Here is a 71,042-nt window from a genome sequence, read left to right on the forward strand (position 1 = left end):
CCTGCAGTGGTGAGGATGGAACCCAGTGCAGGGTGAATCTGGGCAAGCACTACACCAGAGCGACAGTCCCTAGTTGTTTCTCAGAGTCCTCAACTCTTCTGGATAAGGTAGGGCTTCTGTAAGACTTCATTTGGGACCTGCCAGGTCTTGCTCTTTACACATACGTGCAGATTTGGTTCCAGATTCTTTCCAGTGCTATCATTTTAAGAGAACAGCTTTCTGTCTAGCGGCTCCAACAAATATGGCAGGGTTACCTGGGAACCCTAAGTACTGTTCTGAATCAGACAGAAGGTCTGAGGATATCCCAAGAGCCTATACTTATCTTTCCCCCAGCTGCTTCTGAAGCAGCCTCCCAGCCTGTAGCTCTGAAACATTGTACATGAATGCTTCTAGCCTGGAAACCAAAGGGTAGTCATGACAAAGAATGCCAAGTGCTTTTTTAAAAGTTTTCTAAATAAACCTCAACTTTATTCAGTTGACATGTTCTGAAAACAAGGGGCATAACTATAATTTGCCAATCAAAGCTATTTAAATTCAACAGGGCAATCTGGCTTTTGAGAAGTCTGGAGTGAAACCTGTAAAACCTAGACTATTTACTTGGTTCCTGGGTTTAGTTTTCCTTAAAGTGGCCATACCTGGAGTATACATCCATTTAACATAGGCCCCCTACCTGTTTCAAATCACACCACTCAGACTGTTGCACCAGGATGCACACACCATCTGCTAGGCTGGAACTTCTGGCCAGTTCTACTAAGAACTCAGCTCCACCCCCACTAGAGGGCATCCCGTTCAGGCTCAGGCCCCTCCCACTGGTGAAGAATGGCAACAGTTGCATCCAATCAGGCCAGGGTAATCTGAGAAGGCACTGAAAGGGGATGTAAGGGAGAACAGTCATGAGGCAGCCAGCTCAATTCCCTTAGAGTCCAGATCCTCTGGCTACTATTCCCTACCCCCAGGCAGCAAAGATGCCCATCCCACTACAAGTAGGGAGACGTGGCTGTGAAGGTGGAACATCAAGTTCATCAAAGTCAAGGACCACTACCAAATCAAGTGTAGAACACCATTATATACTACAAAACACTGTCCCAACAATCACTGAAGGGCAGGGGGCAGGGGGCTTTGCTGCCCACATTTTGAGTCCAAATGGCTGTTTCGGCTTGCACATCTTCCAAAGCATGCTGTCTGGTGGGATCGCCGGGTGCCCAGGGGATAGGGCAGTCAGGTCTGTTCAGTCTAAGCTCCACTTTACGATTAGCCAGGAGCTCATCATGACCAATCTGCCTCCTCAAAGTGAACTCTAGGTCTGAAGATGCTGTAAGCTGCCTCTCTCTTCTAGGGCCATAATTTTCACTCTGCACTATCACTTCATCCTAGAAGAGTCACAGATTCCTACTTCCTGGCCATCTAGGGCCCATTTAGCCAGAGGGGAAGGAGCAACAGACACTGAATCTGAACAGAATCTGAATTAGTACCCAGGAAACTCAGAATGAAAGTGTGACAGCTGAGAAAGTTCCCCAAAGGGATGCCACAGATGTACCCAAGGCTAACACAGCTGCTACTCACGGGAGAGAGGCGGTATGTGACACACACTGTGAAGAGGGAAACAGCACAGAGGACACTCAAGCAAAGATAGGGAGGGCAATCAAAAGTAGGATTAATACTGATCAGATTTCCAGTTCTGAGGAATTCTGAGTGTCCAACTGTCCCACCATGAGGCTACTAAATTTAGAATTGTTTGGGTGGGCAGGACCTGTGACTGATGAACAAATAAATTCACTAGGTCTTTCAGGTACTTTCAGAGATTAATCACAATAAGCTTGTTCAAGATACATTAATTTTCAAACAAATTCTGCAATACACCAGGTATTAATATAGCCTTACTCATGGCTGGGCAAAGTTAAAATGGCCTGGTCCCTGAAACAGTCTCATGAAGACACTTACCAGGGACATCTCCAAAGTGGCCTACCAGCGCTGGGGAAAATGGAGGCTTAGCTGATGGATATATTACTAATATATTTCAAGGGAAAGGAGAGTCAGTCAAAGAATTTGAGATAGCAGAACTAGATGAGTCTGCAAGTTATAAATCACCCTTTGCTCATGGCTACTTGCAAAGGGGCAAAGGCCCACCCACTGAAACCTGGGGTGGAGGTGCCAAGCTACCGTCTTTGAACTGCCAATTGCTGTATTAACTGGAAAAACACTGGTGACTCAGGACTCGTGTCCAGACTGAACACTCCCCAGGAACACTGCTGGCCTCACCTCAGGAAGGATAAACACCCAGCAACTGGCATGGAAAAGCTTATGTTATCAGCAACAGCTCCAGTGTCTCCACTTCCCTGGAGTAGCTGCTTCCAGGGAAGGGTGCTGGTGCAAGCAGTTAGTCACCTACATGTCATATTTTCTTAGGGTTGGGACTGGGTAGTGGCTGGAAGGATGTGAGAACTGATCTACCCCAGAAGGCCCAAGGAAGGTCTTCTTCCCTCATCTTCTCATGAGTGCTCCAGCCAACCCATTAGGAGCCTAGAGACTGGGCGATGACAAGGAGTGAACAGTGTGGACAGTCCTGTGTGCAAGCCTCACCATGCAGGCTTTTCAGGGCGAGCATCAGCTGTGTGGATAAACCACAAAACCCACCCCTCCCTCCCCCAGTGAGAACAAGATAACAGGGTCTTGACCCACTCACTTCCTAAGCACCACACATCTTGGTGACCCTAGTTACCACTCCCCAGATGTCACAGAAAACAAAGCAGGTTTGATACTAAGCCACAATTAGTCCTGGGGGGAGGGGTGTCTTCACAGTTAAGGCATACATTTCAAAAGGTGGCCTCCCAGCCCATTTCTTGCTTGCACATGCGCACACAGTGGGAAGACTCTCCGTGCTGAGTGCAGCTGGCTCATGTCAGGTACTGGACAACAAGGAACATAACTGCACAGGTGAGCAGCATTCCACCAATCATGAAGTACTTGTCCTGGAAGGCCCGCTTCTCAATTAGCCTCATCACTGTGTTGGACAGGCCGAGCATGTTGGCAATGTCAAGGATCTTTTTCTGAGTCCCCTGGGGAGATGAGAAGAGAAAGAAAAACCAAGATCAACCTCATTGCCAAGAGTTAAAGAGCACCACAAGCCAGGGTTTTACTAACAGACACTGTTTTCTTAGTCATGCCAGAGACGAGAGAAATAGATTCACTTCGCCACCATGTATTTGGTCAAAGAAAAAGAAGCCTTTTCCAAAAATGGTGCTGGAACTGGCTACATATCATGTATGTGCATTGTATGTCTACATATGTACATTTCACGTATGTTAAAAAAAGTGAGCCTTGGTTCACATTATATACAAAAACTGGGGCTGGAAAATGGCACCAGCACAGGACCTGAATTTGGAACTCCAGAATCCATGTAAAAAACCAGACGTGGTTAGCCTACAGCCCCCAGTGCTGTGGGGGCTGAGACAGGAGAATTGCTGGGGTTTGCTGGCCACCACTCTAGCTCCAGATTCAGTTGAGAGGCACCGTCAGAGTCCTGGAGGACACTTGCACATTCGAGCAACACACTCATTCAAGATGAATCTCCAAATAAACATAAAGCTGAGACTACAAGAAAGCCTCTTTAAAAAGACAAAAGAAGTGGCGAAGGCCTTTAATCCCAGCACTTGGGAGGCAGAGCCAGGCAGATCTCTGTGAGTTCAAGGCCAGCCTGGGCTACAGAATGAGATCCAGGAAAGGCGCAAAGCTACACAGAGAAACCCTGTCTTGAAAAAACAAAACGCAAAAGAACAAAAAAAAAGAAAACAGAAGATCAGAAGATCTGAAAACCAAGAATCAATCCAGGATATGCATCAACCAGAGAATAGATAAACACATTATGGTATAGATGCACATGGCTCTGCAATAAAAAGGACCTAACGTCCTAATGTGAATGGACCTTGAAAACAGAGGAAGAGGCCACACACCACAGTATGAACAGAGCTATATGAAGTTCAGTAGCTAGCACACCAATGGACACTGGACTCTACCCAGCCTTTCCAAGTACTTTTTTTTTTTTTTTTTTTTTGGTTTTTCGAGACAAGGTTTCTCTGTGTAGCTCTGGCTGTCCTGGAGCTCGTTCTGGCCTAGAACTCGGAGATCCACCTGCAAACCTCTGCACATGTCACCACTTCTCGGCTTTTTATATATATTTTCATACTAAGTCAATTCATGACAATTGTATTGCATATGTATACAAGCAGACACACCCCCTCCTCATCATAGGTAAACGATATACAAGGGCCTTTTCTGGAGCTCATTACATTTTTAGAGGCAAAGTAGCTCAGATGGGAACAAATAAGCTCAGAAAACTAGGGAGAAAAAAAAGGCAAAAATATGTAAGAGTGGTAAAGATTAGTTACACCGATCTGCAGCTCTATCTTTTAATATTATTTTTGCTTGTTTTCAAGATGGGGTCTCCCTAAGTAACCCAGGCTTGGCTAGAACTCATCATCATCCTTCTTCACCCTCTCTAGTGCTAGAATTCTAGCCGTGTGCTACCACATCCAGCCTTTCCTATCCTTCCACTACACAAGTGTGCACACAGCATGTGCACACAAGTGAAAACTTTTGCAGTGTTAAGTGGAGAGCTACTGCGGACAGAGTCACTGTAAGTGGAAGAGCCTGTGGTAGAGTGTGAGGTGGACAGAAGACAGACTCAAAGCAGACCAGATTATTCAAGGCTTGCTAGGATCCAAGGCTGGCCTATCTACTGGTCATTCATACTTAATGGTGTCCTGTTTGTTCCTTATTTGCTTCTTCCACTATTTTGTAATTAAGGCAAAGGGTTCAACTAGTCTGGGTATTCTGAACCACGCTTTAACATGTCTTACTCAAATATTTTTACTCTTCTGAAAATATAACTAATTTCTACATACAGCTTTGAAAAACATTTATTTACACATCTGTGTGTATGCCTGCATTTATGTGTGTACCACATGCATGCAGGAGCCTGCAGAGGTCAGAAGAGGCATTGACTGCTCTGTAATTGGAGTGGTTAGCCACAGTGTGGGTAGTGAGGATCAAACATGGGTCCCCAGAAGAGCAGCTCTCTTCTGCTGAGAGATCTTCTGCTCTTACATACCATTATTTTTAAGATGAACCCTAAAGCAGCTGAAAAGAAAGGCTGGGCCTGGGGCCAAGTATTGCTATTGCTCTTGGGCACAGACTGGTGGATGAGATGCTGGACAGTGGTGGGCAGGAGCAGCTAGGTCTTTTCCAGGAAGGCTTACATACAGTCTAAGACACTGCTATACACCAGCTCCAAGTGGAAGTTGCCACAACAGGGATCTACAACCCTGAGCAGTTTCTGTGGCTCACGGCTCTCAAGTAGCTCCATTTTAACTGTGCAGTTTTTAATTCTCAGGCTGCTTTCATTTATACATAGTATATAATTAATGTGGCAAAGTCTTCTTTGGTGACACTCTTGCCTTATCAGCTGTGCTAGTGCCATAACTTCTTAGGCAGCTGACAGCCCTTGGGTCCAGGGCCCAGCCTCTGACCAAGCTGGAAGCAGTACTGCTGTCAATGGCCCAGTTACCTGAAATGTTCCATCACCAGTGTTCTGAAAACTTCTGCAATGGATGACAGATAAACATTTCCCAGACACATGAGCAGCACCAACTGGGTTTGTGCTCAGCCATCTTCCTGTGGACACTTCTAGAATAGTTTATATTCGTAAAAGCTTTGTGAAAACTTCCTCAGCTCCATAGCTCCAGCAATCCTTGATAATGACCCGTTCATTCTGTAGAGCAGAAATCTTTAGGGCTTCTACTGAGTGAGTTATAGTTGGTGTTTACAAGGGAGTTTGAAGTGGGAAAGGCAGCAAAGAAATATAGCAAAGGCTGGGCGTGGTGGTACATGCATTTATTCCTAGCAGCTGGGAGGCAGAAGCACGTAGATCTCTGTGAGTTCCAAGGTTAGTCAGGGATACATAGAGAGACCGTGCCTCCAAAAAGAAAAAAAAAGAAAGAAAAGAAAAGAAAAGAAAAAAAGTGGGGGAAAAAGAAGAGGAAGAGATTCCTTAAGGACATAAACCCTCTTCTATAAACGTAAATGCTGCCGCCACAATCAACTGCCTAAACCACATGGCCTGGTCTTTCTCATTGTTTTCTAATGTTCAAATGTATATTCCATTTCTTATGAAGTAACAGAACTAAGTACAGGGTCAGGTCAAGACACATGGTGCCACTGTGCTCATATGAATGCTCTAACCTCTAGTTCCACATTCATTTTCTAAAAGGAACACCCATTAATAAGCAACTGAGAAAAGGGCCAGGTGATGAAGACACAAGGTAACATGGACAGGAATTCAGAGCCCATGGTCTGCCTAGACAAGATCAACAAGCCAACAAGCCTCATCAAGAAGGATCTTGAATCAGGAACAGTGGCACATGCCTTTAATCTCAGCACTCAAGATGCAGAGGCAGGCAGAGTTCTGTGAGTTTTAGGCCAGCCTGGTCTAAAGAGCTAGTTCCAGGCCACCCAGTGCTATGTAATGAGATACTGTCTCAAAAAAAAACAAAGGAATCTTGGGCTGGGGATGTGGCCCACTGGTAGAGTGATGGGTTAGCATGTATAAAGCCTTACATTTGATTCTCTATATTGCAAATAAAAATAAAATGGAGGTCTCAAGTCAAATCAGTCGGCTGTCAGAGGAGACTAGAAAATGTTTTCATGACAGTGAGAAAATGGGACCTATGTTAAAGATCCTGCCTTAGGGTCAAAGTGCAGACTACTTTGTGGCCATACCTTCTAAAACCACCTGAAAGGGACGATTAATTTCAAAAAGTCCCTATTTCCAACCACAAAATCAAAGCAATTACCCCAGTTCTTTCATGTTCCAGTTTCACTCAAAGGGTTTAGGAAGAAAATTCCCTGGCCCAGGTAGGAAGAGATCAAGAGGCAAGACAAACAGAAGGAGAGAGACCGAGAAAAGTGAGTCAGAAATCACGAGGCTCAAGACCTACCACCTGGACAGGCTTCCTGGCAAGCCACCTCTGCTAACAGTGCCCATGGACTCCTCAGTGAGATTTCAGTAGGAAGCTAACACTCCATCGAGAACCTCAACCCCACGAGGTCTGCATTAGTGCCACATGGATGTGTTTTATAAAAGTCTTGACTTCCCTTGAGCTACAGAAAAGAGGACAGTTCTCTACAAAGGAGGCAGGGTAGCCAACCAGTATCTGTATAGACTTCTTCAGTGGCTGTTCTGAAAGGGGAGCATCCCCCTGGGCCATTGGAAACACTGTAGCTGTCAGCAGGAGGTGAGCATCAGCAGGCCTGTCTATTCCTCTCCCTGGTAAGGATGGTGGGAGCTGCTCAGAAACACACTGGATGCCTAGAGAGCAGACAGCTCAGTGTATATCAATAAAAACTAAGATAATGGTCCCACTACCAAGTGACTTTCTCACAGCCCAATAGCTGGCAATGCTTTATCCTGGGGGGGATCACACCCAGATAACAGACAGAGCCCACACCCCCCAAGCCATCGGGACCAATACAGGAAAAGGCTGAGGCTGAAACACCATGACTGACATCAATCTGTATGTTTCTCTAAACCACTCCCAGGGGTCAGGGTCTCAACAGTGCTAACAGGGCAGGCTTCTTGGGCCTGTGGCTATGAGAGGAAGAGACCCACGTGGACCACTATGTGCTCTAGAAGCTACCTACTGCAGGATTAGGCACCCTGAAGACACGAACCCTGGGATCAGTACAAAACAAAGCCTTCATCATTAACGCACTCCACAGCTGGAATTCCAAAGGGAAACCACCTTAGAAGACTGCCATGCCTTCATTCTTGTGAGAGCAAATCTAAAGAAGCATTTTTCAGCCTGTCATTGGTCCCTTTGTAGCAACCTCAGTCTCATGCAGAGTCAGCAAAGGGACAAAGCCCTAGGTCTCAAGAGACGCCACTGGGTTTCGTCATAGCACTGGCAAACCTGCAAGCTCAAGGGCTTGGGCTTACTGTCACAACATGAGCTGAGGAAACAAATACAAACACAGACGCTGAACTATAGGACAAGGCCAGAATAAGAGGCCTTCTCTCTATTCTCCAGCAGGGACCCCACCTTCAAGGTCAGTCTCTGGGCCCTCAGTCCCTCCAGAATACTGTGCCCGCCTCCAATGAGGTCATCCATGCCGTGGTGAATGTTCTGGAGGGAGGAGTTAAATTGCAGTGATTCATCCATGGGTATGGTGGTGTCAGAGTCCTGTGAAAGAAATGCAGGCACTTGATTAACTTCCCTCGCTGGTCAGCAGCTCCTGGGGTCTGGCCACATCTTACTACTCTGCCTTTTGGCCAACGTCAAGCCAGTAGAGCCAGGAGGAACAATGCAAGAATCAGAGTCAAACAAGAAAAAGCAAAGCAGAGGTGTGTGGGTGGGGGTGAGGGTGGGGGTGAGTGGGTGGGGTCTGCTTACACAACCGCAGAGGTGGTGTCAGGCCCAACACTCTCCAAATGAGTTCTGCCCAGTGTTGTTTTCTGCATCTGTCACAGTCCCCACCGAGGAAAAGCCAGCGACTCCTTCAAGACCTCATTCATTTCTCCTATGGCTCCTCCCAAAGATAGCTGCTCAAATGTTCCTTCCCACGGCTTCTTGCTCCTGTGCTATTATTACATGTTTGCTTTGGTCTTCAACTGTTTTATCTCTAGCGTATTCCTTTGGCTAGACTGAGATTACAGATCAAAGGAGCCGTGTGTTCTACTGAGGGCGATGGGAACACACTTCTGAGGAGGCAGGAAAAGACAGTTAAAGAAAGAAAGGTGGGGAAAGAAGGTTGAAGACTACAGGCTGAGTGCAGGCTACCTCAAAGGCTTGGGACCTAAGGTGTCTCAGACTTCAGGCTCTGCAGACTTCAGGATGGAGTTACCCACTGCGCAGCTCCTTTGGGTGCTGGGCTTTCAGACTGAAGATGCCCCATCAGAACTGCCCAAGTCCTCTCTCACTTCACAGGTCCATTTCCCTAAAACCCATTCAGCATGCTGGCTCCCTGTTCTCCCCACTTTGCAGATGAAGAAAGTGAAGCCCAGAGAGATGGAATAACTTATCCAGACAGGCAGGATCCCGGGGTGGAGTGCACGGCCAACTCTCAGTTGTAACCACACCGTAGACAGAAACACCAAGAGCGATCCTGCTGGCTCTCCTCCCACAGACTTGGCTGGGGAGAGGACCAGGTGCTCTCCTTTCTGCTCTCTGTCTGTCTGACGGACGCAGCCTCCTGCCAGGCAAGGCCTCTTCTACCACAGCAGCCCCACTTCCCACTGGTAGGAGGGTAGACCATTCGTTCTGCTGCTGAAGTTCAGAACCACCTTCAGGTGGACATGCTGAATTTCCCTGCTAACATGAGAGCTCAAAGGGAGGAGCCATGTTTAGTAATTTTCTCAAATGTTTTACTTGGTACTGTGGTATTGACGCTAGTGATTAAGAGAATCAATGGCTCCCCTGACCTGACTAGTACTTATTGACTTTACACACAAATCTGCCTTACATCCATTCCCATCTGAAAAGGGATGGGTGCTAGGTGCTCTCTTTCAGAATAGGTAAATGACAAAAAGAAGTTTCATTTGGTGAGCCAATGTTTCTGAGTAGCCTAGTGAATGTGGTGCCTCATCAGGCTTACAACCAACAAAATAATGCTGACAGGTCATCTCTGGCCTAAAAACTCCTGAATGTGACCTATCTTTCAGTATGCTATCTTATTGAGTATCTTAGAGCATGCTGCATTTGTGAACTGTTAATCACCACAATCTGCCTGCCCACCTGCTCTGGAAAAACTCGGAAGCCATGTCCTGAGGCACTCGGAGAAAGCCACTGTGGCAGGGCTTCAGCTCCGGAGATTCTGTGGTAGGAGGGCTTCTGAGGTAGGAGGGAGGGCCTTGTCTGGCAGGAGGCTGTTGGAGAGCAGGAAGAAGCACCTGGTCCTCTCCCCAGCCCAGTCTGTGTGAGATGAGACCACCAAGATCACTCTTGGTGTTTCTGTCTACAGTGTGGTTACACACGTGCACAGGCAGGAATTCTAGAGCAGGTTTAGAAAGCAACGAACCATTAAGGCCAAACCCACCTCACGTGGTCAGAATGCAGGACCCTGAGAAAGGCTAGCACACTGCACATGCAGAGAACAGTCCTACTGAAGCTAGAGGGCAGGGGTGGAGCTGCTAAGAAATCCAACATGCAAACCAACAGGCTACTCCAAAAGACTGAAGCCAAGCACCCAACACTAAACATCTGTTAACAAAATCCCAGTGACATTCAGACCAGGGTTAAAAACATTTTAATGCATCTGAGGCTGGAAACACACACACACACACACACACACACACACACACACACACACACGCACACACGCACACACGCACACACGCACACACGCACACTCACACACGCTGCACCATGGAATTCCAAATGCTATCATCTGCGTCTCTACAGATGGGCTAAGTTCTAAGTCTGTCTCCATCAAATCACAAAAACACCTCAACAGTGTGAGCTTCCACCTCGGCAGTGGACCAGCCTCTCCCCATTCCTTCAATTCAACTGCTTCCTCTTCAAGTTTTTGTGCTGAAGAGAAATTCCCCATCTAGGTATGTCTTAGTGGCAATGCACAAAGTCCCCTGTCATTTCCACTTGGTCTCCTCCTCCTGAGTCGGCTTCAAGCACCCCACTAAGAGGTGATGCCTGGTAACCTGCACTCAGTCCTGACACCTGTCAGGCCCGCCAATCTCCAGTGTCCGGCTTACGTTAGTGGTGAAGGTACGAGACAGAAGCTCCTCGCGCTGCCTCTCCTGCTGCTCCCTGGCATAGCGCCGGTGCTGGAAGTTCCTGAGGGCAGTCTGCAGGTGCTGGACATCATACTTCAGTTGGTCGACACGGCTGGAATTAATGAGACAGAGATCACATCCCAGGAACTGAGTGTGGCACACTGAGGAAGCCTGGCTTTGTACTCAGGGGAGAAGACCTTGCTTGGCTTCTCCCCACAATGCCCGCACCAGTGCCTAAACTGATGAACAAGATGCTGAATCGAGCAGCAGCCTGTGGTTAAGGTGGCTGGAATCACACACAATTCTAGCAGCTTTACTTCAATGTCTGCAGGACTCCAACCCTTCAGCGAACAGGTGACAGGAAGCAGGCTTGATGACCCCTTCCTGACCTTCTGAGGGTCATTCCACACTCCTGGAAAAAGCCCAAGGGCAGCTTTGAGGTGGAGCAGCAATGAGGTTTCATGGAACTTTTAGGAGCAGGGGTTGGAGTGATGGTGAGGGTAGTTTCCTTTGAATTTCATGGTGGAGTATCAAACATCAGATCAGTACTTCATTATACACAGACTGATTGAGGCGATTAGGACAAGGGCATTTTCAGCCCAACTAAGGCCAGTGGGAACAAAACAGCAAAGCCAAACTCCCCAGCAGCACTAAGCTTTCAGTGGCCAGGGGTCTGGTCAGAAAATGCCTATTTTCAAAATGACCTCAAACAAGAGACTAGAATTACCCCCAAAAGAAACATGGGACCATGATCACAGGCTTCTGAGCCAAAAACCTCATACTTTTAATTTGGAGGGTGTATGGCTTAGCTAGAACTGTGTATTTTAGGGAGACTTTTTATCTTCATATAGTTTTCATTTCTTTAGTCTGTACCCAGATTTTCAGAATATTCTATAGCTTCTAATGGGAGAAAGAGCTGCCTCAATGGGCCTGAAGGATCTGAGCTATGTCGGGGTCAACACTCACAGTTTGGCACTCTGCCTTTTATTAGGTGGTTCCTTGCTTGACAAAACCTCCAGACGCTCTAGACGGCCGAACATCTGGTCTATGCTTGCTTGTAGCTCGTTCTCTACTACTGCACAAGAGAGAGAGAGAGAGAGAGAGAGAGATTTCTGCAAAAGAGATAATAAACTTAAATTAAGAGTGATAAATCATGCTCATCGGTGCTGGCACACACCTTTATTCCCAGCACTCAGGAGGCAGGGGCAGGCGGATCACTGAGTTAGAAGCCAGCCTAGTCTACAGAGCGAATTCCAGGACAGCCAGGGCTACACAGAGAAACTCTGTCTCAAACCACGCCCCCGCAAAAAGTGATAAACATTTTCCCATAACACAAACTAAAACATATGCATTTCAAAAGGAGCACAACGCACACAAAGATGAATCAATTCCAGGTCTACTGTGCTTCAAAGCACGTGTCCTTATATGCACACAGACAAGCACAGCTCCACGTAGCTGTTAGCTTCCCTGTTTTTAAGGTAGAAGGCATGTCTGAAGACAAACTCCCCACCTTTAGCAAATAAACATTTAAAGGTTACCCAAATAACTCTGTTAAGCTAAATTTTTTGATATAGTTCCATTTGAGATTGGTCTCAGATATGGATAATAAATCCCTAGTTAAAAGGTTGCCAACTGCACTCCTCATAGATGAGGCTAAAAGAAAAATAAGAAGCATAAAGGAAAGGGAAGATTAGTATGGAAACACCCAGAGGTGTTCTGAAAGCAGGGGCAGGCCTCGATGTGTTGGAGCCCTCAGAATAGACCACATATCAATAGGAAAGACCCAGGAAAGAGCCCGCAGAGGTAGAGAGTGTGATAGTCACTTTCCTTATCCCCTTTGATAAAGGCTGTCTAAATGAGCTCTTTCCATTTCTAATCAGGCAACACTGAGATTGTTGGGAAGGCAAACAAAGGCCAGTGGGCAGAAACTAAACTGTACAGAGCAAGCATCCAGGCAGCTGCCTTCCCCACCAAGAAATGACAGCCCTGGCACCAGCCCTTCCCAGGCCTCCGCACCTGCAGCAAACACAGCCGGTTTAGACAGGAGCACTGTAGGGTGCAGAGCTAAGGGAAGAGCCACACTGGGGAGCCATGGAAAAAGAAGAAACAGAAACAGGCCTGGTGAGAGCTGGGCAGTGAGGTTCTGTGGGAGGTCTACAAGGCTGGCTCAGAAAGGGGGCCTTTGCTTGGAACAGAAACAAAACTCCAAACCACAACCCACATGCTTCTCCAAAGAAACTGTGGTGTGGGAACTAAACTAATTAATATTGCTAGTTGTTTGAATAATCCTACTAAGAAGCCAGAGTTCTCAGCTCAGGAGAACATGTCTGAATTTTCAGACTAGGTAATTAGATTAAGACAGATGGAGAGAGAACTTCCATTCCCATAGGCCATGTCAGGTTGAGTGGAAGGGTAATGGGGGATAAAACTGGTGGGACTCCCAGAGGGCACAATCAGGGAACTCTGCCACTTGGCCATAGGATTTTCTGTTCATCCTAACAACTCATTCCATGCTGAGTCATTAGGCCCCCAAGGCAGAATGCAATCAGGAAACCCAGCCCATTAGCCCCGTGTCATCAGAGAAAGGACTCTGGTCTCCCTGGTTAATTACTCACAGTGCACAGACTGCCTGTCTGCCGTCTCCAGGCGTCCCATGTGAGACTGGATCTCGTGGACCTGCCTATCAAAGGAAGAGGGAGGAAATGAGTGAGACAGGAATAATCACTAGCACTTCAGTCAGGAAAGACAACTTGTTCTAATGCCATCTTACAACTGATTTAAACTGACAGTGCTGATGAACTATAAAATTTATATGTGGTACTTTAGGCCACCCATTTTGGCTTTGTTTCTAATATCCCAATGCTAATAATAATACTGCTAGCATTGAGTGAGTGCTTACTGTATCTGAGACATTGCTAAGTCAATAACCCTGAAAGGAAAAGCATTATCACAATTCTCATTTTACAAATAAAAACTGAAACCCAGAAAGGTCATGTAAGTTGCTCAAGGTCATAGAGCAGGCGATAAACCTCAACCAGGATCCAGCCAATCACACTCTCTGTTCTGTGACCCAATGTGCTGAGCACTGGTCTGTCTACCAAGGGTCAAAGGGCAAAGGAGATACACTCCTTGCCCCTGAGAAACAATGTAATTAGGAACTGGCAGGCCAGATGGACATGAAAAGTCCCTGAGAAGGTTTATGAGAAACGCAACACACACAAGCAGAAACACACAGAATGCTGAGGGAGGGTTTGTGAGGGAGGGTTTGTGAGGGAGGGGTTGTGTACAGTGGGCAAAGGAGACAGAATGCTGGGGCTCAGAAAGTGGAACAAAGGCATTTTGCGGGTGGGAGGAGTTGTGTTTGCCTCATTTATGCATCTGAGGCTCACCTTGAACTTGTGATCCTCCTGCCTCAGCCTCCACAGTGCTGGGATTACAGTTGTGAATGCCACCATAGAAAATGCTATGCAGAAGGCATGCAGGGCATTTTATGTGGAGTGCTTGGAGGACACTAGGAGAAAGAGAAGCGGAGGGAGTAGGCTCTGAAAGATAGCTATCTCCTGTTTGGTAAACAACTTTCCCTGACATCAGGAGGGGACTGCCATCTCCTCTGGAAATGCAACAGGCCCCAGACATTAGGCCCAGAGCACTCTTTGGAGACTTTCCAGGCCAGTCACCTTTGAACCCTTCCTCGTGGCTCCCCATCACTGTCAGCTCTTGGAACGCGGCTTAAGTTAGCCCCAGTGCCTCCTGTGCTTACACAGGCTCTTTGCACAGAGCCTTCGTGAAGGAGGCCTCATCTCCAGTCCTTAAGGAAAGCACAACTGTTCTCCACTGCGCACATTTTATACCATGACCTCGAATTTTACCAGGACCAGCCAGGAACCCCGATCTTGCTTCAGTGTGTCTCTAGTCTTTTCCTGGGCTTTCTTGTAACTTCTAAGTTTGACCTGTGGCACCAGAACCCAATCCAGCTGTCTAAGACTTCCTGAATGCTCCAAGGCAAGCCTTGTGACCCTGAGAAGCAACCTGTCAGCAGCTTCAGGAAGGGAAATACAGGGTGCTGGAATGGGAGGGGCAGGCAGAGGCAGTGGAGATAAAGGCTGATGCAGGGATGCAGATGGAGGTAACTGATACATGGAACTCCTGGGTGAGGACAACAGCAGGGACTGGTGGGTTGTTGGGCAGGAAAATTAGGATTCCTGTTAGCAGAAGTAGGACACAGGCAACGAGATAAATTTGTAATGGTGACTTAAAGCAAATCAGAAAGTTGGTGTCATTATCCACAGGAACAACAAAAAAAAAAAAAAAAGAAAGAAAGAAAGAAAGAAAGAAAGAAAAGAAAGAAAGAGGGAAAAGAAAAAAACCAAAGGCAGCAAAAATAATAGCAAAAAACTTAACCAACCCAATTCTGAAGAAGTATATGGAAGTTCACTCAATATATCAATAAATAAGCAAATACATCTGTAGCAGATAATAAAAGGATTGATGTAAAGAACCCCTGCAAATCAATAGGGAAAGTCCAACAGAGCAATTTTTTAAATGGCCAAATAGATGGACGGTGGTGGTGCACACCTTTGATCCCAGCACTTGGGAGACAGAGGCAGACAGATCTCTGAGTTCAAGGCCACCCTGGTCTACAGAGCAAGTTCCAGAACAGCCAGGGCTACACAGAGAAACACTAACATTGAGTCCCCCTCTCCCTCAAAATAAAGACCAAAGGGCAAATGACAGAAAAGGAAACAGAGAGTAAACAGATACATAAAAAGTTGATCAACTTTGATAATAGCTCAGAAAAAAAAAAAAAAAACCATGTTAAAACCAATGAGATCATATGCCTCCCATCAGGAACTTGAGAACATGGACACAGGTAGGAAATTCATACATGCCAGTCTCATACCTGCCTGGCAGGATTCTAAATTGGTGAAATCCTTCAATGGCTTTCTGACAACACCTGGCAGCATCATGACCCAGCACCACACTTTTAGCAGTAAGGCTTACAGAGATTCTGGCTTATATCAGGGATTTGTAATAGATGTTCATCAAAGTATTTTTGTACAGATCTATAACCCACAGCCATATCTATAATAAAAACTTGTTAAGTTTGTAGCAAACCAATTGTGCAGTAAAAACTGATGAGACTTGAGGCTATGGTCTTCATTTATTCCACACAGTGTGATATTTCATTGCCCCTTCATGTATCGTGTGCTGCTGCCCTTATGTTGGGAATGTTAAATGACAAAAGGTACATGAAACCCTCCCCCCCCCCTCAAGTCACTTTATTATGTACCTCTGACCATCCTAGAACTCGCTCTGTACACCAGGCTAGCCTCAAACTCAGGGATCCCCACCTTTCTGTCTCCCCTAGTGCTGGGACTGAAGTTATGCACCATCATGTTCAGCTTTTTGGGGGAGGGGGGAGGGGAGCTCAAAGATAGTATTTCTCTGTGTAGAAATACTGTTCTGGAACTTGCTCTGTAGACCAGGGTGGCCTTGAACATAATTCTTTCTGAAAATAAAAAAAATTTTTAAAAAAAAGTTCAAAGTTCCTTATGTCTAAGGGTTTTAAATAAAGGACTCTAAAACTGTTCAGTGAGACATATGTAAATAATACTGTTAATAATATAATAACCACTGAAGTGTTCATCAAGAAAGAACTCAGATTAAATTCAGCAGATTTATAAAAGCTAGCAGAGTCCACAAAACAGCCCAGTGGGTGAAAGGGCATGCTGCCAAGCCTGATGACCTGAGTTTGATCCCCAAAACCTATATGATGGAAGAAAATAACTAATCCCTGCAAGCTGTCCTCTGACCTCCACTCTTTGGTTCGTTTGTACCTACACACACACTAAATAAATTTAAATGCTAATAAATAAGAGCATGATCTAGTCATATCAGTATGGACATCAAGTCTTTAAGATGATAGTAAAAGGAAAAAGGAGCCAGGTGGCGGTGGTGTACACCTTTAATTCCAGCACTCGGGAGGCAGAGCCAGGCGGATCTCTGTGAGTTCAGGACAGCCTGGTCTACAGAGCAAGATCCAGGACAGGCACCAAAACTACACAGAGAAACCTTGTCTCAAAACAAACAAACAAACAAACAAACAAACAAAAAGGAAAACCTAGTATATTAAATATCTGTTTTTGGTAAATTAAAAGCCATATAAAACAAGTAACATATATTGTTTGTGAACACAAGAAGAATAAAATCACTGATGTGAGGGTGACAAGCTCTGAGGATGAGAACAGATGTAGACACCTTTAATTCAGCTTGTTTATAAATCAATTATCTGAAGCACATATATTAATTTGAATCCTAACACTGGGTGATGGTACTCTTTATTTTGAGTACTTTATTTATTTCAATATTATGAAATATTGTAATATTTCATACATAAAATAACTAAGAAAAATAATTTTTCAGATGTTAATGATTTAATGAAACTCATTACTTACTTATTCGTTCATTCACACATTCAACAAACAATAGGCTATACAATCATAACGGTCCATGGGAAATCGAAACCATGGGCCATTTACAGTGGGAAAGAACACAATGAGGGTTGTAACTGTAAATCTTGGCTGATTTAAAGATATGCTGGTTTCTTCTATGGTATCTATGATATATGGAGCCTGAAGAAAGTACAGAGTGAGATTGGTCATTAAACAAGGATGCCAAAGGATGCTCTTCAAATAACTAGAATGGATGTAAGAAGTAGAAAAGAGTTTGTCTCCTACTTCTGCTTAAGGAAGCCCCAAAGCAAAAGGTACATGTTCCAAGACACCACATTTCAGTTTTACACAGAAAACAAATTACAAATTGTATTAACTATGAATTGTCTTCTTGAAAACAAGAAAAAGAAAGTGCCTCTACCTGTGCAACCCTAGGTCCCTGGACTGTCTAGGGTCTTACAATGGCCAGAGATAGAGTTGGAATGGAAGTTCCTGTCAGTCCCTTTCAAGTCCTGAGATTCTCAAGGACAGGCAAGACAATAATTAATACTCCCAAAACACTTTTGGCCAGCTTTGTTATACTAGGCTAAAAAGGATAATTTTAAGAAATTTCAGAAAAACATTACTGACTTTACCCATCTAATTTCTATTTATAAGTTCTGTTTGGCTCTAAATGAATTAGAAAAGATGTAACCAATAAAGTTAAGTCCAGCCTCTACATTCCATGCTAGGAAATAAATGCAGACAACATGGCAGGTGTGACCGGCATGGTAGAAGCCACTACCACAGCACTTGGAGAACGTCTTTCCAGTCAACCGGGACCAGACAACACCTGCACAGCCAAGTGACATGTGATACCTAAACAGGATCTGGGGTGTAGACAGGAGAGGAAAAGAAGTCTCGGGCTTTTCTAGCATGGGGTCCACCATGGACTTGGGTGATAATATAGCCAAGCAAAGAGTTAGTACACATTAAGCAAGAGGCATTGCTGTTTTTGTTTGTTTGTTTGTTTTTTAAGCTTTACGCATGTTGTAGCAAAAATTTTAAATGAAACTGCTCTTTAAAGAAGTCCATGAATCGGGGCTGGAGAAATGTCTTAAGAGTTAAGAGCACTGTCTGTTCTTCCAGAGGACCTAGGTTCAGTACAGAGTACCCATAGGGCAGCTCACAACTATCAGTAACTTCAGTTACAGGGGATTTGACACCATCAGACAGACAGACATACAGGCAAAATACTAATGCACATAAAATAAAAATAAATCATTTAAAAAAAGAAGTCAATGAATCTGTTTGGGCCCAGTGGTGGTAACATCTGTAATCCCAGCAGGAGGATCCTGAATTAGAGAATAGCCTGGATAACATACGAGTGGGGAAAAAAGGTCATAAAACTACCCACCCACCTCCACCACACACAGTAACTTTGTGTGCTGACTGCCTCTGACCACCATGAGCAAGACAGGGCTTGGGAGTTAAAGGGTCTCAGTTGCAAATCTAGTTCAACTATGCAAGCTCACAGACACTTCACAAGTCATTTAACTCAATGGTGCCTCTGTCTCAACTATACAACTGGGCTGCTAATGGTAACAATTATCTGAAAGATGACAGAATGCAATGCAGTGTGAAAACGCTGAGAGACTGAAACAGCATCAAGTTACACTGCTGGGTTTGTTTTGTTTTGTTTTTTTAATTACAAACTATTTAGTCTCAGGCTTCTTGCTAGCTGGCTCTTCCATCTTAAATTAACCCATCTCTATTAATCTATGTTTTGCCACGTGGTGTCACTGGTCTGCTGACATGTTGTTCCTTTGGGTGGAGGGCTGGCGTCTGCCCTGACTCCTCCCTCTTCTCCCTGTATCTCTCTTGGATTTCCTGCCTGGCTCTTAGCCTGCCTTACATAGGCCAAGACAGCTTCTTTATTAACCAGTGGGAGCAACCCATATTCACAGCACACAGAAAGACCATCCCATAGCACTTCCTCTTTTCTGTCTAATCAAAAAGGAAGGTTTTAACTTAAAAATAGTAAAATTACATGTAACAAAACAGTTATCAAACAAGAATTACAATTACAATATCTAGTCTATTTGTATTTGGCAAAATTAAAAAAATATTTTATTATCTATCTTATTTTTGTGAGTTTAAAGTTTTATATCTAATTTATTTTTATCATGACTAGATAAAACTATAATTTTATAACTATCTAGTCTTCAACTCTATCAAAGACCCCAGAAGGATATAATATTATCTGAGTAAACAGGAAGTACATTGCAAGCAACTTCCATAATTCTAGAAGTGACAGAGACATCTGGCTGTCTGAACAGTCACCCAAAGTTCCTCTGTAACGTTAGGGCATCATCTATCTTCAGCCTACAGGCCTAGAGTCTCTGGCATACTTTTCAGTGGAGCAGAAATTTGTAGGCCTGTTTCACCTATTTTGGCAAAGTTTATCAAATCTCTTTCCTCAGTGTCCTGCAGAATGTCTGGCAGTATCTTCTGTAAAGCAGGAACAGGAAGGACCATCTCACCTTGTTTTGGCAAAATTCAGTGGGTCCTGCATGTCCAGTTTATACAATATACTGTCAAGCAGTCCAGGCAAGAACAGTTTCTTGCTCAAATGGCCAGTTTTTTGCCAAGAAGAAGATAAACTCCATATGGAGTGTCTTCGATGCCTATCTTCCTCTTTGAAGTAAATTGATGCTGTCAGGACCAGACATGTCTCACTGTCTAGGAAAGCCTAAGTTTTTAAAACATTTTAAATGCCAAATTCCATAGATCTTCAAAGATTACCTACCTAATTAAAATATACACTGCGGATATTTTTAAAGTAATGAGTGTGGCGGTATACATCTTTAATCCCAGCACTCAAGAGACAGAGGCAGGCAGATCTTTGTGAGTTCCAAGCCAGTCTGATTTTCATAGTGAGTTCTAGGTCAGCTAGGGATACACAGTGAGACTTTATCTCAAACACACAAAGAAATAAATAAAGTAGTGGATTAACCTGGGTGTGGTGATGCTTACCGGTCGGTCATCTTAGCACTTAGGACAAAGAGGCAGATGGACTATAAGTTCGAAGCCAGCCTGAGCCACACAGCAAGTTATAGGCTAATCTCACCTATACAGGGAAATCCTGTCTTGAACACGAACACACACACACACACACACACACACACACACACACACACACACATGCAGAGGCAGTGGCAACCACCTGGTGATTTTCACATCTTCTACTCAACATCTGTAGCTAGTCTTTACCTCATAAGGCTAATTGACAAACTGGTCTTGAGATAATAGTTCTTAAAACTAACTACTCATTAAAAGCACCTGGAAAGCCTGTTCACTATAAAGCTGTTTGTACCTACGACCTACCTTAGCCTGCACATCTAGAGCTGGGATCCAGAATGGCAGACTGGACAACACAATGAAAACCACTTTTGCAAACACAGGTATCTCAAAAACGGAAGCCTGGCTATTTGCTTCTCTCTAAAGTTCACCTTAGTGGACTATTACTCAAGTATAAAATGTCTTGTTTTTCATACGTTTTTCATTCACTTCATTTTTTTTTTCATTTGTTTGGTGCTCAGAACTTTTTCACATATGACTTTGAATAACTGATTTAATGTCAGTGTACTTTCACAGTAAGAGATAATCATAGATTAGGTTCAAAGTTCTAGAGAGATGAGTGTGTTCTGATGTGTTATGTTTTGTCAATTCAGCAACCAGCATACTAACCTCAATGCACTATTAGGCCCATGTGCCCCACTAGGTAAAGGATCTGCTCTTAGTAATATGAGTGTGATTTTCTGTTTCGTTCCTTTTCCAAGTGACTCACGGGCTAGTTTATTTTTTTTTTATCTCTTCCTACACTTTTTTATATAATATACAAATTGCCATTACAGTGTAGTTTCCTTATTTCCCCTCTCCCAAATCAAACACTTTGTTGCCAAAGTAAAAAGAAAACCATTAACTCAGAATATCAGAAAGAAAGAAAGAAAGAAAGAAAATAGGCACCATTCCTTTTGTTATGATTTTACTAGGGAGGCCAGATGACTAGTTTATTTCATTTTTCGGACCCAAGGAGTATGATAGTTCAGTGCTGTCAAAAGATCAACAGAAAAAGTCCTTAAAATAGCATAGGTATGGCCCCTTACCATGCCCAGCTACATAACACAGCAAGCTGCCAAAACACAGGACAACATGAATAAAAGCAACTAATTTAGTAATGAGAAGCTAACCTAAAACTCAATTTCCCTAAAGCTAACTTGTAATCAAATATGACTACCTGCATTTCTTTGTGTCACAAAAATACGTTTTTTAATAGCCAACCAAGAACTCAAAACACTTTTTTTCATACACTCTTGACACTCCCACTAAGCAATGAACTCATGGGACACGAGCTTCGTCAACTGCTTCTGTTCCCGAAACTCTACCAACGCGGAGGACTAAGCTGGCAGGTGCTGGACAAAGTACTACAACCTGGGGGATGCTACTTGTCCTTCCCAACAGGCAGTCCCGGCTTGCGCTACCCGGCCCAAGACTTGGCGCCCAGACCGGCCCCCTCCCGCGGCTGAGGACAGCCGGCTCGGGGCTGCGAGGTGCGAGGCTGCCCGGCGGAAACGCTCCACCTCCATCCACAATGGCAGCCGCCGAAGCCCCGAGCCCCAGGGGCCGCCGCCCGAGCCCAGCCCAGCCCACTCCCCGACGCAGCCCTCACTTGTGCGTTTGTTGGTACAGCGGCTCCATGACGCCGGCCGAGCCGGCCTGCGGCTGCCTCGGAACACGTCCTCACAGCCCCACTTCCGGCTTCCGACTTCCGGTCTCAGGACCCGCCCTTCTGAGTAGGGCGCCCGCGATGGCGCCTGTCCCGTGGTGGTTGTGAGGTCGGAGAAGGGGTTGAGAGAAAGGAAAGCAGTGCGCGAGGGATGGGTGTGGCTCGAGGCTTGGCGCAGCGGGGGGACAAGGGGAGAGGTTTTTGCTGAAGCCCAGCTTCAGGTTTGAATCAGGTATCGGCGAGGACGGTCGCGAGGTACTGACGTCAGAGCCTCAGCAAGAAGTCACAAGCAACGCTCTTCCCTGTGTTTTCCGGCTTGACTTCGCCTTAAACTGTGCAATTACGGGTCTGGGGATTTCGCACCTCAACACAAATGTTTTTCCGGTCTCGAACCTGTCAGCCCACTAGTCTTCTCATCTTCTTCTGTTGATTTCCGTTAAACCCACAGTGAGTGAGGGGTTAGCATTTGTCCTGTGTGACGTGGAACGACCAAATGCCTCCTGTCCTTCAAGAGGTCGGACTAGAAAAGGAAATACGATCTGTATGCAAATAAACAATTCCAAAAGGTAGAAAATCCCAATAAATGCAAAGACTATGAACTGGGGTTGTCGTCAATGGGAAATTTTTGAAAGACATGAAGGGCGGGTGACATTTGGATTAGGATTTGGAAGGGTTCAAACACTTGTCTTCACCTAGACCCATCTCATTTCCATCCATCTAGGTTCTTATCTATAGTTCCTCCCAAGGGAGGAGTTGTTCCTCTTCCTTTGGTGAGCTGAACCTTCTATTTTCCTGTATCCTGCATCCCTCCCAGTTTTGTGTCCCAAGAGACTGCCTGCCCATGTTCGTTCTTTCCCTAACATTACATTTCCCAATTCCTCTCACATTTATTGAACATCCACTATGTGCCATGCACAGATAATGTGGGATAGGAAAACAAGCAAAACACATTCCTGAAGTTTCTCTCCTCGCTGTCTATTGAGAAGGTTCATACCTTGAATCTAAACTAGCAATCAGCATTTAGGCTATCACTGATACAAGAACCATTTCCCTGGAGAGGAGCAAGAGGGGTTCATGGATCAAGAAGCATGGATATAGGGCCTTGAAGAATCAGTAGAGGGTTTGACCAGGGGGGACTGTATTTCAACTATGGTTGAATGGACAGTGTGATTGGGGAGGATTAGGTAAAGGGCTCCTTTATTAGATTTTTAGTACTTCACTGGTGAGGAATGTGCAGTGAAGTATGTGTGTGTACTTGTATGTATTGGTAGAGTTGTTTTGGGGTTGTGTGAGACCCCAGGTAAATATTTTTGTGGGCCTTGCTGTATAGGCATTTTGATTTTAAGTTGTATTAGAAAATTCATGACCCCCTATGAAGAACACTATGAATAAATAACAGGAAAAAAGGAATTCCATATTCATTTATTTTTTAATAAATACAGAAAGACTCCTTGCAGTATTTATACATCACAAGTCCCAATTGGGCCTGGTAACTCTATCTGTTCTTGTCCTTTATTTTTGAATTTCTGGCTACCATGGAAAAAAAGAGAGAGAACAAAGCTGTTATTTATAATGGCCTGGCTCTTCTGTCTACATTGGTCTCGGTAGCTCTTCTTGACTTTCCAGTTCTTTGTGCCATTTGCTTAGTGCTGGCTGTGACGTCATGTCGTCCCCTTCCCTCTGCAGGTGGTTACTGACTCAGTTCACTTCTGTGCTTTGCTAGTGACAGCAGGAGTTGCAGGTGTTGCCTAGAGTCCTGTGCTTGCTAGTCTCTTCTCTTGTTGTTGTGACTCACACCTGACAAGAAGCTACTTAGGAGAGGGAGGGCTGGTTTAGGTTCACAGTGTGACAAGGTACTATCCATCCTGGCAGGAAAGTCATGGGGGCAGGCAGCTTCACGGTACTGGGAATGGGAGGCAGCTACTTGCTACATCTTAGCAGACCAGAAAACAGAGAAAGGAGAAGGCTAACACTCTGTTGGCTTTCTCCTTTTTTCTCTTATTTAGTCTGGGATCTCAACCCAGGGAATAGTGACACTCATATTCATGGGGAGTACTCTCCCCTTAGTCAGTCCTTTCTGGAAATATGCTCACAGACACACCCTAGGGGTGGCTCACTTGTGTCCTTGGAGTTTCATTTTCCTCATTTTATATGTATGTGCCTGGCTATGTGCTTGTGAGTGCAGATGCCTGAAGAGACCAGAAGAGGGCATTGGATCCCCTGGAATTGAATTACTGGTTACTGGTGGTTGTGAGTCATCTGATAGGAGTGCTGGGAACTGAACTTGGGTCCTCTGGAAGAGCAACAAGTGGTATTAAGTGCTAAGACATCTCTCCAGCTGCCCTGAATGTTTCTTAATGCAATCATGTTAACAATCTAAAATTTGCCATAAGAAATATTCACAAACACATCAAATTTAATTAGGAATTTTGTAGGATTAGAGTAGTATAGTTTCTACTGCATTCCTAGAATGTGATTTTTTCCCCCTAATGTTAACCACATCCTGACTTCCACACATTGAAACCCATTGGTAGAGGCAGGGGGAAGATTGGTTAGAAGGGCTCTGGAAGAGAAGTCCTATTCATTTAAGAAATATCTGGGGATGGAGAGATAGCTCAGAGGTTAAGAGCACCGACTGCTCTTCCAGAGGTCCTGAGTTCAATTCCCAGCACCCACATGGTGGCTCACAATCATCTGTAATGAGATCTGGTACCCTCTTCTGTGTACATAATAAATAAATAAATAAATAAATAAATAAATAAATAAATAAATAAATAAATCTTTTTAAAAAAAGATAAGTATAAAGAAATATCTGACTCTTACCTGATGCAGCTTGAGACTGACCCCATAGCTCGTGAAGTTATCACATTGATCATAAGGAACAAGCCGGGTGGCGGTGATGCATGTCTTTAATCCCAGCACTTGGGAGGCAGAGCCAGGTGGATATCTGTGAGTTTGAGGCCAGCCTGGGCTACAGAGTGACATCCAGGACAGGCACCAAAACTACACAGAGAAACCCTGTCTCAGAAAAAAAAAAAAAAAAAAAAAGAAAGGAAGGAAGGAAGGAAGGAAGAAAAGAAAAGAAAGAAAAAAGGAATACAGGAGATTAACTGCAAAGGCCAGTTGGCCTTAGAAAGTAATAATATCAAATGGAAATAGACACAGCCACTGCTGGAGGACTGCCAGCATGTGGTGTAAAGCTGTAGAGGCCCTTCTGAGACTCTGCCCAAGTTCCTGTCCTGTGATACTGAGGGATGGGGTAGAATGGATGATGTTTAAGCTACTGAATCCTGGAGAGAGGCATTGAGATAGTGTCTCAGTGCTCAGGATGGCCTCTAACTCTCCATCTTCCTGCCTCAGTCTCCTATATGCTGGGATTAAATATGAGTCATCATGTCTGGCTTAAGACCCTGTACTTTTGTTATTTAGCAAAGCAGATAGTTGACCTGAAGGAGTTCCTTACCTAGTCAGGGTGATAAAGATCAGGACATATGAAAAACCAACAATGCATGATAGCATATAAATTTGCCATGGAGGTAGGGGCTGAGGATGCAGCTCAGTGATAGAGCGAGCACCTACCTGCCTTGCATGGGTAGACCCTAGACTCAATATCCAGTACTACAAAGGTGGTGAGAGGTGGTGAGAAGATACAGGTCAGGAAGAGATGTTCTTGAACCTTGATGGGGAAGGCTGTTCAGAGAGATAGGGTTTCAGCAGGACCTTGAAGTTCATGGATGATGTGTGGTGAGGCAGGCCAGGGTATCCAGGCAAATCGGAGGGTAAAGTAGGGGGTCTCATCTCTGGCCGTGCTCCCATTCCAAGTGTAGTATCCTTAGCTCTCTTCACAAGGGCCTCTGTGTCTTCTGGCTTTTGCATCTGCTATTCTCTGTGCCTCTGACACATTTCCCTCTGCTTCAGGCCTGAACAATCCCCACTTATTCTTCAAGACCCAGCTGTGACGTCACCTACCCTGGGGAGCGCCTTGGAGACCCAAGCTGTGGATGGTCACTAACCTGAGCTGTTTCCCTTTGCACCTTGTACTTCCTCTTGGCTCTCAAAAGAGGTGTCTCAATTCTCTGTCCACCATCCTCAGGGAAGGAGATGCATCTTATGACTCTGCATAGCTCAGAGCCTAATAAGAGGCAGTGCTCATTAAATATCGGCCCTCCTGGGGTGGGGATGTGGCACAGTGGTAGAATATTTGCCTAGGAAGTCCTAGATTCAATCCCCAGTATCCCCAAAACAGTCATCTTAAATGGATTTTATGTAATAACTCATTCTCCCAAGTATTTTTCATGACTCTGTGTTACAGAAACTGAACTACTTGAAAATTGGTTTTTAGGTAATTAAAAACTGCCCACATCACAAGGCTCTGGCCTCTGTCCCAGCACTGCAGAAGAATAAAACAAAATCAACGACAGAACTCAATCCACAGCAGGAGAGCCATCCTCTATGAAAAGTCAAAACTTAAACAGTGCGCAGTGCTGAGTAAATGCCTCCTTTGACTTTAAACACATTAACAGTCACTTCTCATTCCCTGATCTCATCCCTTGCTGGGAGGCAGACCAGCATCACCACCCTGCTTGTCTTCACAGAGACACTGAGCTGCAGAGAACTTAAGCCGATGGCCCAACCTGACTAAAGATGGAAGAGGACAAGGACCAGACTAGAGCCACATGCCATCCTCCAGGCAGCTGCTGTATCATCCTCCTGCCTTATTGACTCAAAGTGCTTGTCACAGATAAACAGGACACCTCTGGATCAGGTCTGCTTTAGACAATAGCTTTCATCACCCCCTACCTAAGCCTGAGAGATGACATTGCCTGGCCACCTCTGGGTTTGCTCTGACCCCTCAGATTGAAGCTGAGCAGACAGCGGGGTTGACAGATCTGAATTCAGGGACTGCAGTGAGCTGAGAAAAACACTCATCCTCTCCCCAACCTAGGACCTACCAGGTGGAGGAGGTGTTGCCCCAGGTGCTGTGGAGGTGGAACTCAGTCTCCAAGGAAACTGCCCTCTCTGAAGAGTCTTTCCCCAAATAGTCTCACGTAGCCATTAACAGCCAGAAGCAAGGCAGAGAGAGAAGGGACCCGTCTAAGGAAAGCCAGTGTATTGTAAACAGAATAAAAGGCACTGGGAAGCCCCACTTACCACAGGCTAATGTGTCCCCAGGTCATCAGAGAGCTGGATGACCTACCAGCAGCCCTGAGTGAGGGAAAGAAAATTCCTGATTAACCCCCTTACCTGTGAACAGGGCTAGGGCAAAGGTCTTGCTTTTTATTTTTCTAAATGGTTCCTATGGCCCTTTGGCATTCAGAGAGACCACAGCACAGCTTCTAGGAGGAGCCTTCTCCTGACTAGAGAGATGGTCTTTGGTGTCTCCTGGAGCAGGCAGCTGTCTATATGGCGTTCTTGGAAAGAGTGCAAGCCTGAGGGAAGGAGGCTTGACTTGGGACTAAATGAGAAATGTCCGTCAGGGTGCTTAAGAATAATGACTTGGGGGTGGGTCAGGGGCTGGAGAGATGGCTCAGAGGATAAGAGCACTGGAAGCTCTTCCAGAGGTCCTGAGTTCAATTCCCAGCAACCATATGGTGGCTCACAACCATCTATAATGCAATCTGGTGCCCTCTTCTGGCATGTAGGCAGAACACTGTATATATAAAAATAAATAAATAAATAATTTTTAAAAAAAAAAAAAAAAAAAGAAGAAGAAGAAGAAGAATGACTTGGGCCTGGGGAGTATGGCTTCATGGTACAGTACCAACATGCACAAGGCCCTGAGTTTGATTCCTAGCACTGGGGGAGGGGGCCACTATCAATTCATTCATTACAAATCCTTACTGTTAGTGATTGTATCTTAACAAAGAAGGAAACAGGCTCAGAGGGACTGAATACGAGATCTGAAATTGTTGACCTCATGGCCCTAAAGCACACTGCCTAGCAGTCTAACAGAGAGCCCCAGGTGGCTGCTGAGCACCTAACCTGTGGCCAGCATAAACCAAACTGGGATGTGCTGTGCCCTGCCCCCCAGGAATCAATGCTCACCCTAAGCCTTGTTCATACCAGTGAGTGCAGGATCTACTGCTGAGCTCCACCACAGCCCTTATCTTCTGATTTTCTTTTCTCTCTTTTGTGTTTCTCCTAGAAATGTGAGGATACAGCCCACCTTTGAAGCTCCTGCTGCCTCAGCCAGTCAGCCTCCACTGGCTCGAAGCACATTTTTTTCTTTCTTAAGATCGATTTAATTTTATGGTATGTGCATGGGTCTTTTGCCTGCATATTTGTGCACCACATGCATGCCTGGTGCCCACGAAGGCCAGAAGAGGGCACCAGTTCCCCTGGACCTGAAGTTACTGGTTGTCAACCACCATGCCAGCACTGGGAACTGAACTGTGGTCTTCTGCAAGAACAGCAGATTCTCTTAAAATGGCTGAGCCAGCTCTCCAGCCCCACCTTTGGCTCCTGGAAGGCATAATGCTATCTCTCTTCTTCCTCTCCTGCTCCCTCCCTTCCAGCCTCACTGAATCACAGACTTTGCCCTGAGTTCTTCAGACCCCGTAATCTCTACAGCAGGCTCCTTCGAGATCAGGGTGGGGTGTGTGGGCAATCAGCAAAGGTTTCCTGTGGAATATGAACGAGGCGTCAGGGTAAGACCCAGAGGAGGGCAAGTGTATAAAAGTTAAGAATGGCCTCATTTGGGGTGGTAGAGGTAGCACAGGCATAGGAACCCAACTTGCCTCTCCCTGATGCTGGCCTGCTTAGGTTTCAGCATGGCGCTTTCAGTGGTAACTGTACAGCTGCTGAGGTCCAGAGCTAAAGTTCTAACAGTCCCAGGGTGGTCTAACCCTCCCCTTTTCAACACTCGGGGAGACAGTCTGTGCTCCCCAAACATTCAACCCCCAATAAGGCAGTTGCAAGCCCTGGTAGTGTTGGCCAGGAGCAAAGTCCTCTACCTCTCTTGCCCCATGCCCGTCCATCCGTCCAGAAAACAAGCTGCATTAATGGTGAATAATCTTGCAGCTTTGAAGGAAGTACCCTGGACCCCGAGGCATGAGGCCCAAAAGAAACCCTCTGAGGAGAGGGCCAGACAACAGCCATCCCTCAGAGGCCTCCTTCTTGCTGCAGGCCATGGGGCCAACATGTCCCAACACTGTCAGGCTTCCTTGCACAAGCCAGACCTCACAGAGTGAGGGGGACACATGAGGAGGGGACATGAGCTCGACAGGAGGATCGGGACTCATCCATCAAGAACCGTCAAACAACAGGGCCATAGCCTGCCCCAACGCTTACCTTCTTAAAGGAGCCTTCTGCGGCTCACCCACCCCCAGCACCTTAGCCTCCTGGAATCAAGCACATTCCATAAGGGGGGATTAGAGGGTCGGCAACCCGGACTGGCCCCCAGCCTGCTCTCCCACAGCGCTAGAACCGAACATCCCTATACCCCCACCTTCAAATGGAGCTGTGGTTAGGAGGCCCAAGGCAAAATAGAAATTGATGGGGCCTTTCTGTCTGCCCCTGTTTTAAAGAAAATAGCAGACTTTGAAAGGTAATCTTTATTACCTTTTTTTGTTGTTGTTGCTGAAATCAGGAAAGCTGGATTCTACTGAGGGTCTCCAAAACCTTGTTTTTGCCAGGAGCTGGGGCTGGAGAACAGGAAGTATCCCTTACAGAGGAATAGAGGGCAGAGGACCAGCTGGGCTGTCCTCCCCTCCCAGCCCAGCACCTGTACCTGCCGGTCCTCCTGAAGCCTGTGGGCAGCCAGCCACAGGTGCATGAATACAGTCCTGTTTTATATGCTCTTTCACCTGCCCTGACTTCAGTTACACATGGACAGCCATGGCCACAGAATATTAACTGGAAGATTCCAGAGATAATTCATGCTTTAGTTCGCCTTTATTATAGTCTATCTTATAATTGCTCTACTCTACATTTGGTTATTATTGTTCATCTCTCACTAGGCTGAGTTTATAAATTAAACTTCACTTGGTCTCAGCCAAAAGGCAGTTATAAATTGAACTTTATGAATAGGGAAAATACAGCCTACATAGGTTTCAGTGCTCTGTTTCAGGCTTCCATGGAGGAACCTCCCTGCCAGGTGGGACAAGAGAAGCCTTGATTTGGACTATGTCACCCTGAGAACAGTTCAATCCCGAGCCTGGCACTTGCTCACTGAGACATCAGAAGGGGCTTGGGTTCAAATCCTGGCTCAGCCTGCTGCTGCCTGTTGACAGCTACTTGGATTATCTGAACCGCCCTCAGCCAGCAAGGGTTTCTAGTACATTCCTGTATAGTGGAAAGCCACGTTGCCTTGCTACAAAAGAGCCCCCTGGTTTGGGTCAGTGGTGGTTGGTGGTTGGGGCATCCTTAAGAAAGTCTCGTGACTACTCCTAAAGATTTGTTTTTATTTTGTATTTGCATGTGTGCACAAAAGAGGGTTGGGATCTCCTGGAGCTGGAGTTACAGGGGTTTGTAAGCCATCCGACATGGGTGCAAAGAACTGAAGTTGGGTCCCTTGGAAGAGCAGCAGTGGCTTTTAACCAGTAAGCCATTTCTTCAGCCCCTGAAAGACTACGCTCGAGAAGTGTATTTCCTCTCTCTCTCTCCCTCTCTCTCTCTCTCTTCCTTTCTTTGTGTGTGTAGGGGTGTGTGTGTCTGTGTGTGTATCTGTGTGTGTGTGTGTCCTGAATGAAAACACGTATTTGACAGTACGTGTCTTAATACAAGGTTGATTAGACTATGAGATGGATTCATTACTCCAGCTCCCAGCCCCCTCCTCCACTGTTCCCCTCTCTTGGGAGTTTCACAGTGAGGTTCTCAGTGCACTGTAGCTGGGGCATAGCTACAGGCAGATCTCCCAAACAGTGGACTCCAGGGAAGTGCTGGCTTGGCACACCTGTGACACTCAAGCGCCGCTTTTGGAGGGGAGGCTACATGGCCGCCTGGAGCACCAATGCTAGCTTCTGTACATGCAAACCTTTGCCTTTCTGCCTCCTGAGTAGATGACCTCAGAGTAGCTGCTTAACCTGTGTGTGTGTGTGTGTGTGTGTGTGTGTGTGTGTGTGTGTGTGTGTGAACCTCGTCTGTACACTGGACTCAATGATGGCACCTTCACCAAAGGGCTGTCACGAGGTTTATAGTCATTCATACATGGTAATGAAGGACACCAGAGATGTTCACAGTCTGACAGTCTTTTTGCCTACCCTGTCCTGTTAGGAAAGGGAAGTCCTTGCTGATCCTATGTCTTTGTTCTTATGGGAGAGGCAAAGGAGCCACACTCCAGAAGGGGCCAGTATGAAGAAGGTCTCTTGCTCAGCCTCTAGGCCTGGTCTCCTACCCCACCCTTTAGCCCTGGTCCCACACCAGGCCTGGACAGGCCCTCTCAGGAGTGGGGGCTGGGCTGGGTGAACCGCACTGCTCAGGAAGGGGAGGACAGGCAGGGAAGGATTTTTAACGCCCAGTGGCAGCACAAAGGTGGCGCAGGAGGAGCTTCCTCTGCAGGAGGAAGGGAGAAGGTCGGGACCCACATCCGGCCCTGCCTGTTCCTCCCTGAATCTGTGGAAAGATGGCCTGGCTGCTACAGTCACTGCTGGGCGGGGCTTTCCTTCACACTGGGGCAGGTCCCTTGGAAGACCCTTGTGGACAGGCTGAGGCATACACTCACAGGCTCAGATCCTGTCCTCCCTCTTGCTAGCACGAATACATATCCACATGGACACAGCACAGGGGCTGCAGGATGAAGCAATTGATTAATGACTTGGCTGACCTAGGCTACAAAGCTTCTCTCTCTGGAGCACAGAGGGCTGCTGGAATGATGCTTAGCCAGTGTTCACTGTCTGAGAGTCAAGGTCCAGGCTCACTCTCTCTTTGTCCTTGCTATGAGGAAAATCACCCTGCAGGACAATGCTGTGGCTCCTAGGTGTTGTCCATCCTTGCTGGAATCAGTTATTCCAAGCACTGTCTTCACAGGGGACCTCTGTAACAGGCTGGTTAAGAAGTCATGACCATTCTTCTAAGGCCAAAGAAATATCCCTCTTTACCCCACACAGAAGTAGGCTTGGGGCAGTGTAGAACTGTTCCAGGACTCCAGCTCTAGATGTTTTATGATGGAGTTGGGCAGCATCTGCTTTGTGTGTCAGGAAGGGAAGGTTCATGGAGAGGGTCTTCAAGGCAATGGGCAATCTCATCACCGAAGGAGAGGCAGAGTTCTGCAGGAGACCCAGGGCAAGGGTACTCTCTATAAGATCTTTGCTAGGATCCAGTTTTTCCTATCAGACCCAAGCAGGAGCAGCCCTATGTTCATGTGAAAGTTGCAGGCATTGAGTTTGGAACTAAATGCCCTCCAGTCCACTCTGACTTTGATCAGGGATATAAAGAGAACCTGGAGAGCAGATGATAGAACTAAGTTCTATTCACTCACCCATCCATCCACTCACCCCTATCCATCCATCCATCCATCCATCCATCCATCCATCCATCCATCCATATATACATCCACCCACCAACACACACACACACACACACACACACACACACACACACACACACACACATCCATCTATACATCCATACATCCATACATCCAACCACCCACCCATCCACTCATTCATCCATCCATCCACCCATCAAGTACCCACAACAACCTGGTTTGTTGTGGAGTGCAGGAGATGCATAGAGAAGAGACCTGTGGCCCTTGCTTTCCAATAGTTTCCCGAGATAGACAGTATTGCTTAGGATGCAATGCCTGATATGACTTAAAAATAAGAAAAACATCCTTCTTTTTGCCGGACTAGCCTCCTGGTCATCGTGTTGTGTTATGATGTTGAGACGGCTGTCACACATTTGGAGACTGTATGTAAATAGCCAGTAATTTCTTCTTGTGAACCCCTTGGGAGAAGAAGCTTTCTAACAGTCCCCTACAGATCCTCCATTAGATGGCTTTGGCTAGCATGCTCCATATGCCCATACTTAAATCCATTTCCTTGAAAGAAAAGGGAAGGCTACCCCTCACTTGAGTGAGTAGTTAGGTATGTGGTCAAAACTAGGATTCTGTTTATCAAGAGTGGGGAGCTAACTATTGGGTTGGCGACTCATGGTGTCTGTTGGAATCCAGACACAAGATTGATGTGTTTTGTGTTTCTTCCCTTTCCCAGAAGCAGCATGGCTAACACATCCCTCACTTTCTGGGTCCCCTACCCTTCCTGTTTGTTTTTTGTCCTGGAAGGTCTGCTTGGCCACAAACCACTAAGTGTTTGTTGTTAAAACTTGGCCAAGTGAAAACTTCCTGCTATCACATTTTCACACACACACACATACACATACACACACACACACACACACACACACACACACACACACTAACCATACACTTCCCTCGCCTAGCTTTCCACTGCATTACTTACTATGAACCCTATATATACTAGGGAAAATAAATTCTGTTGCATCGGCCCCTCCCACCACAGATCTCCAGATCCATTCCCCACAGCGTTTGTCAGAGCAGAATTCTGAGAATCTGTTTCTTCCTAGATAAATTACAACAGAGGCCAGGTTTGACCTCAGTGTGGGCAAACAACACCCAAGTTCATATGCCCTCATCCTTGCCTGGCGCAGGCACAGAGGCTTACAGCTGGACACCATAGAGTGAACAAAAGGACCTGTGGGAATTGACTCAGCCTCTCTCAAGTGCTTCTGCACACAAAGCCACCACTATTGGCCACACCCCCTTAGGATTCTGGGAGCAGCTTCTCTTGTAAGACATCTAGGAATGCCCCCATACTGCACCAGAGCCAGAAATAAGTCCTTGGTGCAGAGCTGCTGCTGGCTCGGTGTAACAGGCCTGGTCACACCCTGTTCACTTCCCCAGCTGTCCTGTGCCAGCCCACTGCCTGCTTGCTGTGGTTTAAGTAGGCTAGCATTATTCTCCAGACCCTTCTACTGCACCTCTTCCTCTTGTCTTCTCTCAGAAGTCAGTTTGTTTCCTAAACCTTTCTTTGAGGCCCAAGTCATCCTTCCATCTTTATTTGATGTCTCTTCATTACATCATACCTGATCAGAAAATACATTGTTACAAGCTCTTTCCTCAAGAACTGCAAGCCCATTGAGATTAGGACTGTCTTGATCCTCAGTGGATCTCAGGGCCAAAAGGACAGAGTTTGGCTTGTAGATGTTAGTAGTTAGTGAATGTCTACTCCATGCCACTTTTCTAGGATGGATTGGGAAGAAGGGTTATAAAAAGTAACTGCTGGAGATTAACTGTGAGGCCATCTTCCTTCCCTGCTAAGCCGAACACGCCAGAGGGATGCTGGGAGAAGCAGAAATCGATCATCTTGTAGATATGTCCTCTTCTTCTCCATCCTGTTTTTTTGTTTTTTTGTTTGTTTGTTTGTTTGTTGTTTTGTTTTTTCGAGACAGAGTTTCTCTCTGCAGCTTTGTGCCTTTCCTGGAACTCACTCTGTAGCCCAAGCTGGCCTTGAACAAAAATCTGCCTGCCTCTGCCTCCCGAGTGCTGGGATTAAAGGCATGCACCACCACCGCCCGGCTCCATCCTGTTTTTTAAGGTGACAGTGCTTTCAGGAGCGTGGGAAGCAGAAGAGGATGGGAAGAGGTTGTGAAATCGTAACCCTATTAGATTACCATCACGCCAAACGGCAGTGCTACTGTACCACTACTGTGCCGTGTGGGTGCCATGCACACCACTGGGCTTTACAGATGAGAATGCGGAGTCTCCTGGAGGTCAAGTAACTAATGCATGGTACCTGCCTTAGCAGGATGTAGCCAAGGTTGTACTCTCATACTCTCATGGGAAAGTCAATGCCTTTAACCATTTTTTTAGACTATTCTTAACCCCAGTATAGGGTGACTGCAAGAATTAAATGCACTAAGAATCGACCCACTAAACAGCTTCCTCACATTCACTAAACACCACTCTATTGAGATAACACAGGCACATACATGCACTCATGTGTGTGCATGCATACACATACAGACACACACACACACACACACACACACACACACACACACACACAGAGCCACTCATTTTTAGTATCTCCAGAGAGCTCTAGAACCACCACCACTATCCACAGCATCACCTCTTCAAAACCCCCATACCTGTTCACAACCCTCTCCTTCTTCCTCCCCAAGTCCTGTGCAGCCACGTATCTATTTTCTGACTCTGGGCAATGTGGATGCTGGTGAGTTTGTAGCGTTAAGCATTGGCCCTATGATGTCAGTCTCCTGGCACAGGGCAGACACTGGAGCTGGATATAAGAGGAAGGAGGAGACAACTGAGTTGTCTCTGGGCTTCTAGCTGACCCAGGTTTACCGAGACCTGCAGCTGGCTCGCTTCTGCTCACACTTCTTTGAAGTTCTTTGTCTGTGGACCTCCACCCTTCTACACCAAGAAGCTGTGGGTGCTCAGTAGTCTCCCCAGGAACTTCTTTAGGAACCAGTCTGGAGCATTTTACTTGAAGCTGCAAAGCCAAGTGAGACCAAGAGTACAGGCCCAGGATATCCCTAGGAAAGAGCTCTGCCCTCAGCCAATTCCTGAGTCGTGTAGGAGCTGACAGGGGTGGTCAGGCCAATGTTATGCATCTGTCTCTCCACATGCTCCCAAATGGGTCCTGAAGTCTAGGGAAATAAGGAACAGTGCACAGCTGGGGCTGCCTTGCAGCGGGGAGGGTGTCAGAGGCATCCCCAAGTCTGAGGACGAAGCAGCAGGCAGAACAGGAACTCATAACTTGGACAGCCATCTGGCTTTTCTGTATTTGCACAATTACTAGGGCGTAGTGGAGACCAGATTGATGGCTGCCCCCACTCCCGCCCCATTCCCCACTCTCTCCCTTGGGCACCTGTGGCTTCTAAAAAGGCAAATGTCAGGGAGGGACAGTAAGCATCATCTGTGTTATGGATTTGAGGCTCCTGTGCCAAAGGTGATCAAAGAGACCTGCTTGATACATCAATATACTGTTAAGAAAATAAGATCTGGAGCCAGTGAAGATGGTTCATTGAGTAAAGGCACTTGCCATGTAAGCCTGGTGATGTGACCCAAATTCAACACCCAGAACCCACCTGAAAGTAGAAAGGACCAAGTCCATGAAGTTGTCCTCTGACTCCTCACATGTGCTGTGGCATGCATGCATCATACACTCACACTACACACACACACACACATACACACACACACACACACACACACACACGGGGGGGGGGGGAGGAAGGAGAGAGAGAGAGAGAGAGAGAGAGAGAGAGAGAGAGAGAAGAGAAATTTAAATGATAATAAGGATTAGGCATGATGGAACATGCTTTCATTCCATCACTTGGGAGGCAGAGCCAGGCAGAGCTTTGAGTTCAAGCCAGTCTGGTCTACATAGCAAGTTTCAGACTAGCCAGGGCTACATAGTGAGACCCTGTCCAAGGAGGAAGAGGAAGAGGAGGAGGAGAAGGGGGAGGAGGAAGGGGGGAGGAGGAGGGGGGAGGGAGGAGGAGGAGAAGGAGAAGGAGAAGGAGAAGGAGAAGGAGAAGGAGAAGAAGAAGAAGAAGAAGAAGAAGAAGAAGAAGAAGAAGAAGAAGAAGAAGAAGATCATTTAGGGAACTCACAACCTTTCTGAACAACTTCAAATACAGGTGCCTATTAAGGGAATCAAGCGTACCATCCAAGACAGGAATCAGGAGTACAGCCAGGCCAGGTTCTTACTTCAACCTGCAAGGTGGACACAGTTGTGACCATCCCCACCTCATGGCTGAAGAAGCCATAGTACAGAGAGGTTCCATTTCTTGTAAAATCCTATTTGCTTGGGGTCAGTCCATCTCGCCAGCCTGCACTAGCGGATCCCTGGGCTGCACTTGTGCCTAGCTGAATTCTTTAGAAGCACTTTGTAAGGCATAGACTGTGTGTAGAAGTTAGTTATTATAAGTCGTTGATGGGCTAGGGAGCAGGGTATCCCAGTCAGCAGCCTCTGAATTGACCGATGGCTGAACCCAGTCTGGGCGCCCTGCCCTGGGAGCAGGGCGGTGCCTGGAGATGGATGGCCCCATGTCCTCTCGGCCTGGTCCTGCGGAAGCCTAAGGCCACCTTCCAGAGGTACAGGACTATGGTACAGGCAGGGGTTGCTACAACGGAGGTGGGATCCAGCAGGTCCAGGCAGGTCTACTGTGCTGAGGCCCAGTTGCTCCTGGTGGCTGGGACATCCCAGAGAAGGCAGGCAAGCACGTCCTGAGCCCAGGCCCCTGCCCGGGAGGCCCCGCTAATGACCCTGTGCATTCCGGCCTGCATGGCCCGGGAATTGGCTGAGGGCAGAGCCATTAGCTGGAATCCTCCCAATGCTCACACATCTGAGTGGAGGTGGGGGGGGGGGGGGGAAAGGTTGAAAAAGAGCTAATTATCGCTTTTATCAGAGCGGTGGGTTGATGGGTCCTGCCTGAGGGCAGCTGGAGCTGCATTAAAGATTAAACGCCAGGTGAGGGGGGAAGCAGGGCTGTCATTCCACAGGAGGGAGGCCAGTAGGCTGCCCCACGGAGACCCAGTGGCTTTCGGCAGCCTTAGATCTGTCAGCCGAGCCCTCTGTCCCAGCGCCCACCACCTCCACATTCCATCTAGGGACCCCCACGGCGCTCAGTGCTTCCGCCACTGTGAGAAGGGCCGCCGAAGTCCGTGTCTGCTCCCTCAAGGGATGCAGGGTCGGGGCAAGCCTAATTACCCAATTGGTAGGTTTCCTGGCACTTGTCTTGGGGGACTTAATGACTCCTGCACGTCATCTAGTGACCTCGTGTGTCAAACCTACATCAGAATTGTATGGGGCCAGAAAAGGACCTGAGAACAGGTGGTCTGACCTTCCTTGTTTTTACAGAGGACTGTAGTCTGGAGAAAGAAGGGTCCTGGGTCAATCAAACAGTAGGGACTTAGTCCCATGAGGCTCTGAGTCATTTCAGGATGGGGCTGCATCTTCATGCAGCACTTCAATGAACTGTGGTGATGGAATTACGGTGGTCAAGGCCAGGGACTTCGTCATACCATCACAACCCAGCATTGTTTGTGGACACTGGGCTTTCAGTGAGTGTTGGTTGTGTGAATGATCTTGAGGGTTAAGAGAGCAGGGCAAGCATTCTCCACCTTATGAGGACTTCCTCATTGGCCAAGACAAATGATAGTCAGGTGTGCCATGCTCCTTCAGTTGCAGCACTCAGGAGCTAGGGGCAGGAGGATCTCTGTGAATCTGAGGCTAGCCTTGTCTACATAGTGAGTTCCTTGCTAGCCAAAGCTACACATGAGACCCTGTTTCATTTTTAAAAAATGAAAACAAACAAACAAAGCAAAGCAACAGCAACAAAAAAGAATGGATGAGGTGGGTATCATCATTTGAAACTCTCAATGTGGAGGTGGACAATGGGCCCGCAGACCGGTGGCTTCAGGCTGAGGGCTGTGATAACCTGGCTGAGTTAGTCTTCACCGTGTACTCAATGAAGATGTCCACCAAGGGCTGGGGGTATAGTTCAGATGCTAGAGGGCTTACCTAGCATAACAAAGCTCTGGATTTGCTTCTCGGCTTCACATAAAACCGGGAGTAGTGGTCCTTGCCTGTAATCCCAGGATCAGGAGGCGGAAGCCAGATATTAAGAAGTTCAAGGTCACCTGGGCTAAATAGAGATTTCAAGACCAGCCTGAGATATAAGAAGAGGAGAGAAGGAGAGAGATAGGGAGACTGAGAAGGAAAAAGAGATTTCTACATCTACCAGAAGCGTTTAACGTTGCCTCCACCAGAGACCCAAGCCCTGCCTTGCCGACCCAGCTGTTCTGAAGACTCTTCGGTAGCTCAGGAGGATGAATCAGGCTCCTCTTCTCATCTTGCTGACCATTATGCTAACCTCTCTAGAAGGCTCTGGAGGAAGCCTGGACTTATACTAGTTGATGATTTGGGACTTGCAACCACAGGCCAGAACTTAAAAAGAAAAAAATGTAATTAATTTTCTTTTAGAATTTCATACATATATCATACGTATATCCCCCCATCATCTTCCTCTAGCTACCCTGGGGGTTTTTCTCCTCTCATTTCTCTCCTAACTTCATGCTCTCTTTACAAAAACAAACAAAAAACCCCAAAACCCCACCACTAATTAATATTGCCCATATGTGCACGGGTGTGGGACTGTCCACTAAAACATGAGAAACCTACCAGTGGCCACACCCTCAAATAAGAAGGACTCTCCCTTCTCCAGCGGCTTCTGATTGCCAACAGCTCCTCAGGAAGGGGTGGGGCTTTGAGACTCCGCCCCCACCTATGCTGGAGTTTTGGTTGGCTAGGTCTTGTGTGGGTAGCCACAGTTTCTGTGAGTTCATGAGTTTATAGTGTGTCAAGAGAGCATTTCACAGCATTTCTCCCCGTTTTCTGGCTCTTGCACACTGTTCCCTGACGGGTTGGGGTGACAGTGACGTCTCACTGAAGGCCACTCAGTCACCAGTTCTTCAAACTTTGACCAGTTGTGGATTTCTGCACACTGAAAAAAAAAAGCTTCTCCATCCCAGGTTGAGGGCAGCCCAACTCTATGGGTATAAACATAAATATTTAGAAGGCAGTTTGATAACATGTACCAGGCAGAACTTGTTAGATTTTCATCCTTCCCCATGGTGAGATCTCATTGATGACTTGTAGATAAATACCTACCAAAGACAAGAGGATCTTGGCCTTCCCCACCTCCTCACATATACTGTCCCCATAGGCAGATACCTGCAGCCCACACCTGCAGATCTGAGCTAGCCCAGGAAATGCCTGTCAAACTATAATGAATAAGTCTGAGTAAGGAGAGAGAGAAAAAAGGAGAAGAGCTACTAGCCACATGAATGGTCAGGGAAGTCAACCAGCATGATGCAGATGTCTAAGAAAGCTTTGCTTTCTTATGAGCATGTGCCAGCATCCTGGGCTGCAAACTTTAGCTCTTGTGGTCCCTCCAGAGCCATTGATGCACAGGTAGTTAACCTTTCAATTGCTCATAGGAGGACTTGATTACATGCATCCCCTACTATATTGTAAATTACATGCATCCCCTACTATATTGTAAATTACATGCATCCCCTACTATATTGTAAATTACATGCATCCCCTACTATATTGTAAACACCGAGAACAGTTTTGCTTCCCTCTAAGTCCCCAGCACCTGTCCTGGCATATTAAGGGACAGAATAAATATTGATTGAAGGTTAAAAAGGGAGGAGGGAAGAAGAGAGGAAAGAAGAAAATAAGGGAGGAAGGCAGGGAGCAAGCAAGCACCTTTTGGGGAACTGAGGCTGATGAGAGGCAGTCCTGTGGAGAGAGATGGACAGTCAACAGGCACCTACTAGGAAACGGGACACAAGGGGAAATGGATCCAATGGGGAAGAATGGATGGGGATGCCCTCTTCTCTGGGGAGAATTGGGACATCTCCTGTGGCTGGGTCCAGGTTTATCAGGCAGAATCAGGGGGGAAAAGGGGGAAAGGGGACTACATTTTCAGCAGACTGGCACTGAAGGCACAGAGGTACACACAGAGCCAGTGTGCAGGACAGATGAAGTGGCTCAGGTGGCTAGGGTGGCTGTCTTTAGAAGTGTTGGAGATGCAGGCTTGGGATACCGGTTGGATGGTCAGGAGTTGCTGAGGAGCTGGGGACAAATGATAACTCATGGTTTGTCTTTGAAGCAAGAGTGTGGCATGTCCAGCTAAGGAGAGTAATGGGGGACTTTGAAACTCTGAGGCCTGACGGGAAACCTCAGTAGAAACGGGTGTTACTTGGTTTGCAGCCAAACTCTGGGTTCTCTGAAGCAGAGGATAGTCCTCCAGCTGACATGATCAAGGCTCAGAGGAAGACTGCCACTGTGGTAGGGTTACACTCCACATTGTGGAAGACATTTCTGGATGCATGGCCATCAGAGTGGGTGGCAGGGGACACATCTCAAGGCAGGCAATTTCTTGGTTCCCTGTACATGGAAACTGTCCGTCTCTCAACTGAAAGGATGGCTTGAGATGAGAGATTTGAGAGGCCTAGATGGTGTAGCCACTTCCCATTTTCTAGCTTGTGACTCTGGGCAGGCGATTGCATTTTTCTCTGTTATGTTTCCTAACCAGAAAATTGTGATAGGCAGATGAATCTCTCAGAGTCACAGAAAGAATTCAACAAGAGGAGGTGTGTAGACATGCATACAGATAAAACACTCAGGCACACAAATTTTAAAAACAGGTTTTATTAAGGCAGGCAATGTGGGTGCACACCTTTAATCCCAGCACTAGGGAGGCAGAGGCAGAAGGATATCTTTGTGTTCAAGGCCAGGCTGGTCTATGCACAGAGAAGAACTTGTCTCAAAACAAAAACAGAAGAGGAGGCCCATGTAGTCCTCCACACAGTGGTGGGTCCACAGGATGGTGACAGGATGATGGCCCACAGGATTGTGGCCCACAGGATGGTGACAGGATGATGCCCCACAGGATGGTGGCCCACAAGATGGTGGTCCACAGGATGATGCTCCACAGGATGATGATCTACAGGATGGTGGTCCACAGGATGGTGGCCCACAGGATAGTGACCCACAGGATGGTGGCCCACAAGATGGTGGCCCACAGGATGGTGGCCCACAGGATAGTGACCCACAGGATGGTGGCCTACAAGATGGTGGTCCACAGGATGGTGACAGGATGGGGCCCACTGGATGGTGGCCCACAGGATGTGGCCCACTGGAGTGTTGGCTGCAATGACAACTGTCTTCCTCTGGTCCCCACATTTGATGCCCTCTCTACTCTTCTTCCACTTGCCTCTCTCCCTATGAGCTTTGCCCAAGGTTACTTAGGGTAACCAAGGCTGGCCAAATCATGTGTTTCTACACATGTTCACGTACATGTGTAGGTGCACATGTGTATATGTGCATGTGGTGGCCAAAGTACAATCTCTTCCATTCCTCAGAAACCATCTATCTTTTTATCTGTTGTTTCTGAGAAAGAGTCTGGCTAATTCAGCTAGATGAGTGACTAGTAAGTCCTGGGACCCTCCTGCATCCACCTCCCCAGCACTGGAATTGCAGGCTCGCTCGGCTTCTCAATCAGACGTAGGTCCCCACACTCACACAGTAAGCACTTTACCAACTGATCTATTTTCCCCAGATCCCATGGCAAGAGTCTTGAAGCTTAGTCTCGAGGAAGGCAGGCGTGTGGCAGTCTGTAAAGACTCCCTATGGGCAACATTGTCCAAAAGATGTCACATCTGGGTCTTCAAGAAACAGCCTCAGGTTAGGGACTGTTTTTTGCCAAGAGTCTCTCTAAGGCAGAATTCCACAACTTGGGACTCCTTTCAGATTGGGTGTCCCAAACATGGTCCCCAGTGTGGTACTGTCTGGGAACTCTGGGCTAAGTCTGCCCATGGCAATGATGCTGTGCTCCCAAGGGCTCCCTCCCTGTTGTCGGCCTCAGTTGTTGGCCTTCTGTGGAGGGTCTGCTCTCCTTCTCCCGAAGGGCGGTCTTTGCTTTCATTGGGAATCCCACCACTGCAGTGATTCTCAACCTGTGGGTCACGGACCATTTGCCAATCCTCTATCTCTAAAAATATTTACAGTATGATTCCTAACAGTAGCAAAAGTACAGCTAGGAAGTAGCAATGAAAATACTTTTATGGTTGGAGGTCACCACCACATGAGGAAGTGTATTAAAGGGTCACAGCATCAGGAAGGTTGAGAGCCACTGCTCTAGGGGAACTCACAGATCTGCATACTCCCTCTGCAAATCATCCTCCAGCTGGGCAGGCCCTGCCCTCATGGAGTTCTTTAGGCAAAGATAGGAAACCACAAAAATGTTAAGCTGAGATGAAGGAACGTAATGGGCTCTAATCTGAACTGACAGCGGCATTATTAGCCAGCAAAGGGCCGCAGGAGCGGCAGGGATAGGCAGGGAGGGAGGGGGAGAGAGCCGAAGGAGGGATGGGGGGCGGGGACACAAAGAGACACAGCAGACTTGAGGATGAGGCAGGGCCTTGGGGCGTGGAAATACAAGCAGGGTTGTGGTTACTACATTTGGCATCCCAGTGATGATGCAAATAACACAGCCGAGATGCTTGGCTGGAGAGGACCTGTGCCTGGTTTGAAGCTGTTACACTAGCAGATGCAATTTGCATGATGTAGGTGTTAGCATTCACTTCCATGTTTTATAAATGGTGGAGAAATTAAGATAGAGGGACCCAACAATAAAGAATGATGATTCAGGTATCAAGGCCGTGGGCTGGCTGCTCACACACAGTCAAAAACAAAGTCCCTCTCAGGACTCAAGGAAATGCAGTGTGTGTGTGTGTGTGTGTGTGTGTGTGTGTGTGTGTGTGTGTGTGTGTGTGTGCAGGGTGTATGCACGTGTTTGTGTGCATACATGCACGGAAAGACCAGAGGTCAATGTCAATGTCTTTCTCTTCAATCTCTCTCTACCTCATTTTCAACAGTCTCTCATTGAACCTGGAGCTCATTCATTCAGCTGAAAGTGGCTGGATGGCCACCTCCAGGGATCAGCTCTCTCCTGTGCCCAGCACTGGAGTTACAGATGTAAGCCCTGCCCAGCTCTCACAAGGGTGCTGTGGAACTGAACTCCAATCTTCCTGCTTACATAGCCAGCATTTTATCGACTGAGCCATTTCCTCAGCCCTGAGCAGTGTACTCAGAACCAAGACGGGCTGAAGGAAGGGCTAGATGGAGCCCCTGCCTCAGGTTCTAGAAGGAAAGAAAAGATGCCCTTCCTAGCCAGCTAAGTATGGCTCCTGAAGTCAGGAACATAGGGGTTAGAGGTCTCAATTAACCTTTTGGAAGCCAGAGGTCAGAGGTCCCGTTTAGTCTTTTAGGGATCAGAATTCCATTTAACCACCACTATCTAGAGGCCATGGTCACTGATAGTTGGCTGGCTAACTCCTGAAGGCTGGGATGGAATTGTAGGTTAAGACACGACATTCAGTTGATTCCGAGAAGAGAGTGTACATATTTATCAGCCCTTCTTGCTGCACAAAGGTGATCACAGCCTAGAGGTTAGGATCCAAGAGGGGAAGAGACCCTACCCTGTAGGGAGTGGCATTCTCCCACCCATCCCACTTCTGGATGTCAACATCTCCTTGATCATCTGGCCAGCTTCTAACTGACCTCTCAAAGCTGTGGGGCTCTAAGCCCAGGACCTTGGTTAACTCTGTGGCACTTAGGTCTCTGCTGGGGCAAGAGGAATGCTTCTCTTCCTGCTGTGGGGAACACTCCAGGAGGGATCTGTTTAGAAGCTGGGGAAGCCAAAGCCTGAACGTGTGAGCCCATGATGATCCCTTCACTTTTATGTGCCACGGTTTCCTTCTGTGTGAAATGGGGGCAGTGATTGTAGTATGATGCTCCTGGTAGGTGATTGCCAGAATCAATCCATGGGAAGCATTTTTTTGCACAGCTCCGGGGACCTTTTCTGTACTCAGAAACTGATTGTTATGGCTACTTCTCAGGTCTGCAGCACTGGCTACTTCTCAGGTCTGCAGCACGTGGTTCTGCCCGTCCCTGGCATGGGGAGGTTTCCTGGTCTATGACAGGAGGTGAGCAATCATATGACTGAGGTTTTGGTCCCGTGTTTGATGGTGCACTGATTTTAGATGGACCGGGAGCTCCCCTGGCAAGAACACCCTGACCTCCTCTCTACCTTCCTGCGTCAAAGGGTACATGGGTGGAAAGTGTCCATGCTACACTGTGATGGGAGCTCCTGGCACCAGGAATGTATCAGTGGAATTGACCCCATAGCATTTGGGGCCCCTCCAGCTTCCCCCAGCCACTGCCAATGACAGAAGCTGTAATTAGAGGAAATGATAGAACTGGCCACTATACATGAAGTGCATCTTCTGTGTCAGACACTTTCTAGGAACACTCTCTAATCCCCTAGTGACCCCCAAGGTTGGTTTTATCACCCCATGCCATGATCTTCCACAGCCTCCTGCTTCTCGCTCCCTCTGCAGCTCCCTACCAAGCCAGTAGCTCCTACAGCTTCAGGCTGGGCCCTTGAACCTCTGGGAACCTATTCTGACTTCCCTAGGCCAAGTCTGCACCCCACTTCCCCACCAGTGTTCAAGTAGCCCCCTCTTTTCTCCCTTTGCTATAATTCATCATACATGTCAGTAACCCCAGAACTCAGGAGGCTGAGACAGAAAGATCATGAGTTCAAGGACAAAATGAAATAAAAACAACTTATCAAACTTCATTTTTATTTATTTTATTTTATGGTATGTAATCACACACAGTGAAAGCCAAGGATCTGCCAACCTCTTTTCCAGCCAGAGTTCTGTTGCCCCAGGTAGCAGGCTGTCAGTTTGATTACACTGGATGGCCATAACGTGTTTAATCTGTCTCTGTCCTCCAAGGGAAGGAGTTGTGCTTGTCCCATTTTAACTGCTTCATCCCTCATACCCAGCACATAAAAGACACACCATGTATGCCATTTGTCTACCTGTATATTCATCCACCTATTGGAGACCCATGTAGAGAGGTATTGAGGCTAGGGATTATAGGGCATCCATGTCTGTCTAGCCTTAGCTATAAAGCAGATTAAAGGCTGGCCTGGGCTATATGAGATGTGGGGAAGGCTTTGAGAAAGTAATTTATCTGCTTCACTCTGTCTAACTTCCAAGACTATTCTCACTGGGGACTGTTTACCTGACTATTAAACCTATCCAGCTGGGTGTGGTGGCACACAACTTAATCCCAGCATTCAAGAGGCAGAGACAGGCAGATCCCCGAGTTCAAGGCCAGTCTGGTCTACAGAGTGAGCTCCAGCACAGCACCTTCTTGTAGATGTAACCGTCTTGTTAAATAAGAAACACAGATCCAATTGCAGAGTTAAAAGCCACGAGGTCAGAGCAATAGCTGAGAGCTGAAAACCTTACCCTTCACTGCTGTTGCTGTCTTTCCTCTCCGCAAGAGACCTACTTCTGTGTGTTCTTTCTTTTTATAGACTTTCTGTTCTGCTTTCTCATTGGTTGTAAACCCAGCCACATGACCTTCTTGTCACTGCCTGTCTGTACAGACCTCCAGGTCTTCTATGGTTGGTATTGAGATTAAAGGCGTGTGTCTGCCATGCTGGCTGTATCCTTGAACACACAGAGATCTGCCTAGCTCTGCCTCCCAAGTGCTGGGATTAAAGGAGTGTACCACCACTGTCCAGCTTCTGCTATAGTTTGCTCTGACCCCAAGGCAACTTTATACAAATAAAATCACATTTTACAAATATAGTATCACCACACCTTCTCTCCCCTCCCCCTCAATAAACCTCCCACATGGGCCCTGTTGAATAGTGTGACTCCTTCCCACTGTTTTTAAAATACAACACTTTGTCCCTTCTCTGGGACATTTGGTCATCCTCTGTGAACTGGACTCTGATTTCATTTTTCAAGTGTGACTTTTAAATTGGGAACATCCCCAGTACCCTTCATTAATTAGTGTAATATGAAGAGTCCTGTGTCAAGAAATAAACTATCATGTCACCAAAGGCCTTGAGGCCCTCCAGTCCACATCCCATTTCAGCAGTACCCAACACGGCACTAAAGATGCCATTGCTGCAGCCAAGCACCCTCCGGGCCTCTCTTTCCTCTTAACTGGTAGTCTATGGATCTGTGTTGGATTCTCTGCTTAACCCCTTCCTGGCCAGGACTGTGTGCATGGAGACATGGCTGCCAAAGCTCTGTCCGAACGAACACTAAGGCCCAATACGAACACAGCGGGCAGGGGTAAGGATGAAGGCAGCCTCTGTCTACAGCCTCCAGGTCAGCTCTGTCCCAGGCCAAGTTTTAAGTACACCTTTCTATGGCTCCTCTGAAGGACCGGAGGAAGTGGAAGCAAGGAGCCCGTAGTCCTAGGGAGGCCAAGAATGCTGAAAAGCAGGGACAACCTGGAGGGAGTGCCTTGACATCTGTGCCATCCCTGCCAGGGGCCCAGCAAGCTATTTTCTACAGTGCCACCCCCACCACAATGTGGGAACTTCAGGCTCAAGCTTTGGCCTGGCTCTGCTCCTGGTGCTGGAAAATGAGGCAAGAAGGAGCGAAGGGAAGGAAAGGGAGGAGGGACAGGAGCAGGGAACAGAGCAGTGAGGAGCCAGCATGTCAGGCAGGGCCAAGGTGTCAGTGACAACAGGAAAACTGCTTGGCCTGGATGCCACTAAGGGAGAAAGGGGGTGGGAGGGCAGTGTGGAGAAGATTCATACACGCTCACTTTTGCGTCTGTCTTCCCAGTCATTGTCCATTACAACAAAGGATGCCAATAATGAGAGATGAATGCTAATTGAGACATATGCAAAATGCTAAGGAAATATGAAAGAAGGAGCAATGCAAGAGTTAGGCTGCAGCCCGGCGGTGGTGGCGCACGCCTTTAGTCCCAGCACTCGGGAGGCAGAGCCAGGCGGATCTCTGTGAGTTCAAGGCCAGCCTGGTTTAAAGATCGAGTTCAAGGACAGCCAGGGCTACACAGAGAAATCCTGTCTCACAAAAGCTAAATATATAAATACATGAAAAAATAAAATAAGTTTCAGCTCAGGGGAGACGGAGACAGGAGGATTCCTGAAACTCATTGGTCAGCCAGTCCAGCAGAATCAGTGAGACCCAGGTCCAGTAAGAGACCCTGCCTCAAAAAAAATGAAGTTTAGGGGTTGGAGATTTAGCTCAGTGGTAGAACGCTTGCCTAGCAAGCACAAGGCCCTGGGTTCGGTCCTCAGCTCTGGCGGGGGGTGGGGTGTGGGGGGGTGAGTATCTGTTTGCCAGGTGGTGGCACATGCCTTTAATCCCAGCACTTGGGAGGCAGAGCCAGGAGGATCTCTGTGAGTTCAAGGCCAGTCTGGGCTACAGAGTGAGTTCCAGGAAAGGTGCAAAGCTACACAGAGAAACCCTGTCTCAAAAAAAAAAAAAATGAAGTTTGGACCTCCTCATGCAAGTGGATACTGTGCATGCTCATCCACACACATGCCCCCTCACACACATACATGAAAATGGGAAAAAATAGGGGCTGGAGTGATGGCTCCGTGGTTAAAAACACTGACTGCTCTTCCATAGGACCCGGGTTCAATTCCCAGCACCCACATGGCAGTTCACAACTGTCTGTAACTCCTGTTCCAGGGGGTCCAACACCCTCACACAGACATACATGCAGGCAAAGCACCAATGCACATGAAATAAAAGTAAATATTTTTTAAAAAAAGAAAATGGGGAAAAGATAAAATGGAGGACAACTGAGGAAGATGTACGATGTTGACCTCTGGCCTTCACATGCACGGGCACACACATGCATATACATAAAACACGTACACACATACATACGCACAGAAATGAAGTTATTTTTAAAATGATGGGCTACAGAGATGAGGACTGTCATGGAAGCAGGTAGATTTCGCTGGAGAAACTTAAGCCAAGACCTGAATGGAATACAGAGGTAGGTGCCCGGAGCTCTGCTTCTTCCTCCCTCCCTCCCTCCCTCCCTTCTTTCTTTCTTTCTTTCTTTCTTTCTTTCTTTCTTTCTTTCTTTCTTTCTTTCTTTCTTTCTCTCTCTCTCTCTCTCTCTTTCTTCCTTCCTTCCTTTCTCTCTCTCTCCCTTCCTTCCTTCCTTTCTTTCTTTCTTTCTTTCTTTCTTTCTCTCTTTCTCTCTCTCTCTCTCTTTCTTCCTTCCTTCCTTTCTCTCTCTCTCTCCCTTCCTTCCTTCCTTTCTTTCTTTCTCTCTTTCTCTTTCTTTTTTTTTTTTTTTTTTTGAGACAGGGCTTCTTTGTGTAGCTCTGGCTGTCCTGGAACTCCCTCTGTAGCCCAGGCTGGCTTCCAACTCACAGAGATCCACCTGCCTCTGCCTCCCAAGTGCTGGGAGCAAAGGCGTGCGCTGCCGTTGCCCAGCCACCTTGTCACAGTCTTGCTGTGTGACCTCGGAGGCCAGTTTCCTCAGCCTTGAGGTAGGAATGATATCACCTTGGAGGGTTATCACGCCATACAAACACAGTAACGGGCTAGTGGGGCACCTTGCAAGGTGCTTGGCATCTGTGCAGAGCAGGCTCAAGGTCACTTCCTGTTGCTACCGTCAGCAGCTGTAGCCACAGCGGCAGCTTCACACGCAGAACTACAGGCCCCTTGTCTTCCAGCTGGAGAGAAGAGCCCAGGCAGTTCCCCAGCATCCCCCAGCCCTGCCCGCCCCTAGGCCCTCAGAGAAACATGAGAAGCTGAGCTTGAGGATCTTATGTATGCCCCCCACTTAATCCTTCCTGAACTTGGGGTGGGGGTGGGGTGGGGGCGGCACCACTGCCACACCTGCCTGGCTCTGACAGTCCCGCCTCTGGGCAGAGAAAGCAATTTCAGAAATGACATGTTGCCAACAAGCAGAAATCAGTTTGTGAATTAAAATGTGTCGGCATCAGGTGACCTCAGGCTCAGAGGGCTGGCTGCTTGGCTGCGTGAAGACAGCTGAGATTAGAGGCTGTCAGCCCTGGGAGGGGCTGCTGAGGAAGGGTGGTGAGACCCGGGGCTACCGTTACTCTCCAGGGCCTTGGCTGCCCTGGACTTGTTCAGACAGTGAGGCAGGAATCCGGACACTGGGCCTGGGTCTGCCATGCATCTGACTACCTCTTATCTCTCAACTAGCCACTCTTTGGGGGTGAAGGCTAGTGTGTATATGGGGGTCTGGCTTGGCTCCCTTGTGCCAGCTCCAGCGTAAGCACACTAATGGGCCTGAGAAAGTCAGGGAGAAACATGGGCTCCATAGCCCCTGGCACTTAGGAAGGATGGCAGTGGAGTGGGAAGAGTAAGAAGACCTTACAGGCAGCCAGCCTGGGCTCTGCAGGTGTGCAGAGCAGAGAGGAGGAGAGGAGCCCTGCAGGGCTGGAGAAAGGTGCTATCAACCTTGTGGAGTGCTTGCAGCTCCCCAGTGCCCTTTCTGTGCTCCAGGCCTTGACTCAGCCATCTCTGCATTGATGATAAGTCTCTGCTCTTCATTGTAGGACCCTGCAAAAGCATGAAACCTTTCTAAATTCAGTCTCTAACAGGCATGTCCTGTCTATTGACTGCATACACCCTCGAGTAACTATCAATATTTCCCCCAGCTGGAAATAGAGCGTGTGAGATTGTTCTATGCATCTTCAGGATTTAAGGTCACCATGGTGATGCTCCACAAATTGCAAACCATAGCAAGGGCTGGCAAGAGCAGGGTTCTTGGGGACAGTGAGGGTGGGCACTGATGTGAGGGGAAGGGGCTGATTGAGAGAAAGCTTGGCTAGTAGATTCAAGGAGCTACGTCCTTGCCACAGCGTCCCAGCTGTTTTCCCATCGTCTGCACCTGTTATTGGAATCCCATTGGGAATTCTTCTTGTCCTGTCCAGTCATCCGAGAATCTGAGGAGATTCCAGAGGGAATGGGCCCAACTCCAGGCACTAGGAAGTCCTGAATCTTGGCCCTGACAACTCAATCAAGAAATACTTCAGGCTCCCTGGCCCTCAAGTTTTTTAAATCTGTAAAATGGGACTGATGGTTTTTACCCTGTGGGGTGACTGTTGAAGATGAAGCGGACTGTCACATGGGAAGGAGAGGATGAAAAGCTCTTCTATCCAAAGCACCAACTAAGGGCTGGGAAGGAGGCTATGTGAGCATGAAGGCCTGAGTTCAATACCCAGAACCCACATTTGAAACGCCAGGGACAGTGGCGTGTGCTTGCCATTCCAGTGCTGGAAGATCGCTGGTAACCTGGTGACCTGGTGACTAGCCAGCCTAGCTCTAAAAAAACAACTCTTAAGGAATGACATTTGAGCTTGTCCTCTGGCCTCCAAATGCATATGCATGTGCACACTTGTGCATCTTGTGTAAAAAATATCATTGGGGGCCACCAAGACTGGTGACAAACACACTTGTCAAGCCTGGTGAGTTAAGTTTGATTCCTAAGCTCCACATGGTGGAAGGAGAGAACCAACTCCTGCAAGTGGTCCTCTGGCCTCCACATACATCCACCACACTACACACCAACAAAGAAGTGTAACCGTAATGATTCATTTTTATTTATGTGTATGCATATGTGCTTGCTTGTCTGTATGCGCACCATATGTATGCAAGTACCCTCAGAGGCCAGAGATGTGTGGGACCCCTGGATCTGGAGTTATAAGCTATTGTGAACCAAAGCCAGGTCCTCCATAAAAGCAAGTGCTCTTAACCACTGAGCTACCTCTCTTTCCACAATAATGTAATATTTGAAAAAAAAAAATGTTACCAGGCAACCAAATAGTCCCACCATCTTGAGCTGCCACTCCACAGAGGAGTTGTGAACTTCAAAGGGAAAATAGTGGCTTCTCACTGGGGAGCTCTGGCAGAAGCCACGTAGTCAAGAGATGAGAGTGAACATCGCCAGCCATGGACCGGAGCATCTGCTTGTAACCGCTGACAACATGGACAGGGAAGAGCACACACCACCCACACAGCTTCGTGGAAAAAGTTAGCCTGAATCATGGTTTAGGAGACCATCATAAACCCCTGTTGGAAGATGGAGACATGTGGCTTGAGTGTTGATATGTGGGAGAATTAATTATCAGCATCACTGGGAACAAGCAGGCAGGTAGTGTGTTCTAGAGTACAGACTGCAGAAACGCCACACTGAGTGCAACGCCTGAGTTGTGAGTGTACCCAGGAAAAGGACATGTGAGGTGTTATAAAGGACACTTGAAAAAATGTGAGCATAGATGGTCCTAGATGGCATCACAGCTCTCGGATGTGATGATGGCTTGGGCTTCTGTTGGTGTCAGGGGAGCTGTAAGTATTGGAGTATCCTAATGACTGTGAATTCACAAATAAATGGATGAATATGCAAACACACACACACACACATACATACACGTGCATGTGGGATGGGTGTTCCTCTGAATATTTATTTGTTTTGGTGTGTGTATGTATGTACAGGTGTGTGGACACATGTGAGTGTGGAGGCCAGAGGGAGATATCAGCTGTCTTCCTCTATCACTCTCTTCTGCCTGTTGTTTCAAGACAGAGTCTCTTGCTGAACCACAATCACCATTCAGCTAGGCTAGTTGGAGAGTGAAACCCAGGACCTGCTTATCTCCCGCTCCTGCCCCCCACCCCCCACACTAGGGTTTCAGACACATGCAGCCATGTCTAACTTGTAAGTGGGTACTAGGGGTTAGAGCTCAGGTCCTCATGCTTGCACAGCAAATGCTGTTACTGAGCTATCTCCTCAGCTAAGACTAAGTGTTTTGTTTTGTTTTATATTTAACATGATTTCCTTATTGACTCTTTAGGAATTTCACATCATGCACCCCAACTCCACAATGTGGGGCGGAAAGGACACAGGCGACAAAAGAGCCCCGAGTCTGCCTGCCTGTTGGTAGAAGGGACAGACCTCGTGCACCAGGTAACCATTCCAGCCTTACTTCCCCTGACTGTGAAAAGGGAAGAGACCATGCACCAGGTGGGGTTCAAGTGAGAAAGCCTTGCACAAACTGAAGCTGCTGCTGCTGTGTGTGGAGCCTTCTGTCATTTGCTCAGAACCAGCTGGAATCCATGCCCAAGAGCACAGGGCCTCCGACATGTTAGAACGGGATACAGGGGGAAAAATGGGTACCCTGGGGGCTGTCTCCCTCCCTGAGGACCCCAGGTGAGACAATGTAGCCTTTAGCACGGCTGAAGAGCTGGGACAGGGCAGGTCTGAGCTGGGAGAAAAGGACTGTTTGCTCCCCTTGCCCTGACTCGCTGCTTCCACCTTCCTTGCACCTGATCCCCAGGAAGCGGTGGCAGTCAGGCTGTGCCGGGAAAGTGGTACACCGGAAGCAGAGAGTATGAAGCTGATGTAGAAAGGGCCCAAACCATCGCATGGCTGTGCTTCTTGTTTGTCCTTCCAGGTCACAAGTTCCTGAAGGCTCCCACTTTGCATTACACTACTCACATCCTCCCCATGAGGCAGGCCACACAGTGGGGCCTCTGCGAATATGTTCAGCCTTGTCTGATTTGATGGGCAACCTGGGTTGGATGATGACCTTACTCTAGGCCTCAGTTTACCCAGAATTCGTATAGGAGATACGGAACTGTCAGGAAGAAAGAACCCCTGTTTTGGAGGCTGGCAGATCTGTATTCAGCCTGGCACTAATGACTGCTGGTGGCCATGAGAAGCAGTCTCCTATCTTTCAACCTTTATTCTTTAGCCAGGGCAGGTGGCATCATCTACTGGGTAAGATGTTGCAACAAACCAAGACAAAAAGATTACAAATAGGGCTGGGGAGATAGCTCAGTCAGTAGAGTGTTTACTTTGCAAATCCAGGTGTGGTAGTATTGTGTTCCCCGAAATATTGTGCACCCTAATAAACTTATCTGGGGTCAGAGGCAGAACAGCCACAATATTAAACATGAGGATAGGCAGGGGTAGCACACGCCTTTAATCCTAGCATTCCAGAGGCAGAAATCCATCTGTTCAAGGATACAGCCACGCCTGGTGACTCTCGCCTTTAAATCCCAGAAAGTGAGCCTTTAATCCCAGGGAGTGATGGTAGAAAGCAGAAAGGTATATAAGGCGTGAGAAGCAGAAACTAGAAGCATTTGGCTGGTTAAACATTTTGGATGGCTAAGATTTTAGGCTTTTAAGCAGCAGTTCAGCTGAGATTCATCCAGGATGAGGACTGAGAGGCTTCCAGCCTGAGGAAACGGGATCAGCTGAGGAACTGGCAAGGTGAGGTAGCTGTGGCCTGTTCTGTCTCTCTGATCTTCCAGCAGTCACCCCAATACCTGGCTCCAGGTTTGATTTTATTAATAAGACCTTCTAAGATTCCTGCTACATCTAGGACCTGAGTTCAATTCCCAGAACCCACATAAAAAAGCCAGGCTTGGTGGTGATGCACACTGGTAATTCCAGCACTGAGACGGGGGTGGGGGTGGGGGGGTGTAGCAGCAAGCCTGGACTACTTGGTGAAGCCGGGGGAAGGGAAAAACTTGGACAAAACAAAAGGGCAGGACATCTAGACTCTGCACATGCGTGCATACCCACACCCACATACAGTAATACACACTCATGAACACACACACACACCAATGAAAATGAAGCACAAATAACCAGTGCATAGTTTATTAGTTTGCTAGCTTTCTGCTCTCCAGCACATCAGCCCCATGAGGCTGGGATTTGCTCTTAAGCACTGCGGCATCCTACCACCAAGAGTGTCTCCCTGGCATTCGTTAGGAGCTCCCTAAATAGTTGCGGGGAGGTGGGTGGGATGTGCAACAGCACTTGACAAAGAGGGGCTTCTGTAACAGTTCTCCTATGTGCTCAGACAGAAAGCACGGGAAGTTCATGGTCGTTGAGAGAGGACACTGGAGAGTAAGACATCTTCAAGGCTGGTACAGTCTGTGCGATCATCCGTCTGTCAGACAACAGAGGGGGCCGGAACAGCTGGCTTTGTCTAGGCCAGGGGCCACGCTCTGCATGCCCATGAAAGCCAGATGGGAGCATATATAACTTGAGAAAGGGCAGGGGACACTGGGCCAGTTGGGGATCCCCATGCATTCTGTCTGGTGTGGCTCCCAATGCAGTGAGTCAGGATGTAAGTCCCATTTGCCAGTGCAACTGATTTTCAAAGAAAAATTAGAAATCCAGTGGGAAACAATTCATTTTTAAAAGGAAAAAACACAAAAGAAAGCAAACAAAACTCATCCACGGGCTGGGTGCTATAGCCTGGTCATCTTAGTTGATGTGGACTGCAGGACTCCCAAGACTGACTTCCGTGGAGTCTTCATCTCTCTAGGCTTCTCAGGAAATCCCAGTCCTGCGACTTGGCTTGCTGGAGAAACTAGCATGTCATCCAAGGGGAAGGCCAGGGTCATGCACAGCAAGGACCTCCCTTAGTTTCTAGGTTCCAAGTGAGACTGTTTGCTTTGGCTCTCAGGTCTAGAGTAGGACCACTCTCCCAGTTCCTGGGACATGTTCAAGTCAGTATTCCCTCACTGTTCTCTTCTGTGTGACTTTGAGCACAGGCCTCCATCTCTGGGCCAAAACTGGAAAATGGGTACAGTAGTTTGGGCTCACCTAACATAACCACACAGGGAAAATGGGGAAATCAGGGAAAGTAAAGAGTGTTTCCAAAAATGGAAAGTGCCCATCCTTTTTTGTCCTTTAGGAGAAAAACCCTGTGAACAGGGCAGAAATGCCCCTGGGGCCCAGAGGCAGAGAATCTGCAGACTTCACAAGAAAGATTCTGCTCAGTCTCACGAGGTCATCTCAGGAGGGACGTATGCTCCAGAGCTCCAGGACAGACTTCCATGAGATACAGGAGCTGTGACCTCCCTCGGCTCTCTGGTATCCAAGTCTGCAAGCACCCCCGGCTGACCCAGCTGTGTTTCCCCAGAAGATTCTGGGTAAATGTGTGAACCCCACATAATGGTGCCCAAGAAATAGAGAAGCTATATAAATAACATAAATACTTTCCCATATATCTTAGCTATATAAATTATTTCCTAAAAACTATATGTATGAGGTAGGCAGAAATACCCTGTGAACATCTCCCTTAAAGTTCCAGTCTGGGGGGCCCCAGCAGGACTGCGGTGGGATTTTAGGGGGAACAGGAAGAGATGGACCTTGGAGAAAGAAAAGAGGAGGGAGAGGATCAGACTTTGGGTGCCCTGGGGCACCAGGGTTAATGGCCGCCACAGCCTAGGCTTCGGGTCGACTTTGACCCTTCTGCACCCCCAGCCCTCCTAACCACGTAGTATGGTTGTAGGTCAGAAGGTTCTAGTCCCCAAGTTGGTTTGGGATCCCTTCTTGCCTGTGTAGCCTCCAGGGAGAGCAGGAGTAGGGATCACAGAAGAGAGGGATGCCTCAGGTTACCAAGGAACAAGTCAACCTTCAGCAGGGAAGTAGAAAACCAGCCTTCAGTCTATGTTTCCCCTCCTGCCAAACTGTGGGTGGGCTTCTTTAGTTAGTCAGTAAAGTCATTCCAGGGAAGGGTCTCAGGTCACTGTGGCTCCTCCTTGGAGCTTCTGCCATCAAAGATCCTTCCAGCATCCTCACACTGGCCTGAGCCACCAAAGATAGGGTGGCCCCCTCTGGGCTGGAGAGCCTCCTTCCTGGAGCTGGTGTGGGTGATGTCCGCTGAGCACCCACTGATTCTGAAGCTTCCTGTTCCCGCAGAGGGATAGTAACCCCGACAGGGTTCAGAACAGAAGGAAGCTTATAGGAGGGCTCAGCACAGCCAGCCAAGTGGCTACAGGCTTCCCAAAAGAGGTCACTTCCTCCTGGCTGGCCTTGGGCCCTGCTCTGGGGAAGTATACAGACTCCAGCAGAGTGACCCCAGTGAGGTCTTTGTCCTGGGCTGGAGAGATGTGTGCAGCGTCACGGGGAGCCTGTGCCTGGCCAGGCTGTGTGTGTGCATCTGTATAGCCTGTACCTGAGCACTAGTTTCTCTTCCTTCACAGGGGACCTTGGTGGGGGACATTAAAAATAGCCACTTGATCCATCAATAGTCATTCTGTTCCTCTGGTAGGAGCCCAAGTGAAGGGGCCATTAGTAAAGGAAAGGGACCACTGAGGAGTCAGGCTTAGCAAAGACTTAGCCGGGGCAAAAGCCTGCATAAGCATCCTGAGGCTGGGAAGCAAGCAGACTTGTGGTTCATGAGCCAACCGTTGTATCACTAACATGTAAGGGGGCCTCGCAGCTCAGGGAGACCCTGGTCACAGGGAATTGGCAGAACACACTCCGGGGTGGTGTTTCAATACAGAGCCTGCCGTATCTCTTCCAGGCATCAGGACACTGCCTCTCCTCCTCTGGGCTGTAATTAAAAGTTCCTGTGGCCACCAAGGAAAAGAGAAAGGGCCACTGTCTCCCCCACTCAACCCTAGTTGCATTATCCAAGTCCCACCGTGGAGACTGGCTCCTGTGCCCTTCTTATGTGCATTAGGGGTCTCACTGAGCAGAGCTGAGTGGCTGTGGGGGACTTGGCTCTCAAGACAAGGAGACCGAGAGGCAGCCTTGAGTCCAGGACACAAGACTTCAGGGCACGGGCTCTGTGACCTGATCCACCCACGCCCAAAATGCTCTCCTTGCTCCCAATAAACATTCTGAACAGTCTCCAGTGCTCAAAGTGCCTCCCTTCGAAAGCAGGGCAGGCATGTGGCACCCAGAGCTCTCTGTCATCAGAGTGGGGCCACACAGATTGGCCATGTTTCAGTTGGATGCTGTGCATGCACACACTCTAGCTGGTTCTGCCTTCCTCTTCCGGATCCTCCCAGCTTTTGTTGACAGGAAGAAGTTTCTCTCTTCTGGCATAGTCTCGTTCCTGCCCTACCCAGATCCTCATATATTTCCCTCTCTTCTCAGTGTGTTTGCTGCCCCAAGTCCTCAACCAGATTGGTAATCCTGGGACTTAGAGGCAGGGCTTTGTTTCTCTCTGCTGAATGGGGAGGAAAGCAGAAGGCGGGCCCATGATCTGTTGGGGAAGAGAAATGAGTGGCACACCCTTGTGCGCGGCGTGTACATCGGCAGGTAAGTGCTTGCCGGAGTCCTGCGCGGTGGGAGTCCTGCGTGGTGGGAGTCCTGCGCAGTGGGAGCCTGGGCAGTACCGCAGTCTCATCTGGTGGAGACCTAGCGCTTGCAGGTATACACAAGCTCCTGCTGGGCGCACTGCTGGCACTCCACATAGCAGCACCACTGCACCTGGCAGTGGCAGGAGAAAGCCACCATGCGGCTCTGGGTGTCGTAGCCTCGCCCGCAGCAGAGACTGCTGCAGCTTGCGTCCCGAGAACACACCCTGCCAGCCGTGCCTGGGGAGTACTTGCTGGGCCGGCAGAAGCTGGGAGAATCTTCCATGTAGACCAGGTCCCCGGGGCGAGGTGCTAAGCCCTTGGCAGACCCACCTGGCTTAGCAGGTGCCCATAGCTCCAGACGGCCCAAAGCCTCATTGGTGGCACTGGATACCTTGACAGCGGTGTCGTAGCGTAGCTTCAGCACCTGGCCGGTCTCACGGAACGGGGACAGCTGTTTCCAACAGGTACGCACCGCACAGGAGCCGGACACACCGTGGCACTTACAGGTTGTTCTCAGACCACTCTTCACAGCCTGCAGAGAAGGGCGGAGTGGAGGTCTGTCAGTGGTCTAAATCTGTCCCACATGCCAGTTCTGCCAAGGAGTGTCAACAGAACGAAGAGGCAGGAAGGCGCATATGAAGGTGACAAACAGGACCGGAGTCACAATGACCTGAGATCATCAAGGTACCTTTGTGCATACTAGGAAGACGTTTGCGTTCCTGCAGGCAGTGGGCGAAGGCAGTATGGGCCAGATCTCAGCCCAGAGTTCTTGTACAGTGTACAGCCTGCACAACTGCACCCAGCAGCCTGGTTTCCTGGTAGAACTGAAGCTCTGGTCCCTCCCTGCCTCCTCACTCCAGTAGACCTAGAGGCTTATTACTCTCAGTTCTGTCATGGCCGGGGGGTGGGGTGGGGGGGGGGGGGGGGGGGGTGGGGGGGGTGGGGGGGTGGTACCTCAGCTATGTCCCTCCCCTCTCTGGGCCTTCTCTCTCTTCTACTTACAAAATGGAGGAGGCCCGGTGGTTGTCACATTGAAGTCATCAAATGATGCTGGCTTTGTTGTTGGGATGGAGACTTCTTTCCAAACACTCCTTTCCTGTTTTATCAAGGCATGAAGCCAAGCTTGGCTGCACTGTACTGATGTCTAGGAGTCTGTGTCCCAGTGCCCAGTAATGTACAGAGAAGGTTCACTGAAGGGGCTCTGAAGTTCATCCTGGGACACCTGTGTGTTGAGGGCAGGACACTGGCCTGCCATGGATCTTTCTCCCTGCCTCTGCACCCTGCCTGACATGGCACTTGGGGCAGCAGGGAGGGTGGGTATTCACTCACCTTGATGCCCACATGGGTGTTGTGGGCGTCGGCTCGGGCTCGTAGGTCCTTGCTTCCTCTCTTGGGCCCCAAGAAGTTGCTTAGGAACTTGGTGCTGTACTTCAGGTTGTCACCACACACACCCCACTGCCAGGCCTGCCGGCTCTCCAGGCCTGGAGAGTCATCACAGGTACAACGCTCCATGCGCCCAGCACTGCAGGCCCGGGCCAGTGCATGCGTGAGGGCAGCTGCGGACACTGCATACAGGAAGGCTGTCTCCTTGAAGCCTGTGCGGGAGGAGAGGAAGCTCAGAAGCCGAAGCAGCCCATTTGAAGGTAGGAGGCAGGTAGGGTGGATAGTGGGGAGGGGAGGGGAGAGTGAGCCTAAGGTCATGGCTGTGTAAGGCCTTCCCATTGCCTGTCCCTCAGACTCAGCCTGAAAGCTGCCTCTTAAACAGCCTCCAGATTGACCCTGAAGCATGCATGTGTCCAGTTCTCAGAGGGCAGCAGGACAGGGCTGCTAATCTTGGTAACTTATGCAAAAGGTGACCTGGGCACGTGGGCAGGACTAAGCTAAAGCTAAACAGTCATCCTGACTTCAAGTGCTTATGTGACAAGTTGGACAACCTGTTTCTATGGAGTTCCGAGCTGTCTAATGTTTCTCAAATGTCCTCTGCCACTATCTGTAGATGACCCAAAGACAGAATGGTCTTGGGGGTCCTGCATGACATCAACCCCATACTGGGCTCACACTGCTGGAAGGTGACCCAAGCAGGCCTCCCCCAGTCCTCTGCTCTCAGTGTATCTGGGGCACTGGTGACAGCTGAGAAGAGAATCAGGCCACTAGCTCTGTCTCAGACCCTCCAGGTGGTAGAAAGCAGCTGGCCTGGGGGGGGGGGGGGGGGGGCGGCTGGCTGCTTCCATAAACATCACTGCATTTTTGTAAAAACTCCCCACTGGAGATCCAAGTGAGGTGAGTGGCTCACACCTACAATTCCAGAACTTGGGAGATTGAGACAGGATGACTGCTGAGCATTTGAAACAAGTCACATAGTGAGTGAGTTCCAGGCCAGCCTGGGCTACAGAGACCTAGGCTCCTAAAAGGAATAACCACAACCATAAAAAGTGCCTGTTGCCGGGCGGTGGTGGTGCACGCTTTTAATCCCAGCACTCGGGAGGTAGAGCCAGGAGGATCTCTGTGAGTTTCGAGGCCAGCCTGGTCTACAGAGTGAGTTCCAGGAAAGGCACAAAGCTACACAGAGAAACTCTGTCTCGAAAAACAAAAAGAAAAACAAAACAAAAAAAAAGTGCCTGTGTCCCTTCCACATGGCAATGGAGTCATGCTATGACTCACTTTCTCTTTCTAGAAGGTGCACTTTCCAAGGGCAACTGGGTCACGTTCAGCCTGTGCCTCTGGCCCCTTGCATAGTTAGCTCCTTGTGAGCCTCTGTGGATGCTCAGCAGATGGATGGGACAGAAGAAGGATGAGGAAGAAGGGGGAGTCAGGTGGGAAGGGAAGGAGAGAATGACACATCAACAGATGTGGTGCATGGTGACAGATGAATGCGTGGACCAAGGAATCCGCCTGACTTGCACATTTGGACCACTTAGTAGATGGTGGGGTCCACCCACCTCCTCTGTGAATCTCTTCCAGGAATGTTTCGTCCTTTTTTTCTCTCTTATGTTATCTTTGGTCCTCTGTCTCCCCAAACCATGGGCCTTCAACAGACCTTACTAACTCCCCAGGTCTCTCCTCACTTGGGACCGTACCCAGGTAGTCAGCACAATGAGGCCTGGGCATAACTACCTCACCACCACAACCTCCCGCCAGCCCTCTCCCTCCCTCCCTCCCTCCCTCCCTCCCTCCCTCCCTCCCTCCCTTCATGCTGGCTTTCCTTGTCCTCCTCCTCCCTGACATCCTCCCCACCTCTCTGGAGCAGGCTGGTCCTCCCCTCCAGGCTGCAGTTCCAGCGCTCCTGCCTGAACTGGAACTGGCATTCCAGCAGCCCCAGGTGTGCCGCGTCCCTCAGGGTCTCAGCCAGGCCAGGCTCCCTCCTGCAGAGCTGCTTCTGCCTCCGGGACAGCTTCAGCAGGTCACACTGCTTCAGGTGGGCACCAGCCTGGGCCGGGGCTGCCGCTGTGCCCAGGCCTGGGAAGGGTGTCAGGACATCACGCCCTGTCAGGCTGGAGAGGGTGAGAAGGGAGATGATAAGCTTGGGTTCCCGCCTGTGAGGGGCAAAAGCTCATCCCACAGGGACAGAAAGAGGTTGTCTTCACATTTTCACCCCCATGGAAGGCAGGCAGGCCAGTCTCATAGGGGTTATGTCCCCATCTTGCAGAGTACAAGACCAAGGTGCTTATGTAGCAAGGATTGGTGTAGAACCCCAAACCCAAGTTTTCCGGATTCTAGTCTGTTCTAATCCCTCCTAGTTTGCCAACTTGCCCAATTGGGAAAGTCATCCTGAGTGCTTAAAAATACAGAGCCAGGCTGAGTGTGGTGGCACATGCCTGCAATCTTTGCACTTGGTAGGGTCTAAGGCAAGAGAATGCTGTAAGTGCAGAGCCAGCCTGGGCTACACAGCAAGATCTGTTTCAGACAAACACACATTTCCAAGGCCTGCATTGAGTTTCTATAGCCCCAGGGCAGGGCCTGGAAAACTGTACTTTTGCCACATCCCCTGAGCAGCTGTTGTGCTCAGGCAAGTATGGGATGTTATATGCAGCGTTAGTCACTTCCTGGAGGGGAGTGCCACCTCGCTACCAGGGTTAAGCACAGGAGGTGCAGACTAAACAGCCAGCCAAGGTCCCTGTATTCCTCTCTCCCTTGTGTTCCATTGCTGCCCAAGTAAGCCCATGGCAGTCTAGCGTGTTTCCCAGATCCCGGGTAGATCATCAACCATTTGGCTATTTGGTGCCTGGTACAAATAGAAGCTTGGGAAAAAGGAAGGAGGAAGAGGAGGAGGAAAGGGAGAGAGAAAAAGAAGGAAGGGAGGGAGGGAAAGAAGGAGGGACGGAGTCTCAAATCCCAGACTTCATGATCTATATCCAAAGCCATCGATCCTATAGTAAGGCTGCCAAATTCTAACCATAACCCTGCCAAGTCCTAACCACAACCTTGAAGCCTTGGCTCCCTCCTTGGCATCACGAACACTAATACCCTCGCCTCCCAGAGGCGCTGTGGGGGTTGCAGAGAAAGCACAGGCTGGCCAGGCAGTCTTGCCTTCCTGCTGGCTGGCATTTGCTTCTCTCCTCTTGCAAGATGCCTTATGTTCTAAGTAGCCAGTGTCTCCCTTTGCCCTGCCAGGAATCGGAGGCTTTGTGTGGAGGTGACAAGTGGTTCAGATGGCAGGCATGGCAGGTTAGTGGCAATGTGGTCCAGAATTAGAACCGTTCCGTCTCCCTGAACCTCCCTGTGACAGTGATACATGTTTGTTGTCCCCCACCCTGGTGTACCCCACATGGATGTCAGACCCGAGCTAGAGAAAGCAGCTCCCTTCTTGAAACGGAAGGCTCTCAGCCAGGGTAAAAGAGCCAAGGTGGGACCAGATGGGGGTTGTCAACATACCCACCTGGATGTGGCACTTGCCACCTTTGTTCTCATGCTAGGTCCTGTGGCCAAACCCTGAGTGGTCCTTACCCCAGAGTCCAGGGCATGGCTCTACTGTTTGAGTCGCCTGCCTCAGTCAGGACATTTGGCTAGCTGCCATATTCTCTCTGTCTGCCTGAGAAATAGGAAGCTTCATTGGAAGGTGGGGGTCCTGGCAAGGTCCCAGGTGCCCCTGTAGATTCCAAGTCTATCAGGTGTGCCCAACCCGGCATGGAGCATATCTCCGAAACATTGAGCACAGACAGATGCTATCAGCGCCCTCAAGCCCAGCCTGGACCCAGCTCCCCTCCCAGACATGGTGAGGGCAGGGGCCCGTTAAACATTAATCAGGGGGCAAATGGGTAAGTTTCCAGTCCACCAGGCCTATACCCAGACCCCTCCCTGCAGCCTGGCAAGAAACCCTTGGAGCTTGACCCTGGGCAGGCAAGGAGCAGAGCCTGAGGTCAGGTCCTGCTGGCGAGGCCCCACCTTAAATGGTTTCCAGTGTTGGAGGGCAGCTCCAGAGCTACTGGGAACACAGCTCATGTAGCCTCCAAAACTTTCTCTTCTTCACACCCAGGGCTGGTGTGAGGGATAACTGGCCCACACAATTCCTGTTTCAGAAACTAGGACTTCCCCTGTCGATGCAGACTGACACACTAGAGAAGAAAATGGTAATGATGGGCATTTTGGCCACTGGGGCTACACATCCTTTAAAACCTGATTCATATTCATTAAAAAAAATATGTATATACTAGAGGGCTGGGGAATTGGTTCAGTAAGTAAAAGTGTTTGCCATGGAAGCATGAGGACCTGAGTTCAAGTCTCTTGAACCCATGTGAAGTCAGGCATGGTAGCATGCGCCTGTAATCCCAGTGTTCCTTACAGAGAGATAGGAGGTGAAGGCAGGAGACTGTTATAGCCAGTTAGCATGGCACACACAGCAGCTAATAACAAAGAGACCCTGGCTCAAACACAGTGGGGGCGAAGACCACTGCCCAGGGTTGTCTTCTGGCCTCCATGTACACACTGTAGTACACATCTGCCCACACTTACACACACAAATATGCACTTATATACAACACACATGGACACACACACACACACACACACACACACACACACACACACAGAAAGAGAGAGTTAGTTAGGTCTGGGGATGTAGCCCAGTTGATAGGGTTCTTGCCTGGATTTAGCATTTAGCTGTGGGTCTTTTTTTTTTTTTTTTCAAGACACATTTTCCTAGAACCGGCTGTCCTAGAACTCACTCTCACTCTGTAGACCAGGCTGGCCTTGAACTCAGAGATCCTCTCACCTCTGTCTCCCAAGTGCTGGGATTAAAGGCATGTGCCACCACCACCATGAGCAAAAATATTTTTATTCTGGGCATGGTCCACATTAGCCATCCTAAACTACAGAGCAAGACTGGTATGTAGCTCAGCTCAGTGGTAAAGTGCTTATGCAGCATGAATTAGGTTTGACTCTAACTATTTAAAAAATTAATTAAAGGAATAGATATTATTTTACCATTATGATAATATTATGTACTATAATATATAATGCATTAAAATATTACATTCATTATATTGTTGTGGTATGTATACATAGACACATATCAGTTTTTGAGTACCTACTACTGAGGACTTCAAAATATTATGGACATGTGATTGGGTTTTCTGCCACTCATTCTTTCTATCATGGTTGCCATAAGGTCCCTGTCCATAACTGTATTTCACATGACCAGACTGGCCTCGAACTCAGCTGCTCTGGTCTACTGATTGGATCAGTGATGAACTGATGACCCTATCTAAACCAGCCAGTCTTTTCTCTGGGAATTTAGAATTTGGATAATGAGAGTACGCTCTTGATTTCTCTTCCTTTCTCTCCTTGCATGGCTGGGCCTGAGACCCAGAAAAGAAACAGAGGAAGCTGAGCTGAGGAGGGAGAAGAAGGAACCAAATACTCTGGGACTACCAGAGGAGAGAGTGCAAGGGAGGATGCAGGGAATACTTCTGGCCTAGGTCCCAGAGTCTTTCCAAGGCTCATCCTGTTCTTGCCTGACACACTTACACTCTAAAGTCATGGCTGGGAGTTGCTGGGTCTCCCTAAGGTCGTTGGCCTTCGTTAGTACATGTTGGGCCTGGCTGTAGAGGAACAAAATTCTCCAGGCTGTGTTTGTGGCTCTGCAAACACTCTCCCACTCATCAACAGGCACCTGCCTCTCTAATTTCATGTAATGGGTCCTGAGATTGATGGCTCCAGAAGGCCAGTATAAAGTCCGTTAATTTTATTAGTGGTAATGACACTTAGTAGCGATTAATGGTCAGGAAAGGCAGCCAAGCACACAGAGGCCTCGGGCCTCACTGGGCCCCAGTCTACCCAGAGCTGCTCTCAGAAAAGGTTCCCCAGCATTTTCACGGGGTTCTCACAAGCCTTAGGAGGGCTCCTAGGACTCGGTGTCACTTTTATATGCTTCCCATGCTGCAGTTTGGAAAACAGTACCCTTGAAGAAATAGCGCTATCACAGCAAAGGGGGAACAGCTTAGCTATTTCCTTACTAGGGCTAGTAAGGTCTCCTCTGCTCACCTGTCCCTTCGCACCTGATGTGTGCTGTGTGATATTTTGATAGCATTCTGACAATCAAGTTTGCTTTGAGTCAGAGGGCAGAGCTAGCCACTAGTTGACCAAAATTAATCAGGAAGTGGTAAGGTGGGGCTGAGAGAGGGTCTCAGCCTTTTGGATGGAAGAGCAGAAGAGACAGGAGGTCACTGGTGACTTCTCCATTGCTTCTCTGATCATTCAGGTTCTTACCTCAATATGTGGCTCCCTGTTTGTTTGTTTGTTTTATTGATAAAGAATAATTAGATAAACACATCAGAGGTGGAAAGTTCTTCCAACTCATAAGAATCCTGAGCATTGCAGATTACAGCCTTTTCAGTGGCCAGCTGGTATGGTATCTGGCACCCCGGGTTCGAGGACCCCACCTTCCAATAAACCACATGTTAGTTGAGACACTTGGGAGTGAGACGGAGAACCAGAGACTAAAGGAGTTTGTAAGGACGACACTGCTCTGTGACAACCAGACACTGACACACAGGTCACAATGTCACCATGACCAGGATCGAGGAGGTGGCGCTAATGAGCTTGCTTAGTAGCCTTTAGGACAGTGGGGACAGCAGTTCCTTAGGGGTCTGCATGACTCCACACCCCTAAGCCACTGGGACCACAATCTGTGCTCTGGCCCAACGAGACTCCCCACTCTGTCTCCTACCACCACCCCGATTCCTGACCTCTCTTTTTCCTTACGAAACAACAACCAAGTTGACCAGCTTCCTTCTCTTCATTGCCAGTGTGTTGTGTCCCCTGGGTCACAGCCTGGGTCCATGGTCCCTAGTACTCAGCTGGTGTTAGATAAAAAGCCCACAGAATGAGACATCCTCGGCTTTCACTCTCAGGCAAGACCAACCATTCCTACTCCCAAATCTCCTCTGTCCACTGCTGGCCCTTCCTGTCCCTCCTCCTTTCACACCTTTCCCATCCATAGGTCTGGTTAAAGCTGTCCCATCATGATGTCCCTTCAGGAAGCAAGAGAAAGCCACTCAACACCACCCAAAAGAAGTGGAACACTAACCAGTACTCCAGTGTGGAGAACCCCAGGACCTCATGTCCCCCAAACCATTCTGCCTTGAGTAGTCTGGTCCCAGGCTTTCCTCTCATTCAGAGGTGACCTCAAGGATGTCATCCCTGGACTCATTCTATTTCATACACAAGTATACGCTCTGGCAAGGCCTTGTGCCTCTGGGTACCTGGTCTAGGAGATGAAGACAGTAGCAGTCTCTGTCTCTCAGGATTGTTGATGAGATCATGCCCGCTAATGTATGGGGGAATTCCTAGAATGGTCCCCAGCACACAGTAAGTTCAGGTTAAGTGTTTTGTTATTAAGCACCAACTGTGTAAATGGTGATGGACATAAGGACATGATCCTGCCTTCCAGAAACTCACAACCTAGAGGGAACTTGATTGGACTAAAGAGTCGTCTAAACTCTCTAACAGCCCGAGGATCCAGAGTTTTGAATCAGCCTAGCTGCCTGAAGAACAAAAAGTGGCTGAGGAAGCTCTCTGTCTACTATGTGACAGCCTGACCTTGGCCAGGTTCATCTTGCCAGCTGGAGAGGGAGGCAGGAACATTTCAGGCTAGAGAAGACAGCTGTTCTTCCAGCTGTTTCTGCTCCAGATGATCTGTGGGTTCCAGTAGAGGCTGTCCAAGGATGTGGGTGGCTAGGTGGGATGGGGAGAGGCAGGTGGTATCCATGGCATTAGATTAATGCCAGGGCGTCATCTGGACTCTTGGTTGGAGGGACAAGGAGTAGAGCCTGGTATCACGGCTCATGCCAAGTGCAGGCTGCTGCTGAGAAGCAGGAAAGCCTGAGCTGCCTGGGGCCTTGGTCTCCGCCCTGCAGAGCCCATTAGATGCTCCTGATAACGGCTTCCGCTCCAGAGCCGTTTGCATGGTCAATGCCCCTTTTGTGCTTACAGCTTGAGCATCTTAGGCTCCCATCCTGGCCCTGCCTGAGCCTCAGCACACTCCCACACCTGTGTGTACACTCCCACGCCTGTATGTACACTCCCACACCTGCACACACATTATCCCCCCACTTCTCTCTCCTCTCTCCAGCAGGGGGCATCTTGATGGGGCAGTACATACCTGGACACTGGCCAGCCCTTCTTAAGAGAGAATTTCCAACAGCCATCTCAGGCTTCTCACCCCAGCTTATCATGCCCTCTTGAGCATCTTCATCTTTGGACACCTTTTTCTGAGGCTCCTGGTCAGCTTGCAGATTCCCTCATGAAGACATCTGTACCTCGAAGCCTAATTGATGGGTACCCTTCCCACCTGTGCCGCAGCTCTTTCTGGCCTTTCCTTCCATGATGTCTCATTCCTTCATTCACCAAGCATCCTTCATGGAGGGGCCACCCACAAGCACAGGAGCACTGGTTATGCCTCTCCCTGCTTCCTCCATAACTTTAACCTCATAACCCAGAAGCATAACCCTAGGGAATAGGGCTAGCCACAACCTCCTTCCTGGAACTCATGCTGATCTGGTTGCCTGCTCTGGTCCCTCTTCAGAGAGAAAAGAGCCTGGCCCAGCTGTGGGCTTTGTCTCTACACTTCCTGTAGAGACAGGCTGTGAGCTGAGTAGGGCATTAGGGAGATGCTGGTGGAGCTGAGTGGGCAGTGGCAGCTAGCCATACACATGGCATTTTACATCTCAACAGTCTCCTGATTTAGAGCCTCTGGTTCAACATCTGCAGAGGAAACACTCCCACACCCTGCCCCTCCCTCTGCACAGACACAGAAGCTGTGAAGAGAGACCTTTGTTCCTGGCAGACATCGCTCAGGTGGCATAGTGGCCATAGAGGATCCCCAAAGCCAGTCCTGTGCAGAGGGATTCTTGGCCTCTGCACATCTGGAATTACAAGCATCTCCCAGGGCTTTGGCTGGGCACAGACTGACATCTCTGGGACCATGACATGTTAGGAGATGCCTTCTCATCTGGACCAAAAGTTTTGCCCAAGTGATTCCTGAGAATATTGCAGAATCTGATGGGGAAGGAAGGTCTGACACCCATGGAATTCATATAAGATTTATCATCCAGGATGACTATGGCAGGTGTGGAATATGCTCCACATTTCCTGGAAGTCTCTGCCTGGCCATAAGAAGGTCTCTAGGAGGCAAAACCAGCCATTGTGTGGCCAGTGCCTGAGGTGCTGGGGATACAAAACACAAGGTTCTGGATGTTCAGGAAAGGGCCTCTTAGTCCCTTCCCCGAGCCTCCTGGGTAGCTGGGAAGACTGGAAAATGGGACCTTGATTAGGGAGAGGAGGACCCTCCATTTAAAAGGCAATTTTCCTGGTCTGAAATTCAGTCTCATCAGCTGCAAGTCAGAATGAGGCTTTAGCAGAAGAAGCCTGGCTTTTTATACTAAAGTGTGAGAGTGTAACACAAGTGCTTAAGAACTAAATTTTGGAGAGAGAGAGAGAGAGAGAGAGAGAGAGAGAGAGAGAGAGAGAGATGAAATGGGAAGAGAGGGAGAAAAGGAAGGAGAGAGAAAGAGAGAGGTTGGGGGAGAGAGAAATAAACTCAGTCTTTAGCCTAGCTCTGAAGACAAACTCCCCCAGCTTCTTGGGTTCACAGACCATGTAACTCTGGGAAAAGCAGCATCAGGGACACACAGGGTGGGTGTTGTGCAGGGGTGGAGGGCAAGGAGTACATTCCCTTCCCCCAGCTCTACCCTAACCGTGGGACCCTGGCTCCTAGGCTGAGTGGCTCAGCCAGGACATGTTGACCAGCTCACTAGCCTGGCAGGCTCCAGAGTGTTCCCTGACTCTGGCTAGTACCCTCTTCCCACATGTTCAGGCTGGGAGATCCAGGCCTGCATGTGCTCACTTATGGGTCCACAAGAGTCTGCTGTCTGTTGTCAAGGGCTCAGGTAGAGTTGACACTTTCCTCCTATGGGCCCTGGAGATGACTATGGTCACTACTCTTCCCTCTTCTCCAGGGAGAGGAGGGGCTCCCCACTCCCGGCCAGATAGCTACCCCTAAATACTCAAGCAGAGCAAGAGTAGCCCAGGGAATCCCAGAGAGTTGGGGGAGTCCAAGATACTCTCTTGGGAGTGGAGAAGGACCCCAACAGTTTCCCACCTTGGCCTGTACTGGCTCCAGCCAGGGCTGAAGCAGAGGGCTGCTCCTCTTGGGCTGGGCCAGGATAGGCTCTTCCCATTTTCCTGCCATGCCTATCTCAGTACAACCTCCACACCCTTTTATACTGTCTCACATGCCTGTGAGGTCTTTTCCTGGGTTCAAAGCCCTCATGTCCCCTAGAAACGTTTCTAACCACTGCCTTTGAGAACATATGATTCAAGAATGCAGGAAGAGAGAAACGTGACTCTGGGGCATTGTGTGGCACCCAGGCCTCCTCCAGGAAGTCCTTGTTTGACAGTACCATCTCTCCCTCTTTGTCTTTTGCCACCTTCATGCATATAATGCCTTTGGTTCTACATGGCTGGCTGCGTAGTTTCTCTGAGTCGTAGGTGAACTCCTCGGTGGGGGCTGGCATGATTCCTCAGAACCTTAGTGGCTATCCCTAGCTTACCATTCCCCCAGACAGATGTTCCTCAGACACCTGATAGCTACATCAGCCCCTGTTGTTCAGGGTAGTCCATGCTCACCCTCAGCCTCCCCAAGACTCACTCCGATGTTTCCCCCATAGTCTTGCTCACAGGCTGCAGGACCACCATCTCCAAATATGCAAACCTTTAGGGAAGACATTGGGAAGGGGTGGGGCTCTGCAGGAGCCTGTCTGTGGCCATACCCTCCCTGCCCTGACCCTGATCACTTCTGCACCTTCTTCCCAACACCAGACTTCAGGGCCATCTGGCCCTAGACACTCAGACCCCAAGTGCAGCCCCTTTGAGGTTCCAGAGAGCTAGGCCAGGTCGCTCTAACTTCAGATCTCGGGGTTGAGATTTGCTTAATCTCCCTTTGAAACCTGCTGAGGACCAGCTGAGGAACTGAGCCATGTCTTTCTCTAGGCACAACCTCTCATGGTGACATAGTACCATGGGTTCACAAACCTTTATCGGTAACCCAAACTCCAAAAGGCTCAGAGAACCCCAGGGCTTTGGCACAATTGGGATGAACTGACCCACCCAGAGTTCAAACCAAAGAGTGCTCTGGTCTTTATTTATCCCAACTTATCAATGTTCCCTATGAAAATTAACCAGTGTCTATCTCTAGGTGCTGTGTGCTCTTTGGGGGCAAGAACGCCGGGTGACCTCTCTCAGTCCAGAGGCGTTTTGAATTGCAGACTCTACCTGGCCTGGAAGCTATTGGGCTTTCACGGCACACCCTCTGATCGTGCCCTGCCTCCAGCCTCTGGAGCTTCCTGCACTGACCAGAATGTGCCGGCTGAAGTCTGTCCTGGCTCCTTCCACTCCCACCCTCCCTTTAGTCTTCTCTCTAATGAGGAGTCCCAGACGGAGTGACCACCTGACCTAAGTTCTCCTCCTCCAGCTCACCCACGCTGCCCATGAAATGCCCAGCATGGCCAACTCCAGGCTGCTCTCCTTCACATATCATGCTGACAGAGAGGGTTCAGGGAATGGTACGGGCCTGGGTGAAGTGCAAGAAGCCAGAGATCTGCAGAAGGGCACTTGCAATGGACATGGAAGGGGAAGGCCAGCAAGAAAAGAAATCAGCTCCATCCACCTAAACATTCACTGCAGGAGAGGGGTGACGTCAAAGGCTGCAAGGACAGGACCCAGCTAACAAAGGCACCCCAAGACCTTTGGCCACAGGGATCCTGAGAAAGCTAGAGAAGTGAGGAAAACTTGGATAACAAGAGTTGAGGACACACTGTACTTCATATATGGAAGTAAGAGACAGTGAAGGAATCAGCTCCCAGCTGCTGGGTGGAGACAGGCCTGCTGAGCAGGAAGAAGGAGGCAGGGGCAAAGAAGTCACTCAGGAGTCCCACAAACTAGACAGAGTTCAGTCCTGGCACAACTAGCCACTTGCTGTGTGACTTTGGGCAGAGCACTTGGTCTATGTAAGCTTTCTCCACTTGGCTATGTAAG

The 71,042-nt window shown here is 48.4% G+C and overlaps 2 protein-coding genes and 1 long non-coding RNA gene across 6 annotated transcripts in view; 1 reads left to right on the plus strand and 2 right to left on the minus strand.

The window, feature by feature from the left end:
• Positions 1 to 435: 435 nt before the first annotated feature.
• On the minus strand, positions 436 to 22,026 carry Gosr2 (golgi SNAP receptor complex member 2). Of its 4 annotated transcripts, none has more exons than XM_036196785.1 (6): positions 21,944 to 22,026; positions 13,396 to 13,460; positions 11,747 to 11,852; positions 10,760 to 10,892; positions 8,094 to 8,234; positions 436 to 3,056 (listed from the first exon to the last, which is right to left on the minus strand). In XM_036196785.1, exons 1-6 carry the CDS (start codon positions 21,970 to 21,972, stop codon positions 2,895 to 2,897), a joined length of 636 nt encoding a protein of 211 aa, XP_036052678.1. In that variant the 5' UTR covers positions 21,973 to 22,026; the 3' UTR covers positions 436 to 2,894. The 4 variants fall into 4 exon arrangements, with proteins under 4 accessions (XP_036052678.1, XP_036052677.1, XP_036052681.1 ...); XM_036196784.1 differs by having other exon boundaries at positions 11,747 to 11,855; XM_036196788.1 differs by lacking the exon at positions 8,094 to 8,234.
• A 250-nt stretch (positions 22,027 to 22,276) lies between these two features.
• Positions 22,277 to 30,375, plus strand: LOC118589567. The gene is made up of 3 exons (XR_004945677.1): positions 22,277 to 22,566; positions 26,596 to 26,765; positions 28,146 to 30,375. It is a non-coding gene; the product is annotated as an uncharacterized LOC118589567 (long non-coding RNA).
• Positions 30,376 to 54,059: 23,684 nt separating this feature from the next.
• The window catches only part of Wnt9b (Wnt family member 9B), a 23,768-nt gene continuing 6,785 nt past the window's right edge, over positions 54,060 to 71,042 (minus strand). The window contains exons 2-4 of the mRNA XM_036196270.1: positions 60,747 to 61,003; positions 58,842 to 59,107; positions 54,060 to 58,044 (exon numbers count right to left, since the gene is read on the minus strand). Coding sequence (XP_036052163.1) covers positions 57,571 to 58,044; positions 58,842 to 59,107; positions 60,747 to 61,003 — 997 coding nt within the window. The 3' untranslated portion in view covers positions 54,060 to 57,570. The remainder of the gene's footprint in view (positions 58,045 to 58,841; positions 59,108 to 60,746; positions 61,004 to 71,042) is intronic.

Source organism: Onychomys torridus, chromosome 8, assembly GCF_903995425.1.
Source record: "Onychomys torridus chromosome 8, mOncTor1.1, whole genome shotgun sequence".
NCBI lineage: Eukaryota > Metazoa > Chordata > Mammalia > Rodentia > Cricetidae > Onychomys > Onychomys torridus.

Excerpts from the sequence above, each read along its gene's own strand:
- Gosr2 (XM_036196784.1), bottom strand. The coding sequence starts at position 21,972 with ATGGAGCCGCTGTACCAACAAACGCACAA. Across the intron at positions 13,461-21,943 it reads CTGTACCAACAAACGCACAA|GCAGGTCCACGAGATCCAGT; the intron begins GTGAGGGCTGCG and ends TTCCTTTGATAG. Across the intron at positions 10,893-11,746 it reads AAAAGGCAGAGTGCCAAACT|CCGTGTCGACCAACTGAAGT; the intron begins GTGAGTGTTGAC and ends CATTAATTCCAG.